The sequence below is a fragment of the Micrasema longulum genome, unplaced genomic scaffold (genome assembly GCF_059751315.1).
Source record: "Micrasema longulum isolate JH-2025_06_02 unplaced genomic scaffold, ASM5975131v1 h1tg000013l, whole genome shotgun sequence".
Taxonomy (NCBI): domain Eukaryota; kingdom Metazoa; phylum Arthropoda; class Insecta; order Trichoptera; family Brachycentridae; genus Micrasema; species Micrasema longulum.
The window spans coordinates 292,398-364,486 of NW_028277221.1; the positions used below are offsets into that span (position 1 = coordinate 292,398).

The 72,089-nt window shown below is 31.3% G+C and overlaps 1 protein-coding gene across 1 annotated transcript; it reads right to left on the minus strand.

The window, feature by feature from the left end:
• Window positions 1-12,646: 12,646 nt before the first annotated feature.
• Window positions 12,647-44,744, minus strand: LOC148285689 (very long chain fatty acid elongase 7-like). The gene is made up of 6 exons (XM_088237399.1): window positions 44,554-44,744; window positions 20,328-20,414; window positions 17,089-17,279; window positions 15,519-15,605; window positions 14,190-14,489; window positions 12,647-13,041 (listed from the first exon to the last, which is right to left on the minus strand). Exons 2-6 carry the CDS (start codon window positions 20,383-20,385, stop codon window positions 12,745-12,747), a joined length of 933 nt encoding a protein of 310 aa, XP_088093525.1. The 5' UTR covers window positions 20,386-20,414; window positions 44,554-44,744; the 3' UTR covers window positions 12,647-12,744.
• Between the last annotated feature and the right edge of the window lie 27,345 nt (window positions 44,745-72,089).

Genomic DNA, 72,089 nt, shown 5'->3' on the forward strand with positions numbered 1-72,089 from the left:
TTAGTTCTTAAAATCTAGCACAAAAGAAGATGTTACAATAATTAAAACTAAGATTTGGTATGTGGTAAGACACCCAAAAGTGCAAGTGGGTGTTAACAGACGCGAGTCCATGTCTACGGGGGCGGCTAGTGGAATGAAGGAGGGCCAGTATAACACTGCAAGGGGAACATTGTCAATATTTATGGAATGAATAAATAAAGGCAAGGGGGATTAAATGTGTGATTAATAATTAAATCGTTCTGAGAATTAAAATGTTTTTGAACTTCCATTATATTGAGATTATTCAAATATATATTTATTTTTTTTAATAACAAATAAAAATACAATATTACAAGTAAATACAATTTTTTACATGAGTCAAATACATATATTTACATTAACGTTTCCCATTACCTAAAAGAAATAAACAATTCTTGTGTGCATAATGAGGAGTGACGTCTTACAATAGATTATTTTATTTTAATCGAAAATATTTTTAGAATAACATAAATAAATTACAAAAAGATATTAACGATGTTTTCAATCAGCGTTACATAAAGAAGAAGTATAGATGTAATTTTTTACTTCTTTCTTAAATATATTGTATTCCTGGCTGTACTTTTTATTATCTTTGTTCATTTCATTACAGAAAAATATTCCTCTGTAAGTATAATGATGTTGTGCAGTAGTTGTTTTTAATTTAAGAATTAAGATATTACCACCTGTTCTAGGTCGCGCACTTACTTTTTGAGACCTAGAAATACTACTATTTATTTTATCTTTATGTATTTGAAGCCAACAATTCTTTTTATATGACAATTTTATATCTAAAACCTTAAATTTTTTAAATAATTAAACAATGGGAAAAGTAGAGGGTTTTTTTAAAAATAACTTTTATAATTAATTTTTGTATTTTTTCAACGGGTAAAATATTTGTTTCAAAAGCACCACCCCATCCGATTATTCCGTACTGTAATATGGATTGAGCGAATGCAAAGTAAATTGATTTTAGTTTTTCGATGGTTAATATATTTCTATCTAATAAATACATATATATATAAGTTTTCTCATTCTCTTTACAATTTTATTTATTTGCTCCTTCCATTTTATTACTGCCGTTGTTATTTCCTTGGTGAGTTTTAGGGTGTGACTAAGGAATGAGTGGTGTTTAGAACTTTTATGTGTAGATTTCAAGACATATATAATTTTTGTATTTGGCCTACTCGAATATTCAGATAATGTCTCATCGCATACGCACGTGGGTATTTTTTGTATAATATGATTAATACTAACATATTCCTTATACTTGTATTTAAATTTGGAAGTTGTAAAGATGTACTTTTATGAAATTATTATTTTAAGACTGTTGTTGAAGGAAAAAGAAAACACTTGAATATTTAGATTCGCTGAAGTAATATTTTAAATATTTTAAACACCCACTTATTTCATGTTTTGGAATTATGTCGTTTGTTTGGGCGACTTTTATTTTAACAGGCGCGTCTTGGCGCCGGCCATTTGCTTTATAATAAAACAAATTGTTCTTCTATATAAAAGTAGAACGTATTGAAATTAGAGTCAGAATAAAGAGACAATTGTCGACAGCGAAATTGTGTCGACAACGACGACTTTCAAGTCGAAATTTTTGAGATAAATATAAACAAATTTAATCATAAGTGTTTTTCTACATTTCGATTAACAAGATTGCCAGGCTCCAGTACCATTAAGACGATACAAATGGTTTCTATATAATATTATATTATGATTCGCGAATTCCGAGAAATTATTATTCGTCAGGCAACGGCCGCGTCTGTTAACACCGTATTAACACCTGTTAACAAGTGGATGTCTTCCTACATACCAAATCCTAGTTTTAATTATTGTAACATCCACTTATGTGCTTGATTTTAAGAACTCACTTGCACTTAACGTGATTTCCCTCATTAATCATGTTTCCATATCTGTACTTTAGACAACTATCCATTATCCACATATATACGCCAACACCTTAGATAAGTGGAATAACCACCCTAATTCATGCACCTTAATTTGCATTATATTTTTTTATTTACAATTTTTTTTTTACATTTGGTACATTTTTTATTATCTTTATTTATATAATTAGTCTGCACGTGTGATATCACTGAACTTCTCCTAAGCGGCTTAACCGATTTACGTGCGGTTTTCGGCGAAATGTAGATTTTTGCGCTGCGTGTGTTCGTAGATATTAAAATTTTCAATCGAATCTGTGAAAAAAAAGTTTGAAGTATAGATCTTTTTTTCATCGACCTATTCGACGAAAATGCAAATACGAAAAAATGGAAGGATGTTGTTTTTTTGTGTTTAAAAAAAGTTTGTTTTTGAATATTTACAAAAAACATTAGCTTTTTATGGATCCCAATCAGATTTTTTCCTAACATTTCTTATAATTTCTTCCTATTTATTTATTTTTACTGGATTTTTTGGAACACTAAAATTATTAACTGACATTAAATACATTTTTGAAAATCGCATTAATGAATGAAGTGCTTCCCTGTTGGTGAGAAGAGCCAAGTTTGACATTTGCAAAAAGAATTCTACAATTAAAAATAAATTATTTTATGTTTTGGAATTCAACCATAAACAAGTACCTAGGTACCTTCTAAAATTCAATATTTGAATATGAATAATTTTTAGTTTTGGAATTTAATCATAACCAAGTACCTAGATACCTACTTATCAATGGCAAGCCAACGTTCGAGTAGGACAACGTCTGTCGGGTCTGCTAGTATTATTTATATAACTTTACAACTTTACATGAAGATAAAAAAAAATCCACATAGGCATAGCCTGTGCGTGGGGGTATACTAGATCTAGAATACGTAAATCTATGGTAAAGATGCATAACATACAAAAAATAAACACTTAAGTAAAAACTGAATGTTACATTGAGGTTGTTTTTTTAAAAAAATTAGAAATTATTTTTAAAAAACACCATCATACAAAACAAATCCTTATTTTTTTAAATATTCCATCACGGACACAGCATGTCCATTTTTGTTACAAGAAGGTGATATGACACATTCTTCGCTTCAGGTCTTGGGATTATTAAATATTCTAGTTCACTTAAAAATAAATATTTCATGCCAACCATAGTGAATCGAACCCGAGACCTTTTGAATTGTAGACATTTTAGACAACGGGGGGGATAATTAATGATAGACTTAGCGTTTGATAAAAGTACCTATTAAAATTAATGATTGAAAATTAATATTGACGTGGTATTTTTTTGATCAAAACTATTTTTTATTTTTGACTAGAAATTTGAAAAGTATTATGTGTATTTAGATGTAAATTTAAAAAAATCTCTTACCGATCTTTTGGAGTAATTAGTTTATCCTGCATTAAATAAATAAATAAAACAACTAATTTGTAAACATATTTTACACACGCAAAGAAACCGATTTATGTATATTTCAGGTATATCTGTGAAAATCTGTCATTGGTTTTGTTCTCTGTATATGTTATAGAGAAGATCAGGGCTGATATTATGAACACATTTTAAGCGCGGCATAGCGAGTATTTACGCACTAAATACGCGCTATACCGCGCTATTAATGCGTAAAACCTGCCTTGAGCGGCACCACTTAACGGGGGTTTTCTAAGTATCGACTTTCTCTTTTGATTTCTACTTCACAGCTTTTGTCTTAAGTAATGAGTTCATCTTAATAAACAAACTCATTGACTTATTATATATATTATAGAGTTATTCCTTTTCATGGCCCCAAATCAGTTGACGAAAGAACTTTCGTGTTACTTTGATTTACTTCTAGCACTTGAATTTGATCTGTTTGTATTCGAAGGAGTTCAGTCATTTTACCCAACCATAGTCATTTGCATCTTATCATCTGCGAATCTGATATTCGGTGATAACAGGTACATAACATTAATATTTTATTCTAACTGCGTCGCATTGAAATTGACATACATATATGCCAATAAATTAATTATAAGGTCGGTAAGCAGGAGGAACAAAAGCTCATCTATCAAAATTTACAGAATTACGGGCATATTTGCTCATTCGGTCAGATAAAGAAATGCGCTATTGTTCCGCAATCGAAACAAGGTTGTTAATTGCATTCCAATTTATTGAAAAAGAGAAACAACTTTTGACAATGTTTTCGTTTTTTGCCCAGACTAAGAGCGGAGGCCCCTTTTCACAACAAATTTAAAAAAATATTGGCGGTTACTTCAGTTATTTGCATTAAAAGAGATAATATCTAGGTTATGACTATATTAAGATTACCAAACATTGCTTCGCTACCCCAACGAGGCAAAAGTAACAGTCGTCCAGATTTTAAGATAATTAATAGTAATATCCCAGCTAGCAGTGAAACTTGGTACAAACTTGATTTATGATTGATGGAAGGTTGAAAAGGAAAATTTGACGTGACAAGTTTTTATCAAAAGCTGCTGGAATATTGTTATGACAAATTTGAAGAGACAAGTTTTGACAAAACTTGCTGGAATCTTGTTATGTCAAGAATGGTATTTCAGAATCCAAAAGTCACATAGTGATGATCAACACATCACCATATACATAAAAATATGGAGAGAATTCATTTTTTTAATTTTATTAATATAAACTGTTATATTTAATACCAGGACTTTTCTACAAGACCGATTTTTTTTTGGCACCATAACAGGCCGTGAGGCCTAATTACAGTGAATTACAGCACGGTACGCCCAGCCTTAAGAAAATCACATTTAATTTTTGAGTTCTCACCAGGAATCGAACCCAGAACCTTCCATGTGTGAGCCAAATGTCTTAACCACTACACCACGGAGGCCGCCAAATTAAATTAGTGCACGACAAATATAAAAAAAAATGGTTAATTCCAAACAACATTCAGATTGGCAATACTATCAAAGTCATAGAAAAATGATATATTTCACCGTTTTTGTCTGTGGGTTTCATGTCATTTTTAATTACGCATTTATCATTAGACGTTTTTCCGGCGATTTTAAAACTTTTAATAGTGTCGAAGTGTTAATACTCAGTTCAAAGGATAAATTATAGATACCACTGAGGAAAAAACATTAAAAATAAGTTTTTGTTGCACTGTCACTCGACAAAACCGCCTTGTCAAGAGTTCTTTAAAAGTAAGTATGATATTAATGTCTCATTCACTGCACAGTGCTAACAATAGTTTAAACTGATTAATTATTAAAAATCACAAACATTATACTATTATTGAATTGAATTGATTGAATTATGTTTTATTTACAGAACAAAAAGGCTGTTGATAATATATCGATATAACAAACCAATACTTTAACCCCAGAGGCTCTTATACTTAACAAAAGTTAACAGATGGAAGAGTTGAGGAAATGCAGATGTTTAAACATAGGCAGAACGCTTAATGTTACACAGTTTGTAAAGTGGCCACTTCAACCAGCCAATGACAGTACATAAGCCCAGTAAATACCTAGACTTTCATATGTCCTTCCCAAAATGTTTTCCCTTTGTTGCAACAAATTTTGATTTGAATATCGGATACTTTTTACCATGAGAAATCCCGTTAGTCGAAAACCTAGTAAGTCATAAAACAGTTTTATTTATTTGTTTCAGAGTTGAGAGACAAAAGAATGCACCGGACTCTGATCTCCAGTCAATTGACCTGAATTATTTGTCATCCCATCATCTGACTTTCTTGGCAAAAATAGCCCGTAATTTTTATTATTTATTCAAAATAAATATACTGAGTAAAAATAACAAGATATTTTATTTAATAATAATATTTTTAAGAAGCTTCGTGTTTTTTGTTTTTTCTTGTTTTTTTTCTCTATTTTTTTGTTTTTTGTTTATTTTTTGCTAAATAAATCCAAACACCATGCAAGTTTGTTGGATGGTAACTAGGAAGTTTGCTTTAAACTTTCCTCAAGTTTACAGAGTTGCAATCTCAAACTTGGGTCAAGCTTGAACTCTTGATACTTCAAATTTGATACAAGCTTGAGGCAAGTTTAAATTGCTATCTGGGATGTATTTTAATACGTTTTTTTTTGTAAAAAATAGCTTTACATAAAGTAATAATAAATAAACTTTCATTCCATAGGTAGTAGGGTATTTTTTAATTACCGAAATTCTGGACACAGGGCGATTAATTTGAATTTACAAAAAAAAGTATGTTAATCTAACCCCACCTGACCTTACTTCTTTATCACTTAATACTATGGGGAACATGAAATAAAAATGACATAAGCAGACTACAAAGACAGCAAACTAAAATATTATAGTTGAGTATATGACCTTCCCCATCTAACCGCAACTAAAGAACTCTTTAAACAAACTAAGCAAGTAAATGTAACTGAACTCTTTAAATTATTAAGAATCCTTAAAATTTATTCATAAATTAGCCACTGATGTAATTGTAGACGAAGAACAATAACTTGAAAAAATTGGACTCAACATGGACACAATACGAGAATATCAGAAAAATATCATATACAACCTTCTAAAACGAGACAAGGACAGTCGAAATTATTAAACCAGGGACTGAAATTATACTATAAACTATCAGACAAAACTAAACAAAAGATTCAGACAACCTTTTAAAAAGATATTGAAAATATTATCATTAAAGAGTTGGGATACAACATCATGTGGAAGCATATACATTATTTAATAATAACATAAATTACAATTAAAAATAATTACATAAACATATATTGCAATAAACATCTGGAAAGCACGCTTCATAGTATATAAATCTATGCAATACCTCGCAGCTGTCTCCTGCAATGGTCTCCTGCAATGGTCTCTTCCCTTAAGCTAGGGTTTCCTAGGACAGCGGTGCCCGTATCTTTACGGCCGTAGTGAACGGTGATGCGGTGGACAGCCGTCGTAACGGTGACTAGAGAGTTGTTTCCTAGGAAAACGGTGTTGATAACACCGTTAAAAAATAAAACCACTCTCTAGCAACCTCTGCGACGGCTGTCCACCGCATCACCGTTCACTACGGCCGTAAAGATACGGGCACCGCTGTCCTAGGAAACCCTAGCTTAAGCTCGGGTTTCCTAGGACAGCGGTGCCCGTATTTTAACGGCCGTAGTGAACATTAATGCGGTTGACAGCCGTCGTAACGGTGACTAGAGAGTGGTTTCCTATAAAAATGGTGTTGATAACACCGTTAAAAAATAAAACCACTCTCTAGTCACCACTACGACGGCTGTCCACCGTATCACCGCTCACTACGGCCGTTAAGATACGGGCACCGCTGTCCTAGGAAACCCTAGCTTTAGAATGTATCGCCGTTTTTTGTGAAAAATAGCTCAAAGGTCGCATAACAATGATAATAAATTGTAAATTCAGATTTTATTGTTACATTCACTAAATATACAATTTTAGTGCGGGATCTAGCGAAGTCATCGTTTTCCATTTTATAAATGTTGTTTGTAGGTTTAAATTTAAAAGCGAGAGATGTAAAGGTTTATAATATTTTACCATAGATGTCATTCGTACAAATATTGAATGAGTCAATTTTGTATGGTTGGATTTCTTTTACACTTTATTTTCTGGTTTTTTGGCTTTTTAACCTGTGTTTTTTGTTTTTAATCTGAAGATTTATTTTATTATTTCATTATTGAAGTTCCAACTCTGCGTCGAAGCTTATATTTTCTAAAAATACTTATGTTACAGTATTTAATAGGTAATGTATTATTCATTATTTTTATTATTTTGCACCACAACAGGCCAGTGATGAATTACATCACACTACACCCAGGATTGAGAAAAATCACGTTAAATTTTTGTGTTCTCACGGGGAATCGAACCCGTAACCTTCCGTGTGTGAGTCTAGGGTCTTGACTACTACACCACAGAGGCCGCCAATATATTTATACTGTTAAAAAATAGTTACAAATATATTTACACATACCATGGATGCTATTCTAAACCGCTTTCGCGGTACGAGAAAACAGTTTTTCTCGTGTATTTTGCATGTAAATACACGAGATAATACGGCAGCGAGAGCGTTTGGAATATCTCCCCAGGGCCCATATTACATGGGAAGTTAACGTTTCTCTGCAAAGTAAAATCAAGTTTTCTGTATATAAACTATAATATTTATGCATTTTTTTTCTAAACATGTTCAATCCCATGTTACTGATGAAGATACTTTAAATTTTAATACAAATATACACATTTTCATAAATAAATATCGATTTTATATTATACCGTCTCGATATGTACCGATGAATACAGCGTTTGTAATTGCCCCCCTGGACTAGTATAGTTTATAAAAATATTACGGATGTAAAAATATTAAGAAATGAATGAATACTAATATCATAAATGCGAACGTGTGCTTGTTTGTGTTTCTCTCACGTCTCAACGGGGCGACCGATTGACATATTTTTTTGCATGAGGATAGCCGGAGAGGTAAGAAGTTAAATTAGATACCTATTTTTCTTCACAAATAATAAAACAAAAAAATTAAAAAATATATCGTCGGCTTCTGTTCGTTTTTATCCAACATACCAAAATACAAATCTCAGAAATAGAGCTTTAAAGTTTTTTTTTTACAAAATAGGCATAAATAATGACCACATCTTAAGACAAAAAACGTCAAAAAACAACCTGAACAATTTAAAAAATACTTTTTTTCTATTGATTTTATGAACATTTCTGAACGTTTTGTTAAATATCTCTGTATCGTTTTTGGTTATTCTCACATGTAAAAATATTTGAAAAAATGTGTATTGTTAAGTATCCTCGGCACGAGTAACTCCAGTGAGGTAACATCATTTATATTACTAACCTTTGTTTATAATGGGAAAAAAATTGAATAATAATAAATATTGAGTTTTTCTACTGACATTTCTTGGTGGAACTGCATTTTAATTATAATAATAAAAATACTTAATAGTTTTATTCCACTTTTATTTATAATTTTTTTACATATTTTTTTTCCAGTGACCGGATTTCGTCGTGACCGACATCGTCAGACTGGATAAAGTGGAATAAAACTATAAAGTATTTTTATTATTATAATAATAAATACATAAATAAATAAAGGCTTACTCAGAACTCCTGTACAGACAATTCAATTTCGTTAAACATGGTCTGTTGGATAAAAACGAACTAAAGCGACGATATGTCAGCAATTAGCAACATTATTTGAAAATGAAAAGCCGATAAGGTAGAATGTCAAAAATAATCTATTTTTAATTCATTCTATAAATTTCTATAATTGACTTGCTTTATCTGTGGTTACTTTTGTTGGATTTTCGTTTTGGTTTTGTAGTAGGATTTTGGATTTGTGATCATCGTATTGAGCGATATTTGGAAGACCAAGCTACATTCAATTCGGAAAAAATATATCATTCCATCGGGAAATTTTTTATTGTTAAACGAAAAAATCAATTAATTTTCTAATTCCCTTCTCCCCAATACCACGTGAGTGAAGCAGCGGGTAAAAGCTTAAAAATTGTTTTCAGGCGTTGCCTAGTAGGTGAATTGGTTCAGCCAGATGAATCTCACCCACATGATAAAGGTTTCGGCTCTTTGACTTCACAAAAGTCAACAGATGGAAGAGTTCAGGAAATGTGGATGTTTAAACACAGGCCGAATGGTGAATGTTACACAGTGTGTAAAGTGGCCACTTAAACCAGACAATGACATGACATAAGCCCTGTAAACGCCTAGAACTCCGTATTCCCTTCATAATAATATTCCAATACTTCTGCTTTTATATACAAGATTTATGCTTCACAAGTGGATTTTGTTTTCTGTAGTGTTGGGAAAGGGAGGGAATTTTATCCATGGATCTTTATAGCAACATCTCCGCATAAGAGAAAATCACGAATAACAATTATCGGGTTGTGATCCTGTGGCTAGTGTCTCGGACTCACGGACCAAAGGTCCGTGGTTCGAATCCCACTCTACCCCAACTCGATTCCATTTTCTAATAGTGATTTATTTACAACTCGTTAAAAATGGCCATCAGAATTAAATATTTGGGTATATCATAAGAACGCAAATTTTTCTTTTCCAGAAAGATAAAAAAAAGGCTTTCTATTTCACTTGAAGAGATCGCGCTATTTTTGTCATGTAATCAAATCAAACTTCGAGTATAAACACAAATTAATACATGTTTACAATACCAGGAGCCTTATGCTGGAAAGATGTGACGTTTTGTCACCCACTAGACAATAGTCCATTGGGCATCTCGATTGCTTTGTCATAATGCTATTCTTGAAAACCCTCCGACAATTTAATTATAAAGACGAACGAGATAGTGGCAACACTAACGAATCCGTATTTATCTATGGCTCTTTAATCTTTATTGTTTCTTGTCAGACTTTCTCCGTTGAATATTTTGTGTATTGAATATTATGAAAAAAAATAAAAGAAAAGGTTAACAAATTACAACAGGGATGGAGAATACCTTAAATAAGGGAATATGGAAGTTTAGGCTTTTTTTTCAAAATTGTTTTCAGGTTAGTATGGAAGGGCTGACTCTTCCGAAATATTGTTTTCAATATTTAGGGATTTTTACAGCTATTACATTAAGTAGAAACATATTAACAGTATTAGAGCTAATCAAAAAATTCCACGGTTATTCTAATAAAGTGCATAATATACGCGTTAAATAAAACTGAGTTATTTACAACCCGTTGAAAATGCCCACCAAAATTGAAATACTTGGGTAGATTATAAAAATGCTTATATTTCTTTTTAAAAAAAAGTATAAAAAAAATAAGAAAACAGTAAACATAATTGTATGTGTGCGACATTTGTATTCAAGCGAGTGTATGTGAATGTGTGTTTACGCGCGTATATGAATGAATGTGTTAGAAGGGTGTGTATGAATGTGTAAGTATAAAAAAATATAAAATTCAAAATGTGTATTTATATTGTACAGGGTATAGGAGAGAGGGTAAGAGGTTTGATCATAAAACAAAACAGTTTATATCTACTTTCGAAACCTTTCAAAAAATAATTTAGTTAAGTAATGTTATAATTAAATATGTTTCTTTTTTGGGTAATACCGCGTGTGTTGGATTTGTTCTACATGGTTCTTAGCACTACGTGGTACAAAAACTTATAGACATGTACCGACTGCCGACTGCGTCACGACACAAATTACTAATACATAAACACATACTTTTTTCTACAAAACACACAGTTTACCCTGAAGATCTCCTGCAATCGTAGCCGAAACGTCGGAACAAACCCAACACACACGGAATCACCCAAAAAGAAACATATTGATAAAACTGACAGTGAAAAACTTTGCACCTAATAAATGTTATAATTATATTTTTAACAAGTATGGTTAATTTCAAAACTTTATTCTAAAAAATGTATTTGATTTTAAAATTTAATTAATGAATAATGGCAAATGGACACTGCTATACGGTCTACCTAAAATATGCATCATGTTACGAATACAGGAGTGAACGTATACACAAACTGCTGATGGTGGAAAAAAAGTATGGTAAATATTATATTAGACCAAAAATATTAATGTACGTTTAGTATATGATATTAAAAATAATATAAGAACCTGCTTAATAACTGCATGCATGCAATTCATTAGGATTTAAAAAAATATTTTTTTTATTTATATATTTCATAAATGGTACAGGTTTTTGTTATTGTATCCAAATCTACTTTTATACATCTATTAAATGTTAGAACAGTAACTCTCCAAAACAAAAGACTAACTCTTGTGTTTGGAAAGTAACTTACACTGTTGTAGTTGTTTATTTATTACAATGTATTTAAGTACATGAGAAAAAAAACTCAAAGGATATTAAAAAAATAACAGATAATTATAATACAGTCATAATAATTAAAATTGAATGCAGTTTTTTCACTTGTTCAAAAAAATTCTTTAAATTTATTTGTTGATATATCTATTTTAACAATTTTTAGTTTATTGGGGAGATTATCGTATTTTTTAACACCTTTGAAGAAAAAGCTATTTTGACCATGACTTTTGTAGGATTTAGGGATTTTAATGTTATTTCGGTATCTGAGTGACTTGTTCATCTCAAATTCTTTTATTTTTTCTTCTTTTTAAATTTGTATAATAGAATTTATTTTATAAATAGTGTCTACTGTATGAACTTTAAATAATTTATGTATAATTTCTGCATTAAATGTTGAGGGTGTTTTTTAAATTTCTTTAATAATTAATCTTTGTACTATTTTAAGAGGGATTAATATATTGGCATATGCACCATCCCATTCAACAATACCATTTTTATATTATTTGTAAATATTGATAAAATCTTTACATACAACCTTATTAACCGTGCGTTTTATTGACACTTGTCATTTCAACTCTTTTAATTTTTTTATTTTTTTTTGTATGGGAGTTGCTTTATTATTTACCTTGCTTATAATATACAAGGTTTAAATATAAAACGGTGGATTTTCCTGCAATTAAATTTCTTTAAATTCATCTAAACTGTTAGGATCAGGAGGGATATACTTATGTGGACTAATCGGAAACTTCTCAGCATTTGCTCATGTGGAGAGGAAACCACTTAAAACTCTTCAGGAGAAGCCGGCCTATTGGCAGTAGTCAACAGGCCTTCCGTTCCACTAGAAGAGTGTTCGGCATTTTGTTCCCTACTTTGGTTCGACTCTTTTAATTGGTCTGTTTAAGTAAAAGTCTCATTTAATAAAAATAGTTTAATCATAAATATGTACTGCTAGGTAAATTAAACAGTATGGGATAATGTATTTTACAGTAAAGGATAATATATTCTAAAGATTTATTCAGATTTCTGCATCTTTTCAGCTTGTGTTAAAATCTCGGCATCTTCAGATATTCTGGAATACGCTTCTTTATCGACTAAACCGACGCCGGAGTTTTTACTAGCGGAAACATTCGTGGCTGTTCCGGTACCGAGAGACTTTTTACTTTTGATGTATGCCTTTCTATAGAAATCTAGGAACATGTAGAAAAATATTGCTGTGCTTATTATGAAGAAGTACGTGACGATCTTCGAATGCCCGCAGTTGGATATTGATAATAGAGACATGTAACCGATGATGAGACAGAACTGCACCTGTAACAAAAGAAGTTACCGTTTTGAAACTTTTATTTTATTGAAATTGAGTATATACACGTCTACCGTAACCGGTTGACGTTAAAATCAAAGTGTTTTTTTCTCAGAAATAGGGGTCAGTGCTTTAAAAAGCTCCTGATTAATCCTGGTGTAATGACGTAATTGCTCTCATAGTATAGAAGTAAAATGATGAGAAACACACGAACAATTCATTTGTGCCAACATTTTTCTTGGCGGGTTTATCGTATATTATGATTTCATAATAACACATTTAAAATCCTATGTTTAAGTCTGCAAGAAAATAATCGATTGATGGTTTGAATTGCATCAGAGTTTCAGCGTGAATGAAATAAAATAAAATGTATTTATTTATTTAAAATAACATATGTATATACATAAAAAGACTCTTGTCAAAGTCGTAGGAGAATCCTGCTCTTGGAAACCCTTTCGGATACATGGAACAGATCAACATCCAGAGCGGTGTTGTTCAGCATAGCGGTAGCCTTTCCAACAGGCATAACCATTGGCGGGTTGGTCTTGTACATCGGAATATGAAACAATCTTTGCTGACGTTATCTTATCAGAAGCATACAAACCAATGCTCATCATAATGTATTCATACACATTTTTTCTAGTCTCTAAACTGTTGTAGTCAAGCATACCATAGAGAAACTCGGTCGGGTAGAGCGAAGGATATAATACTAGCACTCTCTCTCTCCCAACTAAAATTCCACTTCTTTAAACTATCATACCCTCAATTTTAAATCTGGAAATGTAATATATCACTTAAGTTTAATTAGAATATAAGTTTAGATTTAGATACAATTGTAAAGCGCCCTTGACGTGATTTTTTACAAAAATAGCGCTAGATAAATCAGTCAAATATTATTATATTATAGAGATATCTCAGAAACTTCTTTTGGATTTTCTCTATCTTATGAAAATACTTTACTTCACGTGGCTCCCAAATCATGAAGCCAACGTGAAGGCAAAAAATGTATTTTTTCAAAATAGAATTTTTCTAGGGTTTTTTGTTGTATGTTCACAGTACTTTTTTGCTTTAACAACAGTCCAGACGGTGAACTCGAACCACCCGGGATAAAAACCCAGAAACCTACCAAAGTTGCTTAACAAAAATTGTGTTTTACCAATTGGATAACAGTTATGTATTTTTTCCACCAGATGTATTTCTGATAAGCTGGCCCCATGGCTGCTATCATGTAGTATGCGTACATGACGACGTGGACCGAGGAGTTAATGAGGCCAATGATGGCTCCTTGCTCCCCTGGAGTGTACTTCAGGAACAGCCACGAGAAGAACATCGTCATGGAGTGATGGTATACGTGCAGGAACGTGATCTGCCGGTTCTTCTTTCGGAGAACGAAGAAGACAGTGTCCAACAGCTCCGTGACCTTTGCGAAATGGTACCACCATGCTCCATCGGCGAGCTAAAAAAAAAGTTCAAACATAAATATCAAAGCGGAAAAATCCATTCAAAAATATTCTATTGATTTGCCCAAATATTTTAATTTTATGGGCATATTCAACGAGTTGTACATATAATTTAAAATTTTTTGAGTGAAAGTAGCAATCAAAGAATACTTAAGGTATGTCCAAATGCTTGCAGACTGGCTGGATTTTCTCCCTAGGGAGTTGTTCATATTTAAATTTATTTCAACAGAGAGGAAAAACGTTTTTGAGAAAGGAATATGGAAGTCTAGGCTTATGACCTGTCATTGGCTGGTTTAACTCAAACATTGTTGAATTACTACCTGGTAAAAGTAGAGGTATAAAAATTGGAAAATTGTTTTCAGGCGTTGCCTTGTAGGTGATTTGGTTCAGCCGGATGAATCTCACCCACGTGATAAAGGTTTCAGCTCTTTTACTTCACAAAAGTCAACAGATGGAAGAATTTAGGGAATTGTGGATGTTCAAACATGGGCAGAATGGTGAATGTTACACCGTGTGTAAAGTGGCCACTTAAACCAGCCAATGACAGATCATAAGCCCTGTAAATGCCTAGACTTCCATATTCCCTTCTCAAAAACGTTTTCCCTCTCTGTTGAAATAAATTTAAACACTTAAGGTGCCTAAATAATAACAATTTTTCTGAATTCGCATACCATCTGATAGAAAATAATCATAATTTCTTCAGATAAAAAGTTCTTCATGTTGAAAATAAGATATTAAAATAAGTCAACTTGGAAATCTCAGAAATTAAAAAAGCGATTCATTAAAAGAAAAAAATAACAAATAACCTATATTTCTTTTAGTCCACCCCTGTCTAGTTTCGAACATATCCATATCACATTACCATCCTTCAAAAAACAAAAAAGTTTTATATTTTCATTAAAATGAGTGGACATCCTTTCATTCCTGCTCCAAATATAATTTGTACATGGCGCGTTGTATTCAGGCTAAGATGATACCGTGTTTAAAAGACGTGAGTTACATATTTTATTTAAAAGAAAACTTACCAAAGCTCTATTTCGTGGGGAGTGAATTATTCTTTGGCTGCAAGATGTTGAAAACAACGAATTCAGTGGAATATCTACCCGTAATGCCTAAAAAACATCAAAAACATATGTTTAATAATATGAACATCATTCTTAATGAATTGATTTATCTGTATGCTTTTTTGAGATAAATTTGGTAACTAAGATTATTTAACAATATTTTGAGTTTGTCCGAATTTTTGTAGACAAGGACTGGATTCAACTCCCTGGGGAGCTGTTTATATTAACATATTACAACAGAAATGAAGAACATTCAAGAGAAGGTAATATAGAAGTCCAGGCATCTACAGGGCTTATGACCTGTCAATGGCTGGTTTAAGTGGCCACTTTACACACTGTGTAACATTTACCATTCTGCCTATATTTGAACATATATATTCCTTCAATTCTTTCATCTGTTGATGTTTGTGAAGTTAAAGAGCTGAAACCTTTATTTATGCGGGTGAGATTCATCTAATTGAATTATTTCACCTACATACTAGGCAACGCCTGAAAATATTATTTTTTCAATTTCTATACTTCTTCATGGACCAGGTAATTTATAGGCAAGGATTAACTACTGTTTTAGTTTTTTTATTATTTTTATATTTCTAAGTTTAAAATATAAGTCTATGCTTTACAAAAATTGATCAAGCAAATGTAATTGTATGCTAGGGCCAATAAAGACAGTACCGACAGTATCAAATATGTCGGGTACGAGAATATCGGTAGCGGAACTACTACCTAGAAAAAAACCTATTTCTAAATATATCCTAAGTCTTTATTTTTATACTTTACTTGGAAACATTACTTAGTCATCAGATCTACCAAAACATGCATAAAAGAATCCAAACAGACAAGGAATATTTAAAATTATGAATTTAATCACGAGTGCGATTTTTTTTATTACGAGTGTTTTTTTTTCTATTGATCCATTAAATCTGTTATTGAATATTATAAATTCAAATATATTATGTCGTCGTTAAAGAAGCCAACAGTATTCTTATATTTAAAGCTTTGCATATAAAACTATGTTTTATATTCAGAAAAAAATGTAAGACGTACGTTGGCAGCGTAGAATACCGAATCTGCGAATAAAAAATTCTAAATGAATTATTTTATTCTTTTTGACACACTTTTAAATCCAAAAACTCATTTAAATATAAGTATTTACATTCTTAAGTTTATTTGATACAATACACAATATATATATATATATATTTTTTACTTACCTGCTCAAAAATATAGTATGGATTATTAAAAAGGTATAAATGAGCAGTAGACTGAATGAGAATAAAATAAAGTATTGTTTGTTTATTGATTAAAAAGATCAATAATTTTTTTAGTACATTCAAATGTTTATTTTATTTATTTATTCTTTTAAATAAATTCTGATGTTTTGTTCCAGTGCAGTGGCAGTGTTTAACGTCCAATCATACCTCGATTGTAAATTAACCGTTTTTTATTTATTTAATTAGAATTAAAATATGTACATGCACCCAGTTTTGTTACTTCTTATCTATGTTTTATTGTGTTTAAAATATTATCTTACCATCCAAACGAGCATAGTTGAAAATAAAACTTGTACGCCATTATAAACTATCATAGATTTTCTTAACTCCATTGCTGGTCTGTTTTTCATTATTGCAGGACCTATCTTTAATACGAAGGCTAAATAAGCTAATACTATCATTATCACATTTCCAGGATTGTCCATTAAGATCCATTTGTCTACTTCTGGACCTGCAAAAAGAAACAATCAGATATTATTAGATATTTCAGATAAAACTCTTTTGCAATAACTTATTTCTAAAAATAATCAAATTTCTTATTTTTTTGCACATTTTCTATCTATCTACAAACTCAAGAAATTAGTGACATTATATTCAGCATGCACGAATATTTATATATTTAAGGAAATATTATGCAAATTATTTACTATCATGGCGATCTGCACATATGACTTGTCTCATATCTAACCAATATACCTCAATCAGTGGCCATAAATGGGTTTTTATCAGAGTTTGTAAATATGCCCCCCGGTGTTTCTCAGTGGTCGCATTTGCTACAATTATTGTTCATTATTAAAATATTTTGTGTTTGTCCAAATGTTTGTATACAAAATACTGAGTTTCTCACTTTCTGTTTTCCGCAAATGACATAAAAACATATCTTAATACAAAATCGTATGTAGATTGTGTCAAACGTCAAGACGACTTTAACAGAATGGAAGAATACTGTAAAAGAGACTATTTAAAATTGAACATGAGAATAATTTATTTTGACATTTATACGAAATAAATTTATGATTGACTACAACTCCAATACTGATGATCAACTCCTCTGTAGAGTCTATGGAATTTGTGGTATCTGTATTATAATTGATTGTTTTTTAAATTTTGAGACACACGTCAATTTAATTGTTTAAAAAGCGTATCAAATTTTGCACTTTTTGATCCGCACATGTAAAGAATTCAGCAGCTTACCCCTACTTTGTGTATTGTATTGTACGTATCATAGAAACCAATAGAAATACGATTCCTATATTCGGAATCTTCAATATAAAATATACATAATAAGCATTAGAGGGATTTAATCAAAATGTAAAATTCAACTATAAGTTGAGAGTTTTAAGTAGCGAAGCAGACGAATAAAAATGAATTTAACTCCAAACGGGTAGTAAGAGGACAAACATTATTAGTCCCTATAAAATACAATCACATGAACGGATCACAGCTTTAATTCGAAATTCAAAATTATTTTAGCCCAGACTAGGCATATAATATTATTTAATTTGTTCAAAAAAAAAATTGATAAAACACTATGATTTTCAGTATTTTTTTTGTTGCTTTTTTCCCTCGCCATTTTTACTATGATTATTTATTTATTTTGTTCATTAACGCCCAAGGCGCATTTCAATAAAAAAGAAATACATGCTCACATACTTAAGAATAAAACACAAAATGTACAGAAAAAAGATGTGAAATTACATAAGATATAATAAAAAAGTTATTCAAAGTAAAATGATAATAAAAATAAAGGTACACAAGAAAAAAAATGAGCATATTGTCAAAAAATTCCAATATAATAATGGATTGTCATAAGGTATTCAATTAATTTGGAAGTGAAATCCAATCTTATATACAAACATTTAAGTTTGAAAGTAAAAAAATATTGATGGAAGTTCATTGTAATTTATTATAGAAAATAAAAATCGAGTGATACTTAAATTCACATTAATTTACTTTCATATAATTTTGAATTCTCTATCCTTACCTCTATTTTGTATAAATACATTGAATTTCTTAATAAAGATACCAGTCTAGAAGATGTCGCGAAAGCGATGAAACCGGTCACTGGATATTCCAAATTAGTGGATTTAAGTATCACTCGTCTTTTATTTTCTATAATAAACTAAAAACATTTATTTATTTATAAAGACATAGTCAATATACTATTAAATATTGTTATCAAATAAGTATTGATGTTTGCACAGAACTGAAAGTAGAATTACATTGTTATGTCAAAATGTGCTGTGGTGTATTGTGGCACTTTCTGGGGCAATTTTCTCTTTTTCCCGCTTACAACTGTAGAATTTTTGATTAGCGTATCTTAAAAAAAGTTTTTCGTATATTGATTTATTTAAATGTTTTAAAATATTTATGTGTATCATGTCATCTTTATATATATATATGTATGTGTTTTTTAATTATGTTTTCTTACTAGTTACATGTAGGAATATGTATTTGAATGTACTAAATCCTATATTTTATTTCTTACTCGATATATTTTATCTATGTCATACTTGTAAAAGCCCTCCGAGCGTTTATGTAAATTATATAAATAAATAAATATCGCTTCGCTGTATTTTGTATGAAAATACAAACATATTTTGTACTTTAGAATGAGTAAAATTCAGTTTAAAGATGTGTAAACTATGACTAAAAATGAATATGAAAACATAATTTCTAAATAATCTCACTATTTACTCGACGTTATTAAATAACTTACCGACTTTTCTATGTCAACCGGTTTCACACAATAAAAATATTTTATTACATTTAGTAAAATGTTTGATGACAAAGTTAATGCTTTTAATATTAATATATCTTACTATTTAATTAGTTCGCCTGCCATGATTAAACGTTAAAAACAAAACAAAAATTTCAACCACTAAAAACGTGGGCTTACGTAGTTGAGGAAAGTTACTCGACGTCTTAAGGGGAGATGTTTAAATCGGGTTGTGGTCCCGTGGCTAGTGTCTCGGACTCGTGGACCAAAGGTCCGTGATTCGAATCCCACTCTACCCCAACTTGATTCCATTTTTTAATAGTGAGTTATTTACAACTCGTTGAGATGGTTTGGTCACGTAGAACGAATGGACGACGAGAGAATGGTAAAACAAGTATATATGGCAAAAATGAACGGCAACGTTAGACGAGGACGACCAAGGAAGACGTGGCATGATCAGATAAACCAAAATCTTAAGTCTGGTCATGTCAAAAGCAGACAGAACCGAAGGACATGTATGACAAGATGTATGAATGTGGAAGAGGCTAGGAGTGTATGCCAGGATAGACGTGTGTGGCGGTCCATTCTCTCTGCCTACCCCTACGGGGAAATGGCGTGATGGTAGTAGTAGTAGTAGTTGAAAATAGCCCTCAAAATGAAATATTTGGGTAAATCATAAGAACGTTAATATTTCTTTATAAAAAAAAATAAAAAAATATTGCTGGAAATATAAATATAAAATGTTTACACATAAGATATAATATTATGTAGTATACTTACTGTGTCCCGTTTGCCAGACCTTGTAGTTTTCACTAATTGAACGTATTATGGATGACATTTCGAGTTTTTAATCCAAATTTAACCCCACTGAAAATAAAGAAAAAATTTATTTATAAAATCTGCTCAAACTAAATAATATTTTAAATGTATTTGACAAATTTGTTAGCGGAAAGATCCTTAAATTCCTAAAATATGTATTTTAATGATTAAATTGAATTATGGATAAAACATTTTAATAGCCGTACATATCTACTAAAAAGACCTTCCATATCATTAAGGGCATTTTGTAGCGCTGTGAACGCTAGGATCACGTGGTCCTAGTTATCGTGCCTGCAGTGCCCCCAAGTGGCGACGAAGAGAAGTCACGAAGAAGGTCACGTGGTAGACGCCCTCACCAGGCAGTGTGAATATATTATGATGTTGCAATATCACAGTAATACCTTTGGAATACTTAAGGTTTCTATTATAACGAAATACTCTATTGTACCTCTAACAATATTTGATATAATATGGAGTATGCACATCGTATTAATTTGATTAGATCCGCTCATCAACTAATTTTATTTATGGGCTCGGTTGCTGGACATACAACTGCATACGAATACAGTAAATAGAAAACGGTCGGTCAAATATTAAAACACTTTAAAATGTAATCAATCATAATGTACGTATTAAAGATTCAACAACACTTTGAGTATGTCCAAATGTTTGTAGACAAGGCTGGATCTTTACGGGGAGTTATTAATTTTGAAATTAATTGCACCAGTGAGATAAAATATTTTTGGAAAGGGAATATATGGGAGGATTGTGACCTGTAATCGGCTTGTTTAACTGGCCTTTTTACACACTAGCATGAAACAATAATTTCAAGACTTTATCTGATGTCCCCTAAGGCTCTAACCTGGGTCCGATGTAGTTCTCTCATTTTTGTTATTTGAGGATGATTCAAAACTTTTCTTAAAGTCGTAACTTTGGATGATTTTCGACTTTACCGAGTGGATATATCTAATAAATGTGCATGGGGAAGGCAAAACAAACGTAAGTTTAATGTTTTGAAGTGTTCGGTCGCGTATTTCACTAGGGCCCAAAAAACTCTATTCTTTTGCTACAAAACGAACGACCAGAGTCTAATATAAACATCGAATGTTAAGGATCTGGGCGTTAGATTTGTAAGCACCCTGACATTTCATAATCGCATAGAGGCAATCATTTATGATATTAGGATTCGTTTTGCGTCTTGCCAGGGTTTTCGAAAATACTCGTGTGCTGAGAACTCTTTACAACGCCTTGGTACAAAGTAGACAGGGTCAATTTACCCTGAAGATGGCTCCTGTAATGGTAGCCGAAACATCAGAACAAATTTAAAACACACGGTATCACCCAAAAAAGAAACATATTGACACAGTTTCTTGCTAGTATTATTAATTATTAGTAGGGTAGACAGGGGAAATGGCGCTCACTGAGTAATGGCGCTCACCCCTGTAGCTTTGTCAAAATGGAATATAGCAACACTGTGCGTCGCGTGAAGCGTGGAGGGCGGGGGTTCCTAATAGGCAGCGATACGTGCAGCCAGTCAGCTCATGGCACGCGATCGTGAAATACATTTCTTTTTATACGACTGCGCTGATATAATTTTTGGTTTGGTATTTTTGTCGGTAAGTCCAGAATTTTAATACTTATTTAATTATTGATAAGACTTTTCTGAATACAATACCATTCTATTTCATGGTAATGCAACTAATTTTAAACAACTGTATTTGAATGTTTTTAAATTTCAAGTTAAATACAAAACGACCGTTTGTCTGAGCGCCATTACACCTTGTAGTGACTTTTTTCTCTTATAAATGCCCAGAAACCGTCAAAAAACCACCGTTAAAGCGGCTTGGAGCATAAAAGACCTCCAATCTGCTTAAACTTCGATTGAAGAAGAGATGTCCAAAAGAAAAGCAACAAAAAAATTCAACAAACCATTTACTACTTTGAGGGATCGACAAAAAAATGAAAATATGAGCAACCCAAGACTAGTTCGGAAGCCCATTTTCACCCCACAGTAAGAAAATGACATTGGACTCAGTGTCACAGATTTGCGTAAACATGTTTATAAATATGCTGAGCTCAGCAATATCAAAAATATTTTTGATCGAAGCAGCAAAACAGCTGCATTGGATTAGGTGCATGGCTTTATGAGACCCAACCCTTCAATTTTTGTACGCGAAGCTGAATATATAGCTGCTTATAATAATAATAATTGAAGTTTATTTAGTATTGAAGATTTGACTTTATTTTTTTAATTATAAAAGGCTGATCTCACATATAAATAGGGATAATCAATGCTAATTTGTAATTGTAGTCTTTACATTGATTGTAAAAGGCTGATCTCACGCATACTAGTGTAATAAAAATGGATTTTACTAGATATATTTCCAAAAACATGTTTGGGTATCATTACTCCTTAGCCTGAGAGGCATTACCCAAAATCTGGAGCAATGGCGCTCATTTTTTATAATAAATATTCTAATAAACTAGTACTAATTCAAATAAACTTCTTGAACTCAGGAGGGTCGGCAAAAGAAAATGCATCCACAACATATTATTACGTATTATCAACTATCAGTTAGGTACTTAACAAAACATTAAAAAAATTTAATAATTTATTTTATTTAATCAATATGGTTACATAAAATGATACATGATTTGTTTTCTATTACAATCCACCTTTACATTTATTTAGTTGTCTTAAATCTGTTTCAAAAAAGAAATACGTCTTTGTGCACGTTTCCACTTTTTATGTAATTAATGCATTTGAATTTATGTAATTTCAAATTAAAATAAAAAAATATCACAAGTATTCAAAAATGTCTATTTTTTCCTTATTTCACTGACGTCTGCAGTACAAGCTCAATATGAGAATAGAAAAATATTGTATTTGAAATAATATTAGTGTTATTATTAATGAGATTATTTTTAATTTTCCTTATTCAACAATAGTTCTTATCAAAATCACTGGCCAACGATTGGAGCGCATTAAAAAAAAGATAAATAATGTTGCTATGGGAAACGTGAGCCATTGAAATGTATTCAATCACATCACAATTTCGTAATATACACGGTTACCTAAAACTCGTGCATTGGAAAACCTTAATTAAAATACGTTCATTTAATTGGTAAAATTTCATAAAAATTCCCTAGACTAGACTGTTGTAAAGATAATTATTCAAAATTGTGAGGAGATATATTATATAACAATTTTACGAAATTGTAAATTGTTTTCCGACATGTGAAGGCCGTACGTTACGTACAATGAGGATGTTTAGCGCAAGGTTAAATTAAATACAAAAAATGTCTTCTTACGGGCGTTAAATATTAGAGAATTTCGACGTACGGCTAAGTTTCTCGAAAATATATGAAAAAAAATAATAAAAATGATCTTAATAAAAACAAACTACTTCGAATGACGTCACTAGTTATCCGAAATCAACCATTCACGTAATGTTGAGATACATTTCCAGTTACCGGGAAGCCAACCCACCAATCAGGAAAACTCACAACAGAGAACTTGTGACGTCACAGGCGGAGTAATTTCGAAATCGCAAATAAAATACCACTAGATGAACATAATGTAACAGCTGAAGTTTTTTTGAATTAGTAACTAGTGTACGAAACAAGATTTTTTATGTAATAATTTATGTTTGTTTTTTGAGTTTTATACACGGAAAAATGCAACGCCTTCCCAAATTTGTTAACCTTTTGGGGGATTATGACGTGACAACGTCAAGTTAGAATTTTACTGCCCGGATTAACAACAACAATATATCGTTGTTCAGCAGTTTAAGGGTTAACTTTTGAGTTACTATAGTGCCGGTTACATGTTACCGAAATGATTACTAAAAAAGTTTTTGTTTCTTAAATGTTACCTTCAATAAATACTAATCAACTGTCTCAATAATCATGGCAAAAAAAAAACTGTTATATTTTATTTTGCGGAATTTTACTAAAAATAAGTAGAATAGTGTGACCATTTTTTTTGTGCATGGTGTACTTCTATACTTGTTTATGCATTGCGTTCAATGTTTTTGAGGTCATTTACCTTTTCCCTTGCACTACTTTGATTTATATATTAGGTCTCTTGTCTTCGCTGGTTTCATTGTAATGTGATCGTATTTTGATTAAATAAAATAAAATGTCATGAAATATGAACGAAGTTTTTTTTTGTAATTTTAAAACGCAGATTAATCTAATTTAGATCATTTTTGTTAAATTAAATACTTTATTTCCAAATACATGATGTTTCTTTTTGTTTGTATAGCATTTATATTTATTTATTTATTTAAACGTCTTGAAGTCTTTTACATGTTTACACATATTTATATATAAAGAACCGACATTTATTTTACACAAAAGTAGCAAAAAATTGAAAATGAAGTAATAAGAAAAAGAAAATATATAAAAACGAATCTTACAAATAATACATATATTCATATATTCCAGTAGAGAGATAAGAAGTTAATTTTTTCCCAAAGATTCTTAAAATTAGAATAATGTAGAAAAATAATAATTTAGAATACATATATAAGTTAATAAAAGGCATACAATATAAAACAACATAGTATAATTTAAGTATTTTAATTTGGAGATAGTAAATTGATACACTGCCTTTTAAAATTCAAAAGTGTTGTATTAAACATATCTATATCATTTGCGTTTCCGTTTGCAAACACATGAATTCTCCTTATAAGCGAGTGTGCACTGTAGTTAGTTGTGGATACATTTATATATAAGAGTTTATTAAATCGAGTAATCCGGTCGGGCACTCGCAAGTTAATTAGTTTTAACAATTCGGAACAGTCAAATATTGAATTTAATATTTTAAATAAAAATAACAAATCGTTTAATTTTCTTCTAGTTTCTAATGTGTGTAAATTTAAATATTTATTTAAGTATGTATAATTAATATGTTCAACTGGAATACCTAATTTAAAATTAATGAAACGTAAAGAATTATGTTGAATTCTTTCGATATTATTTGTATGCACTTTATAATATGGTGACCATATAACCGAGTTGTATTCAAGTTAGCTACGTACTAATTCAACGTATAAATTTTTCATTACAAAGCCTGAGTCAAAGTCTCTAATCGTTCGCAACAGAAATCCGAGAGTTTTTATGCTTTTATTAGTTATGCTCTGTATATGTTTAATGAAGTTTAATTATTCATCAAATATAATACCAAGATCAGTCATTTCGGTCCCTCGCTCTAAAGTTATAGAGTAGTTGAAAGCAAATGGGTTGTTATTTCGGAAAAAAAACTAAACTTTACATTTGTCAACATTAAGGAATAAATTGTTCTTTTCACACCACACATACAAACAATTTAAGTTAGATTGCAGATTTTCGCAATGGCCTATGTTTGTTACCTCTCTGTATATTTTAACATCATCAACAAACAGCGTAACTTTAGCATCTCGGAATCATGATGCTATGTCGTTTACGAAAATCAAAAACAATATAGGACCCAGATGACTGCCTTGCGGAAGACCGCTGGTTGCACAGAAGCAATCAGAAAATATCTTTTAATTTTAATTTACAACAATCTATCTGACAGATAGCCCCGAAACCATTCGAAAAACGTTCCACGGAATCCCAAACCAAAAAATTTACTAAGCATCACCTTAGGTGAAACCTTATCAAACGCCTTGCTGAAGTCAGTATATATATATATATATATATATACTGTCAACCTGATGATTCTTGGTAAGAGCTTTACCAATAAAATTCTGATAAAGCATTAAGTTTGTGGCAGTTGATGTTCCTTTTTATTTATGCCATACGTACCATAAATAGTAAATAAATCGCACATGTGCAATAACAAGTCCAAAATTGAACTTTTTTATTCAAGTGTGTTGAATTTCCTCGAATACATGTAAACGTGTATTTATTATATGCACGGCCTTAGCCAATTGCAATAGTTATACAAAGAAACATATGTATAAGAAACTGAACAAAAATAATATAAATCCATGTAGCAAAAACAAACCAGCCAGTAAAATAATGGTATTTAATATATTTAAAACCACGATCACATATAAGACTTCGAGCTAATCCATGCCAATAATTAATCTTTACCTTCACCCCACACTGTTTTAGAGGCAAAGATATACGAAAAGCCGGAAGGTCTATCCCATTACACCACTTTTATTTCTAAAAACATTTAAAATTAGACGGCAAAAGTAAGCGAGCATTTGTAAGTTATTTTGTCGCTCTATTCCAGTTTCATTTTGTAAAATTGTCAATTTTCAGAGACTATTTATTCATTAAAACAAGATTTTTACATATATTTAAGGGTGCGCGAATTGCAAAGGCAATTTATTACTACCTAACCAAATCGTTTGATTTGAGAAAACACATAATAAATGTAAACATTTTGTAGATTTATTGTATAATGTAATTATTTTCATGTCATTTATTATATTTGAAAAATTTGAACGTAATTTTTTTTTTCAAAGTAATAGCAATTAATTTATGTCAAAATACTCGATGTACTTCAAGGAGAAGAGTAGCTAAAGTGAAAAGAAAAGGAAGAGAGGAAAAAAAACTTTAAAATTTAGATAGTGCCGTTTCAATCATAATTTAAATGTTAATAATAAAAGGGCATCTCTATAACATCGGATGCTAGATTATCTCACAATTAAGCAGCTACTACTGAGAATAAGGAAGCAAAAAAGAAGTGGTTAATTGGTATTGAAAGAGATCCCTCATTATTAAAACAAAGAGATAACAACAAAGAGAAATAACCGATGTTGTGATTCAGGTTGGAAAAAAGTCTCCCAGGTAAATAGGCGATGTAGGACGTTCGCTGAATGCATACCTGGTTGCAAATTAATGTGGGTATGCAGTATTAAAATACTGTCGTAACTTCAACATCCTTTTCACCCACAACCACTGCTCACTTCCCACCAGTATCCTTTGATCATCCGCCACAATAACACCTCGTGTAGTGAATCGCGCGTTTATTTTGTTGAACGTGAGCTGCATCATAAACTTTGTTTCCACCAACCACCAGTATTCAGCTCCAGTCCGGAGTCTGTCCTAGTGTTGGTGCCGCTCGCAATTGACCAGTCAGACCACAGCAATTCCACCAAGAAAGAACAAGGTTAGTGGCGTCCATTCCTAATCCATCTCATACGTTGGGGCTGTGACCGATTGACACTGCATAACACATATCGAGGATATTCACTTATTTAATTTAAATTAAAATACAGTCTACTCCACTTAATAATATTGTAGAAGCCCTAAGGCTTCGTCCCCCGCAATTTCTCGCCCCCCATCCTCGTGGGAATACGTTTTCTCACTAATACCAAAGAAACTGCATCACGAGCATCGTAAGCTGATATTTACGCAAACATGTATGAATATCTGTCTCTTGAACTGTAAGATGCTATTGTTCGACTCTCTGCAAAAACATTTACAATAATTATTATGTACATCTGGTAAAATACAGATTTTTACGGATGAGCGATTAACACATTTTGATTTCTTGATTTAAGTATTGTCATAGTCTAATAAACACGCTCTGGTATTAGATTAGGCCGGTAATGTATAAATTGAAATGTAATTGGCAGCCTCCGTGGTGTAGTGGTCAAGCCACTGGACTCACACATGGACGGTTCTGGATTCGATTCCCGGTGAGAACACAAAAACTAAATGTGATTTTTCTAAAGCCAGGTGTACACTGCTATAATTCAAAACTGTAATTGGGCCTCAAGGCCAGTTGTGGTGCAAAAAAAAATATTTTGCCTAGATATTAAAACCTCTTAAATTAGTGCAAATATTAATTATTAAAGCAACTTTAAAGAAACATTCGATACAGAAAGTCTATATAAATTATTTAAAGTTCATTCAGTAGAAACAATTTATAAAATAAATTATTTTATACAAATTTATAAAGAATAAAAAATCAAAGGATTTGAGATAAGTAAGTCACTCAGATACCAAAATAATATTAAAATTCCTAAATTCCACCCAAGTCATAGTCAAAATACCTTTGTCTTCAAAGGTGTTAAACATTACAATAATCTAATAAACTAGAAACTAATAAAACTTATATATCAATAATACATTTAAAGTAAATTTAACGAAATTTTTTGATCAAGTGTAAAAACTCAATTCAATTTTAATTAGTATGAATATATTATTGTTTTTTGTTTTTCCTATTTTATCCTTTAAGTTTTTTTCTCGTGTGCTCGAATATTCAAAATTATATAAATTCTAATAAATAAATAACTATAACTGTGTAAGTCACTCTCCAAGCACAAGAGTTAGTCTCTTTTTTTAGAGATTTACAGTTATAACATTTACTAGATGAATAAAAGTAGATTTGAATAGAAATATATGTATATATATATATATATATATGTAAGTACATGGGACATGTCACCATATTTAACCATATTTTTAATGATTACGAATAAGTCAAATAAACATAATATTAAAATTCCTTAATTTCACACAAGTCATGGTCAAAATACTCGTAGCATTGTCTTCAAAGGTGTAAAAAATTATAGTAAAGGTGTAAATAAATCAATTTAAAGTAAATCTAAAGAAATTTTTTGGACACGTTTAAAAACTATATTAAATTTTAATAAGCATGAATGTATTATTGTTTTATGTTTTTTTCTTTTTATATATTCTATGTTTTTATTTTTTTCTCATGAACTCGTATATTTAAAATTATATAAACTCTTATAAATAAACAACTACAACAGTTTACGTCACTCTCCAAGCACAAGAGTTAGTCTCTTTTTTTGGCGAGTAACAGAGATAACATTTACTAGATGTATAAAGGTAGATCTGTATAGAATTTTTTTTAAAAACATGTACCTTATATAAAATTTATTAATATTTGATTTTTTTTTAAAACAAAATTTGTTGCAATAGCGAGAAAAAATGTTTTTGAGAAGGGATTTGGAAGTCTAGGCATTTACAGGGCTTGTGACCTGTTATTTGCTGTTTTAAGTGGCCATTTTAGGATTGACTGAAAATTTTACGGAACATTGCATTTCCTTTTACAGAATTGTCACTAGATAAATTTGATGTTTAGTTCTTAAACTATTTTTATTTACTCCCTTAATAATTAATATCAGACAAAGCCACAGCGAAGCGTGGCCGTGTTCAGTTAGTACTTAATAAATAAATAAGTCCCGGAGACCATGTTGCTCAGCCAGAAGATGAAGATTCACGAAGTCTAGGCATTTACAAAGCTTCTGACCTGACATATAAACCAGCCGATGTAATATGTCTCAGTAGCTCAATCACAAATAATTATCGAAGTGCTGATAAGCGACGTGAACAATTTCTCACCATGGTTGTTTATCGTATTCGCGATCACAATGCAACATCCGTAAATACCGAATATTAAATGTCAAAATATTTACGTATCGTGACGTACCATCCTGCTGCGCAATCACAAATTTGAATTTCACCGGTGTAAATGTGGAAAATACTCCTTAACTGCTATTTTTATTTATTTATTTATTATTTATCATGCTATTTATTGCATTTAGCCGGCGCCGGTGGTTGTCAAGCCAAATGTCAAGAAAAGCAGTTGCCATAGTAAGTGTAATTTAATTTTCACTTTTTTGTATTAGACACTCCTTACTATTTTGCAAATGCAATACACTGTATTATTTTTTATCGTAAATCCCGATTTTTCGCCAATGAACTGTATTTATTTACGAGGAAAACAAAAAACAAACCGACACGAGCGTTGACTAAGACTTATGACTGCGATAACTTAAGCATGCTCATTATTGTTTATTGTGATCGTTTAAATGCTTAGCATGTTTTAAGCACATTGATAGTTATTTGTGATTGAGCTACAGAAATGGAATACCCGGGTAAATAATAAGATTGCAAGTTTTGGTGTTGTAAAAAGAAAAATGTTTTGAGTCAATGATTTAAAAATGCTTCCTTTGTATAAATCGTATAAAACTTTCTAACTATGTAAGTAATATTTTGAGTTTGTCTAATTGTTTGCAGAAAAAAGATTGGATTTCACCCCCTAAGGAGTCATTAAGATTATCAAATTACAACAAGGATGGAGAATATTTAAGAGAAGAGAATATGGAAGTCTAGGTACTTACAGGGCTTATGACCTGTCATTGGATGGTTTCAGTGGACACTTAACACACTGTGTAACATTTACCATTTTTCCTATGTTTGAATATTCACTCTTGAGGTCCTGGGTTCGACTCCTGGCAGGGAAGAAGTGAAATAATATCAACAATTTAATTAGCAAAGTGGCGACATTATCGAGTCTTTTTTTAAAAATCAAAAACTTTGTTCAAAAAACGGTAAAAATTCTAATGTATGAAGCCTATGTAAAAACTAAAATATGTTATACGCAACTACTATGGGGAGCAGGATATCAAAATGACATAAACAGACTACAAAGACAACAAAATAAAATATTAAAGTTAGTATATGACCTTCCCTATCTAACTGCAACTAGAGAACTTTTTAAACAAACTAAGCAATTAAATATAACTGAACTCTTTCAACTAGAATCATTTAAATTTATCCATAAATTAGCCACTAATGTAATTGTAGACGAAGAACTAAAACTTGTAAAAAATTGTAGTCAACATGGACATAATACGAGAATATCAGACAAATACTATATACAACTTTCTGAAACAAGACAAGGACAATCAAGACTAATGAACCAGGGACTGAAATTATACAATAAACTACCAGACAAAACTAAACAAAAGACTCAGACAAACTTTTCAAAAGATGTAAAAAATATTATTTTGAACAACAGAGTATGAATGAAAATGTTTATATTATTTTTTTGTAAAATGAATGTAATAATCCGTAAGGGTTTATAAATAAATTTTCAAATAAAAAAAAATATTGATTTTCATGGTCATTGAAACTGCAATATTTTACTGCCCCTAAAATGGTACCTGAAGCGTAAGACTTCATTTATCAGATGATTAAAATACTCTGCATGTGATTATACGTAATCACCTTATACGTAATCAAAAACCGTCAGCAATTTTTTCTGAATTTAAAATCTGTGCGTCAGAGTTATAGGATACTAAGCACCATTTTCGACAAAACACACTTTTTTGTTTATCTGCAGGTATAACAAAACTGCCAAAATAGTTTTAGATCGGATTTTTATAATAACAGTTATCGGAGGCATGCAAAGTATTAAAATTGCAAATTCGGCTAATTCTTAATCAAAGTAATCCATACACATCATTTTTAAGGTATATAAATCAATTTGATGAAAATTTTATTTTTTTAAAAAAAAGAAATACAAAATATAATTCGGTCATGGAGATCGTTTTATTTTTTTATTTTCCCTGAAAAAAACAACAAATGGGGCATAGGATTCTATACCTCTGACGTACCGAAATATATGTTGATACATTTTTTTATTATTTTCTTTTATTAATTTATTATCATATCATATACATAAAATTATACATTAATACGAATTTGATTTGGCTGTCGAAATAGAGTGATTTACCCCGTTCTAAGATGATGAACATTGATCAATTCATAGAAAAAATAAATAAAGGTGGCAGACATAGTGAAAATATAGTGAAAAATATAGTAAAAAAACATATTAAAAAACTCAGTAAAATACATAGTAAAAACAAAATACATAATAAGAAACATAGTAAGACATATTAATATATATATATACAATAAAAAGCATAGTAAAATATACATAGTAGCTCTAGAACAAATTATATTTTTATATAAGTAAAAACAGTGTAAAACGTAATGAGGATCTTCAAAAATTTGATCAATTAAAACTAATGTATCATTATTTTAGATATATCGTTTCTGACACTTTTGTTGAAATTCGTTTGTTATTTACTGAGTATCCACGCCAGAGATCAGCGCGTTTGTCTACTATGCAAGAGGTCTCAGGTTCGATTCCCGAGGGTGTTTTCACACTAGAATATTTCATAGTCCCTGGACTGGTGCCTGTAGCGTAAGACTGATCACCTTACCTTCATGTAACAAAATTGATTGAGATGTGCTGCGATTGGTGTACCAATACAGTGCCCTATGCACCATGAGTGCGGAAAGAGAATGATGATGATGATAATGAGTATCCGATATCCTAACTAGAGTTGTAAAATTATCATATAATACCACATCGCTCTGTATGGTACCGGAATAAAACTATATCTTACGGTATTATTGCTTTTTTATGGATTTAATTTTTTAGGAAAAATACTAAAGATATCACAGCATTTTGAAGAAATAAATAATTACTAAGGATGTGACCGGAGCCCCCCCCTCTCTCGCATAGCATAGCAAAAGCGCACCCCGAGGCCGCGAGAACGTGCTTCATAAACATCTACAATCTACACGTTCGCCCAATACTCTGTTTTTATTTATTTATTACATAAACCATATAACACAAAGTTAAATACAAATAAATAACATTCCCAGGAGTTGGTGCGACTCAATTCGGTACTTAAATAATATTAATATTTAAAAAACAGTTTATAAATAAATAAATTAGATTAGCTAAGCATTTTTAATTAAGTAGTTTTAGTTTTTTTTATAGTTATTGTTTTATAAGTATAGGACTACTTATGCTCTAAAGATAAAAAATCTCCATCTTAGAACAGGCTGAGCCATGTTAGATGGAGACTATCATAAACAGAGAACACTTCGTTTTCATTTTACATTAATTAGTTTTATGTAAAAATTCTGTTATTAAGTATGTATACAATTTTTTTGCAATAAATTTATAAAATAAATAAAAAATATATACATCACAATACATTTTACTTCGCATTTTACTGGGATTGAATTTTTTTAAAAAGGTTTTTATACTATGTTTGTACTACAACTATTACTTAGTTTTTACTACGTTTTTACTATGTTTTTGCTTCATTTTTTACTACGTTTTAACAAAAAAAATACCATGTTTTTACTACATTTTTACCATGTTTTTACTCAATTTTTTACTTTGTTTTTCACTTTGTCCACTATCTTTATAACTGTTTCTAAACAATTATCGGCCTCGTGGTGTAATGGTCAGTGCGTTTGCCTACCATGCAAGAGGTCTTGGGTTCGATTCCCAACATGGTTGAAATAAAATACTTATTTAAAAGGGAGTTTTTACACTAGAATATTTCATAGTCCCTGGACTGGTGCCTGTGCAAGACTGATCATGTTGCCTTCATGTCACAAAAATGTTCAAGATACGCTGCGATTGGTGTACTAATGCAGTGCTTTATGCATCATTAGGTGCGGAAAGGGAATGATGATATATTGATTACTATTTTCAAATATTTTCAATGTCTTAGAACGGGGTAAACCACCCTTGTTAGATAGTCAAATGAACTTTGTATTAATTATAATTTTGTGTATGTGATATAATATGATAATAAATAAAAAAATAAAATACATAAGTCAAAAAACTTTTTTTACACAAACAATATAAATTCATAAAAACAAAACGCTTTTTAGAATGGAGGAAGTGGTGAATCTAAAACTAAGGGAGATAAGGTCGTTAATGTCACATGCTACGCAGAAGATGCAACTATTGTGGTTATATTTTATAGTCTCTGGACTGGTACCTGAAGCGAAAGACTGATCATCTTACCTTCATGTACTAAAAATTATTATCAAGTACGTTGCGATTGGTTTACCAATGCACTGCCCTTTGTACTATTAGCTGAGGAAAAGGAATGACGATGAATCAATTAAACAATGAAAATCAAAATGTTCCGATGATTTAGTGTGATATGAAGAAAATTAGAAAAAAATAAATAAACGAATAATCTTCTACGCGTTAGTAAATGTGATGACGTAAATTTAATCTTCTTAAAATAAGTGTGTACTTACTTACGGTGCATTGACATTAAATGCGGTGCGGTGCATTGACCAAATCTTGGTATCTAAACCACAATGATCGATTTGAGGTTTAACTAATTAACCTCATTAGCGTTTTTTGTCATTCCTTTGTGTCACAAAAAAAGTTTAAACGCATTTATTTTTTTTTTTCATGTAGAACGAAAAAAGCATAATTTCACAGCTTTTTTACATTACGAGCTAAACCCGGCAATGCTTTGCTATTGCTTAATTTTACTATATGGATTGAATGAACACTATCGAAAGTTTGTATTTCGGATCACGGATCACATGAATAGGGAAATATCACTTTTTTTACTACATTTTCAAAGTAATAAAGGTCTACAAAATACTGTCTGTCTGATAAAAAGGTGGTACACACTCGTGGAAGTGATTCGGTGTTGAAAAATTCACAAATGTAACCGCCGATAGCAAAAGCGTGCCGCTCTTTATTATAATTTGGAAATCTGCAACTTCCGTTACTTCAACACCATACTTCAAGTTTTTCTAGCTGTTTGCTTTCAAAAGTTATAACAGTTTGAATTTTGTAATTTACCATCAAACACCCTTTTTGTACCAAACCGATCGAAGCTCAGTTAACCAGTTACCAAAACAGTTAATAAAGCGTAAAGAAACAGTAAGCAAGCATAAAAAAAAGAAATATTTATTATTATGTAAATATTCCTGGGCTATTATGTGATCTTAAATTCTTATTTTCAGTCTACTAGAAGTTTTAACAATACAGGAATTTGAGCATTTAATATTATATTCTAATATAGTATTTACAACACAAGATACATTAAAATTTATTTCAACGGAGAGAGAAAACATTTTTAAGAGGGGAATATGGAAGTCTAGGCATTTACAGGGCTTATGACCTGTCATTAGCTGGTTTAAGTGGCCACTTTACACACTGTGTAACATTCACCATTCTGTTCATGTTTGAACATCCACATTTCCTCAACTCTTGCATCTGTTGACTTTTGTGAAGTAAAAGCGCTGAAACCTTTATCACGTGGGTGAGATTGGCCAATTTAAGTGGCCACAAGTGGCCACTTAAATTGTCAGATGACGAAGAAAAAGAAAATGGTACAAGATTTGGTACAGTGAATACTGCACCGTATCTTGCATATATTAGGTGAAATCTGTCAAACTCAGAAAAATTGGAATTCGTCCAATTATTCAGCAAATATTTAAACCAAGATCTATGGCGCATAATAATAATTATTGTACAAGGATCTGCACAAGATCATGTGCCATTTTCTGACCCATGTAGTCCGAGCTTAAAACACGAAAACAAAAGAATTTTAGATGGTTTTGTTCTTCAACAATTTTAAAACAGCTGGTAAAGTAATAAAATTCGTTCCAAAGTTTTAATTTAAATGCGACTGTTTTTATTTTTAACCTACAGTTTTTATATGACATCGGCTATAAAAATCACAATTATAATTATTTCATAAATAAATTTATTTTATAACCAAATAATAGAAAAAAGGGGAAATAAAACCAGAAACCTAGACGAGCGTTTTTGACTCGATGGCTGCTCTCAGATAAAAATCCTGCTTAACGCAATTAAGTGGAAATAAGTACACGTCGTTGTGTAGTAGTCGATAGGTTCGATTCCTAGCAGGGTTGGCATGTAATATTGGTTTTTAGGGGAGATTTATGCTCTAAAATTTTATCGTTTCTGGACTACACCTGAAACTAAAGACTGATCGCCTTCTTCTAATATTTGTAACAGTAAAAAAAAACTTATGTTACCATGTCGGGAATTAAACCTTAGACCTCTTAAATATCAGACAAACCCGATGACCGTTTGACGACGAGGCGGACATAAGATAGTACATTATCATTATCATTATCAACATGATCATGTAGATTAAAATAATATAAACTGATATTTAATACATTATTTTATTCCTACATTAAGGGCACCCCTATTGGTAAAAGGAACAGAGTTGATATTTACAAAAATGATTATATATTTGAATAAGAATCATTGTAGGTTTTGAAATTCAAGCATAAACAAGTACCAATGAAAAGTTACACCATCTTTTTACGTTTTTTTGAACGGTTTTTACACACTTCCTGCGGTGCTATTTTGAACCGCTCTCGCGGCCGTAGAAAACACATTTATCTCGCGTATTTTTATATGGCCGCGAGAGCTTTTTGAATATCACCCCTGGTTTCGAATTAAATGTCGAGCACGTCAAAACCCGGCTGGCGGTTAGAGAACAACTAAACACGCGTTGGGCATGACTGAACGTTTGGGCATGCGTTAAATCGGGCATGGTATACAAATATGACAACTATTTTTGAAATACTTAAAACTTATTGATACGGAAAATTTCATTCTGACTCTTGTCTAAAATAAAAAACAAAATCTGTGCAGATTTGACGTGCGGAAAACAGGACAACGAAACGTCAATTTGTCTATTTTAGTTAGACATAAGGTTGGTAGAGTATGGAGGCATCTGCAAGACAGCGACAGAAAAACAATGTTCAAATGCATATTTATCGAAATTTTCTAATTATAACTAAATGCAACGATTGATATCAAACTTTCGATTGTGTTCATTTAATACATATTAGAGTATATACTCAAATCCAGCAAAAACAAATCATTGCCGGGTTCAGCTTGTAATAAATAAAAATAATAGCATCACACTCACGCGTTTGCTTTTTGGAATACAATGTTTATGTGCTATTATTAGTATTTTTTTTATTATTTTATTATTATTATTTTTATAAGAGTCTTTATTCAATAAAATACACAAAAATTACAATACCAATACATTATAAGAATTAAAACATAATGTATTAAGACATATTTGTCCCGATAAACTATTAACACTTTGAGTACCGGCCGAATACACATAGAATTTACCCTGTGCCGGTCCATTTTTGTGAAATTTCATGCTTTGTGGGTTTCTTAAACGTGTCATAATTATGAAAATACTTGGTTAAATCAATTGTAACCTCTCATATTTATTTGAAACAATTTAATATGTCATTTTTGTATGATAGTTTTGCCAACGTTGGCTTTTATGGAGAGCCACATTGCAATGTTCGCACATATATCTACAGGGTCTCACTCCTTTTTTTGTGCTTTGTATCTCGGAGCCATGTAAACACGTGATTATAATAACCACGCGTTGTGTCCCGGTCCCGTGTTTTCACGTAGTTTACCAGCAGTGAAAAGGTACTAATAAAAGTAACTAGATGTCAATAAAATGAACTTTTTTGAACAGCTGGTAAACCACGTGAAAACACGGGACCGGGACACAACGCGTGGTTATATAATCACGTGTTTACACGGCTCCGGGATACAACGTGTTTATTAATATTTAAAGCATTAACATTGTGGTCAAACGTTTTAATAAATGTTATTAAATATTTGTATAAAACCACTTACCGACTTTTCTATGTCTACCGGTTTCCCCGACCAAGAGACGGGTACGTCTCAAAACCGGAAGACATAGAAAAGTCGGTAAGCTGTTTTATACAAATATTTTATAACATTTACATTAAATAATAGTTTGTTTTTGGGTGCTCAGACATCAGCTTTTATTAAGATTTAAAAAAAGAGTACAGAGATAATATTATTCACATATAAAATAATAAATATATTTTTATTTTATTTTTGATGCTTTGAAAAAATAAAAAAATTATATTAAGAAGAAAGAGAGTGAAAAACTCAACAAAACCGAATCAAATGGCTCAAAATATTTGTAAAAAAATAGAAAAATTGAGAGAAAATAAAACTAATTAAATTAAAGAATAAACATTTACTTTCTTGCATATATTTAAAACTTTTGAAAAAAAAAAAATAGTGGATGCTCATTAATTCAAAAAAAATAAAACAAATTTAAAAAAAACATTTATGTCTACAAAACCAAAATTAAAACAACCTATTAAAATTACGATCTAAAATATAGTAATAAATTAAGAAAGGAAAATGGTAAAAATATATTTAACGATATGTAAAATACTGAGTTTCTTAAGTGAAAGTTTTACTCAAATAATAAATCAGTATAGAAACGTTCAGTCTTCTAACCACTTTCGTAATACAAACATAATTTTATTTTTATTATGACATGTTTTTAAGTCTATTGGCAGCACATTAAATATTTTTGGAACAATATAATCCAGCGTACGCTCTCCATATTAATTTTTAAATTTTCGTACTACTAGACCATCAACAGATGTAAATCTTGTTAGATAATTGGGTCCAATTTATTTATATACATTGAGCAGAACATCCGTTGGATAATAATTTTGCTCCACAAAATATCCTTAACTGGTAAAGCCCTTAATTCTTTATACATAAATGAATTATACATAGATGATTAGTTGATGCAATCAATTTGACATGTGCATTTTGTACACATTTAATGTTTGTTGCTCAAGAATGTTCTCAGGCGGTGATCCCGTATCTTATTATGGATTCGGCCAGAGACAAATATACTTATCTTAGTGTGGAGAGAGGAACTAAAAACTCCCATTTGTGTAGCTGGCTAACTACGGATCTTAACCGTTTGCATGTTTTTATGACATGTATATTCTACTTAAAAAAGCAATCAATAGTTAGACCTAAATAAACATATTCGTCCGCAACGTCTAATTTACCACATAAGAAAATTCTATCGAAGTGAGAGTTATGAAGACATTCAAAATTGTGAAATTTTACAATAAGTAACATATTTATTTTAACGTGTGGCGATCTGACACGCATTAATTGACTTTTTGGGTATTTATTGAGAGGCTTGCATTATGGCACAAAATTTGTGAGATTTTAAAGTCTTTCGGCAACATTTTAGAACATTTACTACGATCGCCATGCGAAACAACTAGAGCAGTATCATTTGCATATACAAAGTGTTTAACACGTGAAAAATATTTTTAATGAATGAAATATATATTATGTACAATATGGGTCCTAATATAAACCCCAGGGAACACCTGCTTTGATATTTCTATTAGTCATTTTATATGCATAGTAATTTTCTATAAATTAATATGAGCGAAGAGTATCAATTTTATTTGCATACGTTATTGTTACAACGAAGGAAAGTATCTACGGATAAAATATTTATGTATAACCAGCACATTGTATTTCAAAACCTTGCGCACAGAAAGTAGTACATCTCCAATTTCAACGACTAAACTGTTTTTGCTCGTAAAATAAATGAAAATTACTATAAATTTATGTAACAGGTTTGTCAGCACTAGAATATTCAAAGGTACACACTCAACTATAATTTTATGCATTTTTTTAACAACCGATTTCCATTTATTGGTCAATAAATTATTTACAAGCGGAATTCAAACCTCGAACCTCGAACTTCGTGATCCGGAGTCTGCGACACTATCACAGGATCCCAACATTTATTTAAAAACATATTTAGGTACAATAATCTTACCAAACCGTGCATTTCTAAAATAACGAAATAATTTTAATATAACTCTTAATCGATTGCAATAGAAAAGGAAAATATTTTTGAGAAGGAAACGTAAAAGTCCAGACACTTACAATAAATATGACATGTCATTGGCTGGTTTATGTAGCTACTTTACACACTGTGTAACACTCACCATTCTGCCTATTTTTAAACATTTATATTCCTTCAATTCTTTCATCTGTTGATGTTTGTGAAGTTAAAGAGCTGAAACCTTTATTTATGCGGGTGAGATTCATCTAATTGAATTATTTCACTTAATTTTCTTAACTCTTATCACCTGTTGACTATTGTGAAGTAAAAGAGCCGAAAGCTTTATTGATTTAGATCATATTTTCTGACTGAATTATTTCACCTACTAGGCAACTCCAGGAAAAAACTTTTTCAGTATTTATGTTTCTTTTTATACCAGTAAGTTTAATCATCAATATTTTTAATATATCCAATTTTTTTTAGTCTTGCTGGATTTGACTTCCTAGGGAGTTATTAGGGTTTTAATTTATTGCAACAGAGAGGGAAAACGTGTTAAAGAAGGACATACAAAAGTCTTGACATTTACAGGGTTTATGACCGATCGACTGAAAACATTATTGAAATATTTCTCTAATTTTTTATTCGGAAGTACAAGGAAACATAAAATACTTATAACTTGTAAGTAAGCATTGGTATCAATTATAGAACTACACCATCTTTCATTAATTTCATAAAATAAGTGTGTAGCGTAATTAAATCAATTTGAGTAATAATAAAGATTGCAGTTTTGTAAAGAAAAAAAAGAAAAGGAACTTAAAGAAATTTACGTACAATGAATAAAAATTAGGCATTTGATTTCAGAATCACAGCAATTTTTTTTTATAATCATTTACTTTATCATGATAGATGTCAATGTTAATTTAAAAAAAAAATGTTATAGTCTTGACCCTCTTGCGAGATTGACAAAATGTCCCATATTGTTTGTAAAAATTGGAAGGTAAAATGTATCAGGTGATCTCAGACGCCTACGGGGAACGTATGACATGAAATGACACATTTTCAATACAAAAAACAAAATCAACATTATTGTGAATTATATTTTACAAGTACATCGTATCTGCAATTTGTCTCATAGTTTGTAACTTTTCAATTTTAAAATACTGCAAGCGCTCTTCATAACATTGAAGTATTCTGTCCATATTACACTTAAATGACAAAGAACGAAGGATATTATTCTGTACAGTTTCAATTATGATGATTTTAAACTTATAATTAGAAATCAAACACTGATTTGAGTCTACTGAACACTTTATTTTATTTTTACAAATATATAACATATAAAAATAAAAACTTCGTGACAATTGTTTCGCATTATTGGGGCATTTTCAAACGAATGTGAAGATTATTTGGATTGAATGTCCTTATATAGTTATATAATTCAAGGTACTTAAGTAGAAAATAAAAATAATCTTATGAACTATAGCATGTACATTAATCATAATCGAGGGAAAAACCAATGGTTAAGGGTGAAGCTAAGTGTTTAATAGGTAATGGGGAATTTAGATATTTATATTTGAATTTCGGGGAAAATATAACAAAGTAATTAATCTTCACATTTGTTTGAAAATGCCCTAATAAGGCGAAACAATTGTCACGAAGTTTTTATTTTTATATGTTTATATTTGTAAAAATAAAATAATGTGTTCAGTAGACTCAAATCAGTGTTTGATTTCTAATTATAAGTTTAAATATGGAGTTCTACAAAATAAACACCAAATCAATCAATAATATGATGATTTTGCTAAAATTATAAATAAAGTTTTCAATAAAAGTTCTTGGTTTAGTTTTACTTTTTTATTATTTTGACCAACGAGCGATTTCGCATAAGTAGGCATCTTCAAGACTGGTGAATTGTTTACAACGTTTACAGCTTTTATACTATTTCTAACATATTTTTGAGATAAGAAGATCAAATAAGTATTTTAACAGGGGATGGAAAACATAAATATTCACAACTAGTTAGCTAAACAGTTCATTTTTGGGAGTTTTTGGACCGAAATTGGGATTAAGCATTTATTATTTAAAAGGTGGGAAAAGAACACATGGTGAAATATTACACGAGTGGGAAATACAAATTTGAACAGATAAAGTTAGCACAATACTTTGTTTTTTTGGCAGGAAATTTTACATGCCTATGGATGAATGAAATATTTGAAGACTTTTTTATTTTAAAAAAAAAATACTAGAGTTCTTACTATTTACTCCAATATTTAAATTTTTAGACCATTTCCTAGAAGTCGTAAATAACTTGTGCTGGAAAAATGGAAATCGAGTTGTGGTAGAGTGGGATTTGAACCTAGGACCTTTGGTCCTTGGGACCACGACCCGATTCATAATATACATACCTAGATAATATATTTGTTTATGGAATGAAGTAATTCGTTTTGATAGTTAATTTTATGTTGATTATATTATTTTAGTAGTATTATAAAAAAATAAAAATAAGAATAAAATATAAATAATAAAAAAGTAAAACTAAACCAATAAGTTTTATTGACAACTTTATTTATAGTTTTATCAAAATCATTAACTATGGAGTTTTATTAAGAAATATCAACAAAAAACATCAAAATTCATAGTTTCAATTATATTTTTATAAATCATCCAATGAGGATACCAAACAATGCATCTATTTATTAATTACAAAATAAGGTAAAAAAATAAAAAAATACAAAACAATATTATTCAAGATAATATTAATGGATGTAGTAAACTGGAAATGGAACATTCCATCCCGAAATTAAAAAAAATTTTTTTTTTTCATCGTCTATCGTACGAGTATTATATTCGATGTTTATATTTAAATGCTCGTATGGGGAAATTAAGTTTACAATGGTTACAAAAACAGTTTAAATAAATATTTTATCAATATTTTGAAGCTTTTTTTTCACTACCATTTGTGGCAATAATGGCACCGTGAATCTATTCCAGCCGACCGTAATAATTTACATTAAATTATGGATAAAACTTTTACATCTATTATTATTACACAAAACAAGCAGACGTCATAATTCTGAACACTTAAGTTGCATTTTATAAGTTATCCCCCGAAAATTCGTATTATAAATAGTGCATATAATATAGTTTATTTCAATGTTTTGAGTTTGTCCAAATGTTCGTAGTCAAATAATCAAATCAGATAAATCTCTACACAACTATAAAGTATAATCTCTACACAACTACAACTTCTATATTACCTTCTCTTAAATGTACTTCATCTCTGTTGTAATATGTTAATATAAACAGCTCCCCAGGGAGTTGAATCCAGTCCTTGTCTACAAAAATTTGGACCAACTCAAAATATTGTTGATAAATTACCTGGTCCATGAAGAAGTATAGACATTGAAAAAATAATATTTTCAGGCGTTGCCTAGTATGTAGGTGAAATAATTCAATTAGATGAATCTCACCCGCATAAATAAAGGTTTCAGCTCTTTAACTTCACAAACATCAACAGATGAAAGAATTGAAGGAATATAGATGTTCAAATATAGGCAGAATGGTAAATGTTACACAGTGTGTAAAGTGGCCACTTAAACCAGCCATTGACAGGTCATAAGCCCTGTAGATGCCTAGACTTCTATGTTACCTTCTCTTAAATGTTCTTCGTCTCTGTTGTAATATGTTAACTATAAAGGTATTTAAGATATTAATTTTACGTAATTTTTGTCGGGAATCTTCAGTATGAAAGGAAACTCTATAACGTTAAAGTGTAGCCAAATAGCGAGGTTTGTATAATTAAAATATAATTAAATAAACAATGCAAATTGATTTTAACTCCATCCCAAGCAAATCTGGGTTATAATTTTCGTATTTTAATATTTCGTCAAATAAAAAAATTGTATGAATTTATTTTTGTGAATAACGGTTGATATTTACTAAACAGCTGTCAAAATGATTGATTCCATGAATCTCACCCACATGATAAAGGTTTCAGCTCTTTAACTTCACTAAAATCAACGGATGGAAAAATTTAAGAAATACGGATGTTCAAACAAAGGCAAAATGGTGAATGTTACACAATGCGTAAAGTGGCCAATTGAACCAGCGAATGACAGGTCATAAGCCCTGTAAATACCTAGACAAACCTAAATATTCTCTGAAATATTCTCAATCCCTGTTGTAATTTGTTGATCTTAGTACATGTTTGATTTTTTTTTTATTTAGACAATAAATATAAGTATCTAATATTACTACTAAATAAAAATTTTATATTAAATTACAACAACAACAACAACAAACCATCACGCCGTTTCCCCGTAAGGGTAGGCAGAGAGGATATAACGCCACAACACTATATCTTTGCATACAGATCTCGCTTCCTCCACATTTATACATCTTCTCGCACGCGTGCCGATTATTCCGACTTTTGACATGTCCATCTTTCAGTATTTGTCTTTAAGTATTAAATTAAAACATATATTTACATTTACGTTTCCCATTACGCAAAAGAATAAACAATTATTTTGTACATAATGGAGAGTGACGTTTTACAATAGTTTTTTTTATTTTGTTTTTAATTATTAATATTTTTAGGAAAACATATAAATTGAAAAAGAAAAAAATTAACGGTGTTTTTAATCAGAACAAAGAAGAATTATAAATGTTACTTTTCACTTCTTTCTTGAATATATTGTATTCCTGACTGCACTTTTTATTTTCTTTGTTCATTTATTATCTTAACTTCTTTGATTATTTTAATATTATTTATGTATTTTAGTAATTTTTTTTTATTGTGATGCAAAATGGCCCAATTAAAAATAATGACAAATATCGGCAGATCTTCTACCACGAATCTTGTAAAATATTAAATTTAAGGAATAGTTATTTGAGGTAAAACTCACCCGTTAAATACGCTGTTATCCACTGTTCACTATTTCGACGTTCGATTTCAAGTGTTCGATACGACCGTACTATGCGCGAGTACGCATGATGGCGACGCGGCCGTTTCGTATAAACTGACGAGTGAAATGAACTTGTACTGTGAACAAACCGCCGGCGGCTTTGTGCCCACCGATACTCTCATCAACCTTGCCCGGGTAACTCCACCGTGAAGTCTACGCAAGCACCTCGCCTAAAAACGTACTCTGCATATTAATTATTAACACAATGTCTTCTTCATTAGCGTTCAGACGGTGAGCGCTCTGTACGAGACCCATGGCTAAATGATCATTACGATGGTGACGTCATAAATATTTTATTTCAGCACATGATTTTTGAAAGGTATCAAAGAAGGACTAAACGTGGTACCAATCGGAGATATTCTGAATTAGGTATTCAATTTATTTATTTAAATATAACATAAACATTGCAAACATATATTCAAAACGGATATATAATAAGAAAGAAAAAAATACATGAAAGAGACTCATGTCAAAGTAGTAGGAGAATCCTGCTCTGGAAAACCCCTTAGGATACATGGAACAGATCAACTTACAGAGCGATGTTGTTTGGCATAGCGGTAGCCCTTCCAACAACCATAGGCAGTTTGGTCCTGTATATCGGAAATTAAAACAATCTATACTGACGCTGTCTTAGGTAATTATCAGGACCATACAAACCAATTCTCATCATAATCTCAGAATTATCGATCATACCGCGCAACAATCGATAAAAATTTGTAGTCATATACACATTCCTTTTAGTCTCTAAACTATTGTAGCCAAGCATACCCTGGAGAAACTCGGTCGGGTAGAGCCAAGGATAATACCCGCACCCTCTCATGTAGAGATGTCTCAGAAACTTTTTTTGGATTTTTTCTATCATAAGAGAGTACTTCAGTTCATGTAGCCTCCAAATCATCGAGCCACTCTCGAGTTTACTTTGCACCAAGAAGTTTTAAAGAGTTCTCAGAACATGGGTATTTTCGAAAACCCTGGCAGTACGCAGAAAAATTCTAACATCTTCAATGCTTTACCACTGATTGTCTCTATGTGTTTATGAAATGTCAGGGTGCTCACAAATATAACGCCCAGAACTTTACATTCGATGTTCGTATCAGATTTTGGTCATTTATTTTGTAGCGAAAAAATAGAGTTTTTTGTGCCCTAGTGAAGGACGTGACCGAACACTTTGAAACATTAAACCTAAGTTTATTTAGCCTTTCCCGTTTAGATATATTAGATGTATCCGCTTGGAGAAGACGAAAATCGTCAGAATTATCAGTTCACAATGGATTCCTGGTGCGGATCTTTTTGTTTGGCAGCGAAGCGCAGAATAGGAAAAACAAGAATAAAAGTAGGCTGAATGTTGTCGAAATGCGATGCTAGTACGTACGATAGGTGAACAAATGTTCTATGTAAAACTGAAACAAGCATTATCGACAAAATCAAGAAAGTAGCGCTGCGATGTTTCAAACATATAGACCGAATGGCCAGAGAAAAAACGGCAAAGTGGATTTACAATACGAATACTGATGGATGCAAAAAACGAGGAAGACCAAAGAAGACATGGGATAACCGAAATCAAACACTTTAATGTGGACATATCAAAAGATGAGATAATCGTCATGCGTTCATGAGACGATGTATAAATGTAGAGAAAGCGAAGTCTGTATGCAAAGACAGATTAATGTGGCGTTCTATCTTCTCTGTTTATTTCCATGGGGCAACAGGGTAATGGTTTCTTTGTTTGTTTTACTTAATTTTATTTACTTTCTGATCTAAAATATCATAGAAAGTAAATGTTATTAATGAATGCTTTAGCATAATTGTGAATAATTTATCAATTAATACAGAAGCAAGCAAAATTTGAGAACGTACGTCAACTTGTTTATTTTTATTTTTTTGTAGTATTTTAGATTTACTAAATGAGATAAGAACCAAGTTGTTTTATTTTTATTTTATTTTTTAATTTATTTAAATAAGCTTCAGTTTCGGTTTCGGAAATTAGAACAGAAACCGAAATACAGTTTCAGCTAAAAGTTTTGTTTCGGTCGGTCACTAATACCAATAAAAAACCAAATAAATTTCTGATTTTGTCAGACACTTGCGGGAGTATAATTTCGTGGTGGTTTGACTGGAAATCTTCGCCCATTGACTGAGTAATATTGGCCCATAAGACGTTTTCTTGTGTTTAACACTACGTTCCGTTTTACAATACGTTAGTTCGGAGTTGCATTCAAGTTGGCTGAATTAACATATCTCATTTGTTGGGAATGGGGTTACTAATTTACAATGGGGTTATTCCATTACGAGAAGTGCGTACTTACAAACAAAAAGTATCCAAATTGTGAGTCGAAATCTTAGGGCAAAATTTAAATTCGAGTCGAATTTAAAATCTCTTTCCGTTCTTTTATAATCGATCAGAGCCGAAAATGTGTATATTTCTATGGAAATATAAAATTGCATGCCTGGTCTATTTTTGATCAGAAACCTTTACTTTACTTTATGGATAAAATGATTTTGCTCGACCGATTTAGAGGCGGACATCGTCATCCCCCTGCTCAGGGGCAGGAATATATAACGAGGGCCAGAAATAATATCACCGTCAATATTGCTCCCATTTAGACAAAGGTAAAAGGATTATTTTTATGCCAAATTATTTCATATGCTTCTATATACAATGAAAGTTACCAAAAACAAACAATAATTTAAAAGAGAAATTAAAATCTGAGCGAAGAAAATTAGAATAGAAGAAATTAAAAAAATATTAGAATAACATGTGAAATGTGTAAAAATAAGAAAAATTTACACTGTACTGTTAATAGAAGAAAATTAAAAAATATTGGAATAACACGTGAAATATATAAAAATAATAAAAAATGACTTCATATTGTTCTCAGAATAGGTTTCTCTAGTGAAAAGGGTTTTTTAATTACCTTTGTATTTAAAATATTTTATTATTTATATTTAAAGCATTAACTTTGGGTTCAAACATTTGAATTAATATTAGTAAATATTTGTATTTGACCAATTACCGATTTTAAATGTCTACCGGTTTCAAGACGTACCCGTACCTTCGTCAGGACACACACTACACCAACATGTAGATACTTAAATACAATTTCACCTTTACCGTACCATTATCGTAGTATACAAAGTATTTACAAAAAAATAGATAAATTACATGCAGAGTTCAAGGGGATGCAAACACCACCATGTCCGATCATGCACTGAAATTAAGTTAATAACATACTGCGTAGACATTAAAAGTCGGTTAGTGGTTAAATACAAATATTTCCTAACGTTTATTAAAATATTTTATGGAGGAACTAAAAAATAGTAAAAAATATATTCATATGCGTGAACTCTACGGTAACTCCAAATATGATAAAATTGAGCTATTACTGGCTAGCATCAACCTTTAATTTTTATAAACTTTGAATAACAATGATTTTTTTTTTTATTGTAACATACCAAATTAGAGGTTAAGGACAGAAAAAAAACATACAATCCTCTCAAAGATTTTAAAAATGTTTGTTTTTGTAATGTGTCACCACGTATTTTAAAAATCGTCTCATTGAGAAATACAAGATGTATGAAAAATCACTAGTTTGTCTCTCCTGAAAAGTTGGGGTTTACTGAACTGTAGTTTACCTTTCGCATTCAGAACTTTTAAATGTCCATTTTAATACAAGCCCATGCGGAGGTGAGTAATCTTTTATTTTGTTTTTATTTTTTAGATTATTTTACACGTAAATACATACTTGCTGAATCCTTGTATATATTTTTTGATCTGTCGGGTGTTGTACAGGTGGATGTCGTGTTATTCCGTACGGGTGCATTATAAAACTGATTAGTCACACATTTCAGCATTCATAAAAAAGGCAATACAATAAATTATTTCACATATTGTTATGTTACATAAGACCATTTAATTTTATATTGCTCCACGCTGTAAACTTAAGAGCGCAGCGTAAAGCTTTAACACGTTCGACCGTGTAGGTATACGACTGATTTAAATGATTTAATAAATAAAATAAATACAAAACAACATTGTTTTAATATAGTTACGTTAAGTATATCTTGATTAAGAAGCTTGTATAGCTTTGAAACCAGTCGGTAGTAAAATATTAAAAAAATTAGTTTTTTTAAAAAGAATAACCCGCTTAGTCTCTATTTTGAGGCTTGTCAGCAGGTGGGATATAAGGGATATGGAAGGAGGTAATGAAAAATACACCACGAAAAAAACCTTTCTTGGATTTTTCTCTTGCAGCTGGCGGGAATCGAACCCGCGACGCCAGTTTCACAGTTGGCTGTCTAACCAACTGCGACAAAGCTGTTTTATTTATTTTATTATACATATTACAAATTGGAAATTACCTTCATAAGAGAAATGTCACTGTAATGGAATATATCGATGCGATTGAATAGTGGATGATTGTTCCCAGCAGGCCTCAAAACTTTAAGCAAATTTAGAAAACATAAAACTATTTTAAAAACATATATGTTTAAAAAAAATCATAAAAACTTCCCAAATAAATACTAGATGCCTCATTTAAGACATCTCATTGTCTCGGAAAAACGCAATTAAAATTTTCACAAAATGACAGGGTTGTCACTTGCTACATACATTAATTGTGTATTTCATACATTATATATTTTAATAATTTGTTTACTTCATACGTTCATATTCTCCTTCTATTTTGAGTCCGTAGAAGAAAACAAGTATTAAGAAAATAAAAAATTGTAATATTTGGCCATAGAAACAATAATTATAATTCAAGTATGGAAAGTGGTGTTAAAAAACTGACAATAAATCATTTACACATCGTGTTTACGTCCCGAAATTTAAAAAAATATTACTCAATAAACGAACACAGACTCGCGCATTTCACTTTGAAATCGAGATAAATGTGCTTGTAAATTGAGAGATAATATAAAATGCACTTTCTTATGTCCACAAATAACAGTTTTGTAACACAAAGAATATAAATAAACAATAAAACCGCGGCGAGATAGTAAAATAAATACTTACGACAAACTAAGTTTGACAAAAAATAACAGTCAATACTAAAATGGACTTACAAAATTAACCAACCCTGCATTATCGACGCACGTTAAACGTCTAACATAGCTCTCATTTGAACCGCTGCGCTGTTGTGTCGATAATTTTAATAATTCCTCGTGTCCTTGTGTTTGATCAAGATTCTTACAAATTAATGTCTTTGAGCGTACAAAACCTAAAATCTTTGGGAATACTTGGCCTCGACAAATAAAGCGCGTACAAAGGCGCGCGTCTTTACGCGCTATTTTTGTATAGCCGGCCCTTCAAGTACGGAAACGGAGAGCGCGTCAACGCGTTTCTGGCAACTTAACGGTTTAAATGTGGGCATGTATATATAAGACGTTGAATGTATTTGAATGAGAGTAAATTAGTGTTAGGGCGAGTTTTAGCGTGTATGCAATAACTATCACAACAACAACTTTGTAACGCAGCATCATTCATCATCATAATACCATGTCCGCTCCCTAGTTGGAGTACATCCACAACGTGCCTCCATGCATCTCTATCCGCTGCCAGCTTCTGTGCGTCCTCCCAAGACAGGTTTGCGTCCCATAGTTTTGACATGAACTGCCGACGAACAGTCAGCAGCGGACGTCCGCGACGTCGAGAAGCTGACGCCTCGTAAAGTAGGCAAGCGTGGTTAAGGCTCTCAGGAGGCATCCGCAGCAAATGGCCAAGCCAACCGTATCGCCTTCGCTCGATGATGAAGAATTATTAGTCGTAGTATTTTTTAAATTTAATTAATAGGGAAGTTAAATTCGTTCATTGATGAAAGAAAGGAATTATAATATGAAAAAGAATGAAAGAGGGTGTTCTTCAAAGTTAGTGTTACAGCAGGCTTATTCTGTCACAATTTCATTACGTAAGTTCATTCGTTCGTCATATATCCATCTCATTATAACGCAATCAAAACCATATTTCGCTCTCGTTCCCTCCATACAATACGAATGAATTTACGAAACAAATTAGTTACAGCATACCTAAAGCAACAGACCATATTAAAGTTTATTTTGGATAGTGAGGTTTGTGGATTTGACGTTTTAATTTAATAAATGGCGTATTTTGAATATTTTTGGGCGTATCATTTATGTGGAAATGATGTATTTATGCTTTATGAAGTTAGTTCATACATCTTAAGAACTAATATAAACTTTTATTCACATTACTATTGTTTGAAATTATTAAAAGTGTGTAAATATAGACATAACTTTATTGTGTCTATGAATTGCAATATATTATTTAGTTCAATATATTTATAGCCTAGTTGCATTTCACCGGCAACACTCTATTGACTAGTCCTACTCGTTAGCGTCCACGTCACGAACCCTGGGCAATGGGATCACACTCATAACGGTGTGATTTCGGCAGATAACGAGAGGATGAAAGGTGAGTTTCTGGTGCTTCCAAACCAGAACCGGCCGGTTAAGGGAAGGTAGCCCCGACAGAAAAATCCACCAAAGAAGGCAACGGGAAACCACTCTGGTCATCTTTTCCCGGGAATCACGATGGCGAGTACATCCAATAAGCAGCTGTCCTGGCTGCGGAATATAAGAGTAGCGCAGGACCGAGATGCTTTCGCTGTAGTGATCGCCAAGGACTGTAGATGTAGGGGACCAGACCCGTGTAGATGTAGGGGACCAGACAAGGCACCGCACAAAGAGTTATTTTTAAAATAAAATATGTGTGTAAACTAAAATCTAGTAAGAGTAAACTATTGCCGGGTAATATACAAAGAAAAGTACTTGAGTTCATATTATTTGCTGAAATATTTTATTTTTAAACCATTTTTCTAAAATTCGTAAATAACTTGTGCTAGAAAAGCAGAAATCGAGTTATATATATATTTATATATTATTGATAAGTATAGGTATATACAATAAAATAATTTATTGTAAGCCGTAACCAAAACTCATTTAAAACTTAATGATCTATACTCCTAGAACGTAGATCATGATATTATGATTTTCTTGTTTTATTAATCTTTTAAAATATTTGATCATTTAAATGGATTTTTACATTTATTTTCAAATTGTTTTAAGCGCCTAATAAATGTGTTTCAAAATGCTTGTTTCTTAACCTTGGGTAAAAAGATATGTATACTTTTAAAAATAATTAAACCAAATATGTTCATAGTACAAGTTTTGTAAAGGGCAATTTGGTATATTTGTAATAAAAAAATAAATAAATAATGATTTATGTGTCGTTTTAAAAAATAATCGAATTAAACAAATTCATAAAACAAGTTATATTCCATAATCAAACATAATAAAAATTCTTTAAGTAAAAATACATACGCGTTTTATTAAAAATAAGTGCTGAAGATTGCAAATAAATTAAATATTTAGCAGATTATGTAATAAAAAAAATATTCTCTCGTAATGAGATTATGTAAAATCTTTATTTTTTTTTGCAAAACATGAAGATTTATTTTTATGTTGATTGCGTTCAAAAGTCAAAACTGCCACACTGTTTTTGCTCCAAGTTAGGATTTGACCTTTCCAGTCAGCTTTTCGTATCTTTTGCTAAATGACGACATGAATTTAACTGCATAGTAGCGTCATAGTCAAAACGATAACCGATGAGTTTTTATTTATTTAAACTTTTGAACAATATATTATACGTACATTGGTGGGTTTATTTCTCTAATAAATATGTTCCAACCATCCAAAAACAGACTTTTGTAAGTTGGTCAAGATTTATACTTCATTACCGAATTGACAACTGTTCGTTTAGTGGGCAGATACTGTTTGATAAAAACATATCGCATAGTTTGAAAGTTAAAATTTAAAAAAATATTTTTTATGCCCACTTTGCTAATTTCTCAAATGAGTGTATGAGACAAGAGTCGATTAACATTTCGTTTGCGGCCCAAGAAATTTATGCATATTTTAGGCCAAAACTGATTTTAAGCATAATTGTTCCGAATGTCCCTAGAAGTATCCCCTCCAAAATCTCCACCCCTTGGGTATCCTCTCCCTCCCCCCTCCCTCCCTAAATTCGGAAAAAAATTATATTGATGCATAAGCTGCCTGTACTATTAGTTGAGTATGTTGCCGATTTTAGAACTTTCAAGAAAGTAACAAGCACCGTTCAAACATTGTATGGTGCGAGTTACGTTATTACTTTCATTATTAGCCATGCGACGTACATATTATTAATTATAACATATACCTACACTCCCGGCAACATAAATAGTCGAATGACGTATGGGTTTTCACCTTTAGAAACAACTAATAGCTACTTACGAACCTGGAAAGCCCTAAAATTATTTAGTTATACACCTGATTTGGCAGTGATTAGTCGTTTTCTTGGAGTGTCCCCATTTTACTAAAGTAAAATGTCTACGAGACTTAAACTTTCGTTAAAAAAAACTGTTATTGTTGCGTTATCTGAAAAATAATTTTCTATTTGTGATATAGCAAGGCAAATATAGTGCAATGAATCAACTATGAGGAGATTTCTGAAAGAATTCAAAGAAAATAAGACTCTCAATCAAAGAGCAGGCGCAGAATTAAAACGCTGCACTTCAAAACGTGATGATCGCGTTCTAAAAAAAATATCATTAAGAAATTGGTTCGTATCAGCTCCAGAACTAAAAGCACGGCCAGAAGACCTGCAAAAAACCTCTATTGAATCAGAAAATGAAAAAAAAAACCGTTTGGAATGGGCGAAAGAACAAAAAATTGGACAGATAATGATTGGAAAAGATTTGTATTTTCTAAAATTTAATTTGATTGGTCCAGACGGTTCGCAGACAGTTTGCCGCCGAGCTGGAGAACGATATGGTGACGAATATCTTGCACCCACAGTTTAACATTTGCCTTATATCATGGTGTGGGGATGCGTCACAAAATTGGGTGTTGGTAATTTAATAATGATAGAAGAGTCAGTGAATGCTATAAAATATAATGAAATAATTTTTAAGTGTGTTGTGTTAACAATTATGAACACAACTGAAGAAATTGATGACTTGATAAGTTTATGAGGCTGCTATTTTGAGGTTAAGACAATGAACGTAAATTTAACTGAAAAATCACAGAAATTTTGAGAGAAGCAGATATTTAATTTATTTTATACACATATTTTTCATTTCTTATCTATTACGTTTGTTATATTTAAGATAATTAAAATAGTCCTAAGTGTGAATTTTTTTTGGTGTGTGCATGAGTGTCTTACACTGTTATACAAATAAATTGTCAATATTTTTGTACATACTATTTGTTGACCCAATAAAATAAATAAATAAAATATAAAAAAACATTATTTTAATTTTTTCTACCGACCGATTTCAAACCTACCCTACACAAGCGTCTTTATAAATGTATAATTTTATTTATTCCAATCTTCAAATGCAAATATTATGTACTTCGGCGGACTTAATGCCAAAAGTCATATCTTCCAACCAACGCAAAAATAGACTGGTCAAAAGAGGAGCTGGTAAAAAAGTATACTAAAAAACGAAAGTATACATAAAAAGATACATGCATGAAAAAATACCTAAGTAGATAAAAAAAAAAACAGCTGTTTTGTAATGGGGAGATAAGGTTTGCATCTATTAACATCTACAGGGCTTATGACCTGTCAATGGCTGGTTTAAGTGGCCACTTTACACACTGTGTAACATTCACCATTCTGCCTATATTTGAACATCTATATTCCTTCAATTCTTTCATCTGTTGATGTTTGTGAAGTTAAAGAGTTGAAGAATGATGAATGTTACACAGTGTGTAAAGTGGCCACTTAAACCAGCCATTGACAGGTCATAAGCCCTGTAGATGCCTATACTTCCATATTACCTTTTCTTAAATGTTCTTCATCTCTGTTGTAATACGTTAATTGTTTGTATAATTTTTCATTACAGAATAATGTTTCCTCACTGTCCCGTGCCGAGGGAAACATTTTACAAAATGTGAAACATGCCTAAGATTAGCTATTTAACAAAGTTAACATAATAATAACAATAAAAAAAACATAATTAATCAAATTAACCTAGTTAAAATTAACATAATAAACAATAAACAACAAAAATATTCACAAAAAAAAACTATTTATATGGACCAATTAAAAAAAATCATAAACAGTGCACACATTTTACCTATTTGACTTGATGCACTCATCGATCCGTGCGCAACCCACCTCCACCATCCATTTTTTAATAGCAATTTTACATTGTGAGATATATATTACAAAAAAAAACGTAATCCTAACTAGATGTGGCCAAGAGCCCTGTGTTGAGTAGGGATACAATATGATGGGAACTGGAAGGATGTACATTATTAAATAATAGCAAAAATTTAATTCAATATATTTACATAAACATGAATATATTTCAATAATCATCCGGACAACACGCTTAGTAGTATATAAATCGATACAATATCTCGCAGCAGTCTCCTGCAATGGTCTCTTCTCTTAGACTAAAATCAAACTTGTACACCTCTCCTGAAAATGGCTTTCGTTTTGGAGAACTTAATTTGTTCATCCTGGACATTGAATACTCTTGGGGCAACAAATTTCTAGGAGCAAAAGTCGTCCGTGTTTTTGGTATTACATAATTCAAATTACAAAAAAACTTCCTACGAGCATTCTGCTGAGATATCCTTTAGTAACTGCGTGACCAGAAATGTGTAAATGATTCTTTTAAAAAAAATGTCTTATGTCCAGAACCTTCATGAATTGAAACAATGTCTCAAATGGGAAAGTGGGGACATCGAAGCATCACTCCAAGTATTAATTTGTGTACATTTATTAGGGGTTTCAGTGGAGAAATGCGTTTATGATTGCGCGTTTGTCATAATATTTGTACGTATTTTTATAATTTTACTGGTAAATTCTTTTAGTCATTCACAGTACATGAAATTTCTAAAAATTTTAATGTCGCAATAATCAAACATTAAAAAATATTCAAATCTGTATTCAGGAGATAAAAAATGTGTTAGACTATTTACGTAACTTTATCTGAATTCATTAATCCTTGTACCTACATGATATTTAGTAAGTATCTAAAATTATCCATTACTTACGAATATTTTAAAAAACAACTCATAAATTTACGAATCGTCCTCAAAGTTGAGGGTTTCCTAGAAAACGTTTTTAGTCTTCCATTCAGAGTTTTACATCATAATTTTAAATTTATACATCCAAATGAAAGACTCAACTTTTTTATTTGCCCGTAATTATTATAACCTACTCAGTGAAAACCAAATGCCGCCCATATTACGCCTGCATAACACCTTTTCTCCTCTATAGGTGCGAATCGTGGCACCTCACTAGGGCCCAAAACAACAAAATACTGAGTTTTGAAAATTGGTGTCTCAGAAGAATCTTTTGACTTTGTGCGGAATAAAGTAATAAGAGAGCGGACGCAGCAAACTCCGATGACAACTGACATCAAGCGGAGGCAATACGGTTGGCTTGGCCATGTACTGCAGATGTCTCCTGAGAGCCTTAATCACGCTTGCCTACTTTACAAGGCATCGGGTTCTCGGCACCCTGGACGTCAGTACTACGGGACGCGAACCTGACTTAGAAGGATGCACAGGAGCTGCCTGAAGGTTCTTCGTAGACACCATATGCGCCAACTAGGGAGTGGACATGGAATGATGATGATAACTACCTTTACTCGTTAGCCAAATGCGCGTCTAGATCACCAAAGCTGGAAAAGGGGGATTCGAATCCCCCATATACCGATTTGTTCAATTTCATTTTATGAACATAAGCATTTGGCAAGCTTACAAAAATTTATAAAATACACTAATGGGTAAAATATGTGTACGCGAAAAGATGAATAAATTATTGCACGGTCATAAACACTTCCAAAGTTTTATTCTCCTGATGCGATATACAAGTAGGCACTGGGGTCGTTTGGTCCCCCCGTTCGGAACACATTTAAAATTTGGATTCTTGTGAGGGAAATGTCATTTATGTTATTGCAAATAAAAGTTTTAAGCATAAATTATAAATATTATGTTCCCTTTCAAAATCTTTTCTTATCAGTAAATCAGTAAGGTATAATGAAATGATTTCTTTGTTTACACAATGGAATATTTATGTAGGTTGGAATAAAATACAGAATCAGGTATAATTAAAGACATTTGGCCGGAAGGCATCAGTGGACATTCCTAACATATTATTTCGGTGCCATTGAAACTTTCTAACGAAATTGACGGTCAAGTTCGGACGTACCTACACACTACTCGCCACTCGCCACTCGCCTCACGCCACACGCCTGTAGCCATTTGATATGTTTTACAAATAAAGAATGTGGTATCAATTTTTCTAAAACTGCAGGATATTGTCATAGAAATGTCTGAAACACCTAATACACATATAACGTTCCCTCTGAAGGAATTTATATATTTAATAACGAAATGTATTAGTACTAGCATAACGTTGTATCTTTTAAGAGATCATTAGCCTTATTATGAAGTGTAGATAAATTAATTAAATGATTTATCAGTAAAAAAGGTCAACACACCTCGGTAGAAGACCCTAACAATTCTGTAACTTTTCGACTTCGTAGCTTTATATTACTTTCCCTGATCTTGCCGGCGTCTAATCCCGAAACAATAAACCGCAGCGTATAATATGCATATAAAAGTTAACGGAGCCTAAGTTGAGGCTGTCACAGTACTCACACAAATGTAAAGATTGTATACAGAGTGTAACTCTTCTGTATAAATTATATTTTGTGCAATTATTAATAATTATTTTTATTTTTTTAATAACGTATTTTATGTTAAACTTGTGGTATTTGTTGGCGCGTTTAGTTGCTGTGCATGAGATTAACGTGAAATATTTACTCAGATTGATTTTTCACAGCAATGTTTAGTGTTAATACGGAAATATTTCATTTTTAAATAAATGCTTTTTTTTTTGTTTAATGTGAAATATATTATAAAATTAACAGTGATTACTAAGACCCGGACGGTTCGCAGCTATGCGGGTTTTTCTTATGTCGCGTCATACAAAAAATATAATCAATAAATACGTACTTTCAATAATTTATTTTTATGTTTTTATAAGTGCTTGATGTATTAAACTGTAAGGAAATATTCCTAGCAGTTTCATTAGATACACGAATACTATTTCTAAACCTACATTTATGATGTAAACATGTGTAAAGGTTATTTAATATATAATACAAATATGACAAAATTAAGAAATAACAAAAACAAAATATTTAAAAAAAATTACAATGAAATTTAAAATACAAATAATAAACATAATAAATAAGCACTAAGGCAACTGACAATCTGATTTTTTTTAATAAGCCGTGTGGATTCATATGAGAATTAAAGATTTTAAAAATAGAAAAACTTTATTTGATTTTATTAGGAGCATCTCTTTTATTCAGTTTTAGTGCTGCAGAGCAACGTTTATTTTAAAGTTAATAACACATATAACAATTTGTTACCCACTAAGTCTTAAAATTTTTCGGCGTGACACATTTTTCTATTAATGATACATTTATTTTACATTATTTTATTTATATTATACAAATTTGTTGATTAACAGGCACTAAAAAGTATTTATAAGATATTTCTTCGGTTCTTTTTTTTTAATTTGAAGATCTTTTACGTTAATGATGGTTTGTGGGAGATCATTGAACAACCTTGGAACAACGCAATTTGAGATTCCTTCTCCGAAGTAATTAGTAATTCGGGTTATTAGTAATATAGGCAGAATAGTAAATGTTACACAGTGTGTAAAGTGGCCACTTAAACCAGCCTTTGACAGGTCATAAGCCCTGTAGATGCCTGGACTTCTATATTACCTTCTCTTAAATGTTCTTCATCTCTGTTGTAATATGTTAATATAAACAGCTCCCCAGGGAGTTGAATCCAGTCCTTGTCTACAAAAATTTGGACAAACTCAAAATATTGTTAAGATTTTATTGTGTGTAAAATTGGCTATGTTGGAGCATAAAATTCATAGAGGTAGGGCTTTTTTGGCTGAGATATACTAGGGAATGTAAAAACTGTTTCAACCCTTCTCGGTCTACCCTACGTTTTTCCTCAAGTAATTCATAATTATATTTCGAATACTGTCTCTCGAAACTGAGAACTGAAAACTAAGTAAAACTATTTATTTTTCCTTTATTAAAAAAAACTTTTATTTAGATAAATAACACCTACAATATTATTATAAATAATAAAATAACAACAAATAAGCCAATTAGGTTTTTACAAGTTGCACCACAGGAAGTTAAAATAACATGAATATTCTCGAACATAAAATAAGCAGTAAACTAAATACATAAGGCATGCGTCTTATTGTACTAAGCATAAGCCTCGGAGTAATAGCGCGCTATATTACTCGGGTATAGCGCGCGTCACGTGTACAGTGTACAAGTATGTGGTATTGGCCGAATAACAACTTGCAGGCCACGTGTTTTGAAAGTACTGTAAGGTATATTCTAAATGACCATCTGCTGGTGATTTTCTTATCAAATCTAGGTACTAAAAGGGAGCAAGTACTTAAAATTAGGCATTTATCAATTCAGAATACAGAAATTACAAGATTTTTACTAAACAGAGTCGATTAAATGTTTTGCAGAATGTACCTAGGTATATAAATATTTATTTTTTATGTCAGTACTATAAAGCTTACGTATTTGAAATGGTAAAACCTTGCACAGAATTAACTAAAAATATATTTCAATTACTTTTAGTATTATATTACTTTGAATCGAAGCTAAACTGGCAGGGCACAACTAAGGTTTTAGTCCCAACACTTATGTATGGAAGTGAAACATGGAACTGGCAGAAGAAGGATGAAAGCCGAGTGAACGCGGTTGAAATACGATATCTTAGACGAATGTGTGGGAAATCAATGTATGACAGGGTTACGAATGATGAAATCAGGCGAGAGTGTAAATCTGAGTCAAGTATAATTGATAAGATTGAGAAAGGGTCTCTGAGATGGTTTGGTCACGTAGAACGAATGGACGACGAAAGAATGGGAAAATAAGTACATATGGTGAAAACGAACGGCAACGTGAGACGAGGACGACCAAGGAGGACGTGGCATGATCAGATAAACCAAAATATTATGTCTGGTCATGTCAATAGCAGACAGAACCGAAGAGCATGTATGACAAGATGTATGAATGTGGAAGAAGCTAGGAATGTATGCCAGGATAGACGTGTGAGGCGGTCCATTCTCTCTGCCTACCCCTACGGGGAAATGGCATGATGGTAGTAGTAGTAGTAGTAGTAATCCTTGAAGCATGGTCGTTGCCTTGATTTCTTAAACACTATTTTTTGTTAGTTAGGATTGAAAAAAGGAAATAAAAATAAATAAATAAGCGTAAAAGTTTGTTAGTGAAAATTCTTGGTAGAAGTTGATTGTATTTTTTTTTCTTCTTTTTTTAAAAAGTAATAACCTGCTAAGCCTCTATTTTGAGACTTGTCAGCAGATGGGAAAGAGGGGATATGGAAAGTGGTAACGAAAATTACACCACAACACTCAGACCAATTGAGAAAAATCTTATTTGGATTTTTTTCTTGCAACTGGCGGGAATCGAACCCGCGACGCCAGTTTCACAGTTGGCCGTCTAACCAACTGGGCCTATTACGGAAATAAAACAAGAGTGGTACTTAAATCCACAAATTCGAAAAATTCAGTGACCGGCTTCATCGCATTCGCGACATCATCGAGGCTGATATATTTATGATAAAATTAAATGTGTTTATACAATACAGCAAAGAAAGAGATTTCAAAATAAAAAAGTAATTGTATTTAATTATTTTAATCTGAAGGGCCTTTTTATAAAGTGTTACTGAGAATTACAAAACGTTATTTTGACGAGTTTAAATACAAAATATATTTTATATTAATGTTGCTTTTCTTTTCACTCCTTATTGTTCTTTTATTGGAATGGGATAGACCTTTCTTAGTAGATAAACAATTAATTAGTAAAATAATATCACATGCTTCGGGAATAAAGGTTTCAGTTCTTTTACAGGAGCTAGTATCTTTTTCGGAAAATTACTGTAATAAGATTGACAAAATATTTAAAAGTAGATAGTAATACAAAAAAAAATGTCTTTTATTTTATGTAACTATATTAATCAATAACGAATAAAATGAGATTTTTTGTTTTATTGCGATAAAACCTTATTATAAATAAGAAAATATAGCTTACCTAGTTATGGAATAAAAAGGTTTTATTACTTGCATTGCAAAAATATAGTTTATTGATGTGCCATTATACTGATAAATTTTTCGAAATTAATATAGAAGAGTCCCGACTTAAAACGGAATTTTCTAACAAGCCGAGACAAAAAATAAAAATTGTGCCGTAATAAAATCGTTCGTTGTGTAAATTCAATAAATAAGTAAACAGTACAAATGATTATTAATTTACATGGGGTCTTTTTTTTGTTTTTGTAAGAATATTGGTGTTTTATCAATGATATTTCTTAACTTAATAAGATTTTTATGAAATAAGATTATATAATAGGAATACTTGTTCTAAATTTATCTGTTGAGATTTTTTGTCTAAATGTGCGATATTTTTTGTTTGATTTCAATTCAGACTTACGGCCTTTTATTATTATCTTATCGTAATAAGCTGCACCGGTAAAAGTTACGTCATGATAGTTATTGGACTGGGAGTTATTTTTCTACTCTCACATTCACAGTAAGAATCATAATATGTTACCATCATTCGCTTATATCTTATAATCAAGTAACAAATTTAAAAACGTGGTGGGAGAGTTCTTACCACACAAAAAGTTGGAATTCACAGGCAGACATCAAAAGTACTCAATTTTTCAAAGTCTAAAAAATGTGTAAAAATCTAAAAAATGTCTAAAAAACTCACTAAGTACTAATTATTAATATTTGTTTAAAGTATGCTATATTTTCCTGTAGTTGTTGATTTATAGAACTGTAAATTAAGTGGTAAAAATAATACCTTAACCCCCTTTACAGAACGCTTATACTATGTATGTGGGATAAATTAAACCATAGCCCATTGAAAAAATGGTTTGTTTGATTTATAATATCATGTATTAATTTCAAAAATATATTTTTTCCAACTAAAGGAGCCTACAAGGATGAAATTGAAAAGGAGCTAGATGGCTCGGAGTTATCGGAAGATGAAGAATTTTTAAAAATAAAAATGAGTATTTGTGTTTTTATGATTTACCCAAATATTTCAATTTTGTTGGATACTTTCACCAAGTTGTAAATGACTCACTTTTCGAAAATTTAAATGGACGAGTCAAGTTCGAACCTTGGACATTTGATCCGCGAATCCGTGACAATAGCTACGGGACACAACCCGGTTCAAACAGATGTAATAGTCGATGTAAATTGACAGTTAGATTGTGTATAAGCCAATGGTATTTGCTTGTGGAAGGTGCCATTTTTACAACACGCAAAACACGGATGTAAGATAAAGAAAAAATATATCAAAATAATGGTTTGACGTTTATTTATTATGAAAATATATTATTCTATTTTTAAAATAATGAAAAACATACATGCATCTGGAGGACCGCCAAAGGGTTAAACACAAGATGTGTTAAATATGTAATAAAAGTTTTATCACTGATAAATTTCGCAATCTCATTTATAGCATAATAGGTTCAATTTACAAATTATTAATAAGAGTATACTTAATCTTCTCATAACCTGTTAACATTGTGAACAAAACACTTATATGCAATAATAGTTACATATTTCACACGACTATTAAAATATTTAACAAATACGAGTTACTTCCGTTGAAATTAAGATAAAGTCATATTTTATTGATATTTCTTGTAACGTTTTACAACGTTATTATTAACGAGTAATTAATTCAAATAAACTTAAAAACTATTAATAAGCAGGCAGTCAGTAATTATTTCCCTTGTTTGAATTAAGATTTGAATCAGGAAAATAGAGTTATATAAAAAAGTGAAATACTGTTCATAGTATTTACGATTTTAAATCAAATAAACTTGTGGAACCCAACACAAACGCACATTATCCACATATTATCCCTAGCGCAGCAACTATCTGGCTATAGTTTATAAACAATTAAAGAGAGCCGTGTTTACCTTTCATTATTATTACCTTGTATTAACAAGCGTGAAGCACAAATTAGAAAACGAGTTAAAAGAAAAGAAAATTAATTCGTGCTTTCTTTATATTATTTATTTGAAAACAAAAAAAACAAAATTTAAAAAACCAATTTACTATTCTGGGGAAACATGGCATCCAAACCAGTTTAAACCAAAACCAGACCACCGGTCAAAAATAACCGTGAATCGGGAATTTTGATTTAGATGACGAGTTGGATTTATTCAAAAATAACAAACATCCAGCTTTCTTCAATTACAACTGGCTTCTCATTTTTTTGGCACGTGTTTTTTGTTTAGACAATTCTAAAAACTAGATTAATTATCATTGGAAAGATAAGATTTTTTTTTAAAAACTGGTAATTTTTCAAAACAATAATACTATAATACTTCAAAAAAGGTAATATCTACTTAATTTTCTTACTTTGTTACAGTTTTGTAATCAAATAAATTGACAAATTACCGTATTTTTGGACGATACTATTCGTCAGATCATAAGACGCACCCAAATTTTTGCTTGAATTTTTACAGTAAAAAAGTGCGTCTAATAGTCTAAAAAATTCGGTACTTCGGTACTATTTTCCTGGGTTTTTATGATACAGTAAAAGTCGCACCTAGGCCATAATAATGGCAAAACTGTAATATTGTCGTTTTTAATTCAGTACGCAGAAATATTCCTGAAAGAATTTTCTATTCGTGCAATTGAGTTGTGTCTTTGTTATTTCCGGGGTGCGAAGTGTAAAACATTTACGTTTTCTTAGGTGTTTAGCTTTGCGTAAAAATTCTTGAAAAGGCATGTCTATGAATCCTGTAAATTACCAGTGACGACACATAGACTAGAAACCATGTCTTTCATACAGAAAAGTAGCCAGAAATTAAAATGTAAGCAACGATCTATGGGACGACAGATGTTCCGTGTATGTCCGAAAGACAATAATAAATAAAGAAATAAGACGCCGACCCGGAGTACTAGTTTAGTAACAGACATCATCGATCATGCAGCAACATTAAAATGGCAGTGGGCAGGACACTGGCGGGGCAAAATGATGGCAGGTGGACACCCAGGCAAACGAAAGAGGTGTTGGGAGACAACAAAAAAATGGGTCGACGACACTGTCTCGATAGCCGGTAGAACGTGCATGATAAAATCAGATGATAGGAAGGATTAGAGACGTTTTGAAGAGGCCTTTATCCAGCAGTGGGGAAAACAAGGGCGAAGAAGACAAAGTAGAAGATATGCGAAACTGCAGCAAGACCGGTCAATTTGCTCGCCTGTGTTCAGAATCTCTGAGATTTCAAATTCTCTCATCGAATTTCAAAATGTATTATTTATATGCAAATATCCGTTTTTTGCAACAGAAAAAGAAAACATTTTTGAGAAGGTAATACAAAAGCCTCAACATTTGCAGAGCTTATGACCATCCATTGACTGGTTTAAGTGACCGCTAAACACACTGTGGAATATTCAACATTCTGCCAATTTTCAAACATCCTTCCTCAACTCCTTCATTTGTTAACTTTTGTGAAGTAAAAGAGCCGAAACCTTTGCAGATTTTGGTTTAACTAACTGGTATAAGAAGTATAAGTTTTTTCAGGCTTTGCCCAGTGGGCGAAATAATTAAGCCGGATGTATCTCACACACACCTATAAAGATGGAAGTATACATTGAAAGTACCCACCCCTTTCCCGAAACTGTTCATCTGTCTAAAGTTTTTTTCAATTTTATTAAAACTAACAAAGCAAAAACCTAATATTTTTTGACAGTCAAACCGCGAAAATAACAGAACATAAAAACTTTAAAGCTTCTTTGTACCCCCTTACTGCAGTATTGTCAATGTATGATCAATCAAATACACATGGTCAGTACAATCACCTCTTTTTAATTCCCCAGTATGACAGTGAAGGAATACAGTGTTAGTTTCAAAGACCCGCTTAGGAAAGGAAGAAGAACGTAGTAATACAAATAAATATTTTGTATTCCACACACAAGGTAAGGCTTGAAAATATTCAGAAAACATTTTTGAGGCATCTCAATTGGAGATCAAGATGTTCGGACCTTAACTATAAAACATCTTGTCATTAAAAAAATATACTTAGTCTTGAGGATCGTCGTTTGGTATTAGATATGGGGATTTTACATGACATTATTAATGAACGTCTTAATAGTCCTGTTCTGGTTTCTGAGTTGGCCCTTAATGCACCTGGCTACCGCACCCGTCACACGAATCTATCTCTTTTCCATGTACCGACAGTTCGCACTAACTAAGCACAGAACTCTCCTCTGATTCGCTTAGCGCGTAATTATAATGTATTTTTCAAAAGCATATTTAACTGCAGTAAACCTACTTTTAAAATAAGAATTAAAAAATTATCCTTTAAAAAAAATCTGATTCTTTGAAAAACGTTTGTAAATTAAAGATGTTTCTATTCACTCATGTCAAACACACACTCACCCTAACCATAAACCCACCCTCACACCCATATACACTCACCCTCATATTCACATACCTACCAAAATCACATTCCACTCACTTACCCACGCACACATGCACTTTGACATGTATTAATATTTAATATCTAACTGGACTGGATTATTATAATTTATTTATTTATTAACGGACACTGTCCATGTATACAATTTATAGGTTTTAAATAAAACAATAAAAGAACAGTTAAAAACATTTTTAAAAAAGAAAAGAAGCATTGACAAACATAAGGATCATCAAAATAAGATCTGGACTATTTATTTATTGCTTTTTTAAATCGTTGTAAACTTAAACCAAAAAAGTCCAGATCTTGAGTTAACAATACGACAAAGACGGGTCATTAGAGAATTAAGGTCATAGTTTGTTATATGCTGATCGATGAACAGTACTTCATTGTTTCTCAACCTACGAGTCGGAATATTGAATTTTACTTCTCCCAGTAATGATAGAACATCGATTATACTATTTAGTATGCCGAACATATACAGGGAATTAATATTAGTTCTACGTTTTTGTAGACTAGAAATATTTAACATTGACTCCATATCAGCATAATTGTATTTTTGTGGAAAACTGATTTGGCTTTATTTTATGTTTTTCTATGATGTTGTATATATTTTTTGTATTGCTGTTGTTTTTATGAATAAACGAAAAAATAAACAAACAAAACAAACGAAAAAAAACCCAAAAAGTAGAAGTATACAGATAGAAGAGTTGAAGAAATTTGCATGTTTAAACGTGGGCAGAATGGTGAATGTTGCGCAATTTGTAACGTGGCCACTTTAACCAGCCAATAACAGGTCATTAGCCCTGTAAATGCCTTTACTCTCATACATCCTTCACAGGAATATTGTATCTCTCTATTGCGAAAAATTTGGACTAACAAAACCTATTTCAAGTTTTATTTTATCATCAGGACTGAACTACAGCAATGAGAATATGATGCGGACGTAGAGAAAAATGGCAAACTCGTTATAAAGTGTCTAATCAAATGATTTACACATTTTCAAATAAAGTTAATTTCGTTCGCATGGCGGACTATCCAATTTATTTTATTATCGTAATAATACATGTTTCGCTTTCTTCCGTTCTGGGTTAAGGTCATCCATTTGCATAGCCAAATCGTTATCATACGGCGTGATTCATTGTGAACTAAGATCGAAAGTGCGTTTGACCATTTAATCGAATGGTAATATGCCGTTTTTCTCGATTTGAGCTTATAGCGGCATGTTAACCCAGAAACATTCTCGTAACAAGGAAGAGTAGGAAAGGTTTGGATGTATTTTAATGAAAGTTGGCCTACTTTGTTCGGAATTTTTATCAGATGTGAAAGTATTTTTTGCAAATAATAATGGATCGCCAACGGGTCAGGCTCGCATAGCAGGTTTCGTTTATACGTAAATGTCTTATAATCGCAGCTGTTATGATTATAAATACAATTGAATTTCTGCATGGAATCGTATATCTCAATAGAGATACTCTTGTTATCATAAAAAAAATGATTGGCTGTTTTTAAGGATGCAATGAGAACCCTTCAGCCCTACGGGAAATTGGAAACAAAAAATATTTTCTTGCGCGCGGTAAAAAATAGTGCATTAAATTGTACGGTAAAGTTTCTTAAAAATGTACGAAAAAATTTAAAATACGAACTACTTTGAAAGACGTTACTGGTTCATATGAATCAACTAATGATAAGAGAGCTGATGAAGAAATCCGGTTTGCTTACCGTAAACAGACCAATCGGCAGAACTGACAGAGAATAAGCGGGAGAGAATCTCTAACGTCACAAGCGGAGTTATTTCAAAAACCCAAAACATTTTTTTTGGCTTAGTTTAATAGTCTATTGACGAATAAAAAAAAATAAAAAAACCACCGAACTTCCGGATTGATTTAAATTGAATTTTATTTCATAACGTATCGACTATATAAATCTACATTCAAATTTTTTGGATAATTACAATTAACTGTATCTGATTTGCTACATATAAATATTATACCATCGTACGAATAATTTCTCAAACTATTTTATAGTCAACATATTACAACGGAGACAAAGAACATTTTATATAAGGGAATAAAGAAGTCTAGGCATTTAACCTTTCATTGACTGGTTAAGTGGCCACTTTACGCACTGTTTAACATTCACCATTCTGCCTACGTTCGAACATCTATATTCCTTCGATTCTTCCATATTTGATATTTACGAAGTTAAAGAGGTGAAACTTTTATTGATGCGGGTGAGATTCTGAAGAAATTATTTTACATGCATAATACGCAACCCCTGAAAATACCTTTCAATTTTTATGCTTCTTGGACTAGCTGGTTTTATAAACAATACTTGGACAAACTTAAAATATTGTCAATACTTTAAAATTATTTTTTATATATTATCCATAAAAAACGTTGGTTAATATTTTTTATAATTTTGTCGGCTCCGTATTGTAATGGTCAGTGCGTTTCCCTACCATGCAAGAGATCTCGGGTTCGATTCCCGACATGGTTAATGCGAAATATTTATTTAAATGGTTGTTTTCACACTGGAATATTTCATAGTCCCTGGACTGGTACATGAAGCGTAAGACTGATCATTTTATCTTTATGTAACAAAAAATTATCAAGGTACGCTGCAATTGGTGTACCAATGCAGTGCCCTTTGCACCACTTGGTGCAGAAAGGGAATGATGATGATAATTTTTTCGAAATGTTTACCTAACATTTAAATTTCTTCATTAATCGTACATTAAAAACTGTCTGTCCTCAACAGGTAAAAAACGTCTTAATCTTGATATAATTATTAAGACGCACGAATGAGTAATAAACGAGAAAAATGTATTTAAAAAATTCTACTTTACTTAACGAATTTCGAAAATATGTTCAGTATTCTTTTTTGTGTTCAGAATACTATATGAAATCTATTTTTTTTTTCTAACTCATTCTAAAATATGATGTTTTTGATGAGTCCATTGTGATCTTGTTGGATGTAATATTCATACTACGGTAAATAAGTTATGTTTCTATTGTTGATACTATGAAACATTGATGCCATCACTAAAGTAATGAATCATGCTGGTGAAAGCGCTGATATTAAAGTCTTCCTTTATGGTTGCAAGACATGGTCTACTAGAGAAACGAAGCAGAATTTAAGCACCATAGGTATAATCTTAAAACAGAATTGGTTGAATTTTTAAAATGCTTTCCAAATCAATGTCTTCTTAAGCAATAAAATATATACAAAGAAATTAAACTTTTACGATAATTATTAGATTGTGAGTATCAAAAATCTATTAACATACATAGAAATATACAAACATATATGTACATTAGAGTGGGCCGATATTTTTTTTTTCCGAATTTTGAAATGAAAGGGGTCTAAATAGTTGCCTTTTGGATTACATGCAATGCAAAAAATATCAAAAAGAATATTTGATACTACTTTTGGCTTTTAACCAGAGCTTTAAGTTTTTGAAAAAGTCGATTTTTTGCGCTAAACCGGCTGTCGTTTTGTATTTAAGTTAGAAAAGCAGTTCAATTAAATTTTATAATGTGCATTAAACCTTATTAAATAAGCATCTACGGGCGTGAGTTGCACTTTGTTGTGTAATAAATGGGTAGCATTGTTTTAATGAGCCATTGTTTTCATCAATATTCGCCGGGCGCTCAACGGAATCAGTTTCGCGGAGTGTAAACTGTTTGCATTTCGGTAGTTTTAAAACTTTTTCGAATTTGTATTGTAATTAAGTTATATCTTTACTAAAATTTTTTTTTTTTTATCAATTTAGATAATTAACAAAATGTTCAGACAGTGACAAACTTAAAACCTCGGTTAAGGGCCAAAAGTAGTATGGATTTTAAAAAAATAAAAATTTCACGTTAAATGTGATCTAAAATGCAACTTTTTAGACCCCTTTCACTTTCATGTCTAATAAAATAAAAAACTTCATACATTATCGGCCCACTCTAATGTACATAAATGTGTGTATGTGTATATACTCGTGTGTGTGTATTTTTATGTTTATGTATATGTATCAAAATGTGTATACGAAGTAAATTTATATTTTATTAGTCTGTGTTCATGTCGAAGATCCGTGAAGTGTGTAAGGCTAAGACATGCATTATCGACAGAATCAAGAAAGGGGTTCTGCGTTGGTGTGGACATGTAGAGCGAATGGACAGCGGAAGAACGGCTAAAAGGATCTACGATGCGAATGTTGATGGATGCAGAAAACGAGGAAGACCGAGAAAGACATGGCACGATCAAGTCCATCAAATACTTGGAAAAAGATGGACATGTCAAAAGTAGGAATAATCGGCGTGCGTGCATGAGAAGATGTATGAATGTAGAGGAAGCGAGGTATGTAGGCCAATATTGAAATTAATGCATTTGATAACTGATATACAAAAAACTAAAAAATTCAAAATTATTTTCAAGCGTTGTCTAGTTGTTCCTATATCAATAACATATCGAATCGTCCGGGAAAAGATAATGTTTAAAAAGAGGCAAAATGTTGAATGTTACACATTGAGTAATGTGTCCACTAAGACCAGCCAATGATAGGTCATAAGCCCTGTTAATGCCACATTTCTTTCTAAAAAAATGAAAACCTCCCTCTGTTGCAATTTTTTTATTCTAATAACTTCATATGGGGTGGGATTCAGCCTTGTGATAACATTTAGACATATTCAAAATATTTTCTTTTTTAAAAATTCTTATTATTTTTATTAATTATAATTCTTTTTTTGAATTTTGCAATAGGTATACATTATTTACAAACACAAAAAAAAACATAAACATTTATACAAAAAAAAACCCACAAAGGCATGGCCTGTGCGTGGGTATACATTTTATGTTAAATTGAAATAAAAGCTACTGGAAGAATGCAATAGATATAAATAAGTTAAAAAATGAGTGCTGATTAATATATATTTTTTATATTTTTTAGTCACTTAAAATGAAAAAAATATAGTTAAAGTATATTCTATTTATAAAAAAAAAAAGGTACTTAAATCGGTTTTTAATGCATTATTTCAACAAAAATTTTAATTAAACCATATTCAAATAATTAATATCTATCATACTGTCCATATGAAATGCCTTGAAAAGTTTTTGAGCTATGAAAAATGAGTGTCTTTGCCCAAGTCTGGATTTCAAGTCTTTCTGTACGCAACGAAAATAAGCATTAAATATACGAATTTATTTTTAAATCAACACAGGAATTCGTTACGAAATTACTAGATTCGTGCCTCATATTATTTTACTATACTGAATAAATGCATAAATGTTTGTTAACTTGTTGCTAAGAAAATAATCATATATGATTATGGTGTTTATGAGCCGTGAAAAAGATTACCCCGCGATAGTATTAAATTTACAGGTATTATGAAGGTAAATATTCGGTCTGCAATAATTAGGTAGCTTAACTTACTATGCATACCTATGTACAGTAGGGTGGGATGAAATTCCGAATTTTTCCGAATTTTGAAATGAATGGGGTTTCAAAAGTTACCTTATAGTAAAATTAAACTTATTTTATAGGTATTTGAACATAGTTTTTCTGTTACTCTGTCGCAGATGGCTCCCCGGTATTGTGCGAAAAGACAAATACACGTCGGATTGATTATAACTAACTTTAATCAACAAGATCGTGGTTTCAGTGTCCCGTTTTCCGCACTCCAAAACTGAACCGATGTTTATTTTTTGAGAAAGAGTATTAGAATAAAATTTTCTGCATAGGTACATTTTCCGTTTTGCAAAATTATTTATCAGAGGGAGTTACTTATTTTAATTCTACCACTACGCCTAGGTGTAAATTTATACAAGGTTTATAAGTAAGGCCCCCTGACAAATAATTTTGTAAAACAGAAGTACCGTATTTCCGAAGACGGCAGGAAAAACAGGGCACTTTTTAGTTTTTGGATGGTCCTAGCTTCCATAAGAAACAATTTATAAATAGCAAAACAGTAAAAACATGTTAATATTAAATATCTATGGTGCGTAAAAAAATTACTACTATTGTGCCATAATCCGGAGAGAAAATACGAGAATACGTTTGTACGAAAGTCAAACCACCTTTCCTTTTTATAAGCCTTGTTAATGTGTTAATGTATTAGTGCGTGTCGGTGAATCAAGTAAACATATAATTTTTGTTTGTGTTAGAAGGCACACTAGAGTTTTTTATTTGAAACGTTCTGTCACGCTTACATGATCAAAATTTAATAATGATTTACACGGACTATACTATGCATTTAAATGTTCAATAAACAATGCCCTGAGAATGTCTTAATGTTTGTAGACAGGCCGGACTTCTTCCTTAAAGAGAAATTTAGATCTAAATTTGTTGCAACAAAGGGAAAACATTTTTGATTTGGGAATATAGAAATTTAGGCATTAACAAGGCTTATGCCCTCTTCTCAAAAATGTTTTCACTCTGTTGCAAAAAATTTAGATCTAAAAAATCTGGTATAAGGAGAAGTATAAAAATTTAAAAAATGTTTTCAGGCGTTGCCTAGTAGGTGAAATGGTTCAGTCGTGTGATGAATGAATCTCACCCACATGATAAAGGTTTTAGCTCTTTTAATTCACAAAAGTCAACAGATGGAAGAGTTGAGGAAATGTGGATGTTTAAACATAGGCAGAATGGTGAATGTTACTCAGTGCGTAAAGTGGCCACTTAAACCAGCCAATGTCTGTTTATAAGCCCTGTAAATGCCTAGACTTCCATATTCCCTTCTCAAAAAGGTTTTCCCTCTGTTGCAACTAATTGTGGTTTAATAAGATTATGTTAATATGTTAGTGCCTGATGGTCAACCGAGTAAACGTACAATTTTTGCTTGTGTAAGCACGTACATTTAAATGATTTACGTGAAACGTTT

Excerpts from the sequence above, each read along its gene's own strand:
- LOC148285689 (XM_088237399.1), bottom strand. The coding sequence starts at position 20,385 with ATGTCATCCATAATACGTTCAATTAGTGAAAACTACAAGGTCTGGCAA. Across the intron at positions 17,280-20,327 it reads GGTCTGGCAAACGGGACACA|GTCCAGAAGTAGACAAATGG; the intron begins GTAAGTATACTA and ends TTCTTTTTGCAG. Across the intron at positions 15,606-17,088 it reads CAACTATGCTCGTTTGGATG|GCATTACGGGTAGATATTCC; the intron begins GTAAGATAATAT and ends GATGTTTTTTAG.